We start from the raw sequence: 60578 nt of genomic DNA, 5'->3' as shown, positions 1-60578 counted from the left end.
CAACATGCTGTATAGCTCTATCGAACAATACACATTTCTATTGCTTTTTTTTTTGTGCAAGTGGGGTTGTACAGCAGGTTTAAAACAACCAGAAGTAAGATTCTGAACCCCACATATAAAATAGTTTCTAACATTGACTTCCTCTGCAGTGTTTTAAATAATATATTTAAAATGTAAGGGAGTGTAAAATTGCAGGTGAGTGGGGACCCCATAATTAGAGAAATCCTTGCAGCGGTGCTGCTTGTAAGTCATGCTCTCTGTAAGTACCCCCTTTTCTTTTGTTCTGATGCTGATGCATGTTGACAGCAGCTGACAACATGCGAGTCGACAGGGAGTGTGCTGCCTCCAGAGCTCCAGCCAGGTCGCTATTGTGAAGCGACTAACAACCATGATTGTATTGTTGCTGGCTCTAGGGAGGTCCATGTGATGGATGCCTGCATTACTCCCTGGATTTATCTGGTTCTGACTCCCAGCTCGGCTGCTGATGCTCCAGTCTAGGGAGATCAGGTGGCTGATCCCCAGAGCCAGCTGTATAATGCATCGGTACATGAGTTATAAAGAATGCCATAAACAATAATGATGCCAGGCTATAGCAATACAGTGTTATAGGAGCATGTATCTAAGGGATCTATGAGAAACCTTTGCTTTCTTACTTGACGGAGACTCTAGTAATGTGTCTTTAATGCGTTTGTGGTATTAAGCTGTTATTCCTTCTTATTCATTGCCTTTACTGACGCATTTAGAGATTTAGATTGAAAAAAATGATTCTTGAAACTAAAGTGGTACAAACAGCTCTCCCAGTTTTCTTTGGTCTCATGTGCAACAGCTGTCTGCAGATGCAGTCATGTTGCGTGTGGTTTCTGCATTTTAAGCAATTAATCGTGAAACACAGTATTAAACCAAAAGAAAAGAACAAATAGTTCCAAACAACTGGCACACACACACACACACACACACACACACACACACACACACACACACACACACACACACACACACAGAGGAAGAACCCAGGTGATACTGTAAAATGAAGTTTGTGATTCCAGCTGCACCGATTGGCCATGTGTTGTACTGGACTTAATTCAGTTCAGTGCAAAGTAATCTGTAAAAACTCAGCCATAATACTTAGTGTTACATTAGCCACTGTTATAGAAGTAGACTATGATCATATTTACTGTGGTCCCCTGTGTCCCTACCATGTGCAGCGTGGGTCGAGAAATGTAATCAAGAGCTTGCTGGTCTTTGTGCTTCTGTAGGCGAGGGAGGAAAAATCTGAGGTCTGGCAACATCAGCTGTCAGACTCAAGACAGAAGGAAGACAGGATGCCGGTTGACTTCAGTCCTGAGTCAGTTAGCTGGGTAAAGAAAGGCAACATTCAAATTGGGGAGAAAATAGAAAGTAAAAAAATGTAATCAAATAAAATAATAATAATTAGAAAATAATAATGTATACTTGTCTTTTCTGTAACACTTGAAATGTGACATTGGTTCTGTATGGAAAAACAAACGGAGATTTGAAGATGTCCTCTATGTATAACCCAGATTCTCTTAGAACAGGACAAACTGACTATTCATTTTAAGCATGTGTCATTATATCAAATACACAATACAACAAGCCACTCTAAAAACTCGCATTTGTTCTTAGACAGCAGTAAGTGCAAGAGTCTTGTGCTTTAACTTCCCCAGATCTCAATGTCACAGTTGCTTGCACTCCATTAATGTATTGGTATCGTAGGCTTACATTGTCTAGATACTGCATCACTGTTAGGCTTCATTTCACATTAATCACATCATTTGTCGCCCTGTTATGAAATATCTCTCTCTCTATATGGCGCTTATGCAAAGGAAGTCATGAGCTATCCTTTCCCTGTGCAATCCCAGCTGTGACAGTCGTGCATTGAAGCAGAAACGTGTCCAATTGCACCTGGAATCTGAGAATGAGACTGAACAAGGGTAAGCAAGGTTAGATGATGCAAATCATTTCTCCTGCAGGCACACAAAGGCATACCGCTATTTCGTGAAGTCAGGGCTTAGAACATTTTCTTCTATCAATTTTCCGTTCCATAAGTGACTAAAACACACACAGTAGACCATCAAATGTTATGTACAATTATACTTTCTCAAACTGTCCTTATTTGTTAGCAGTTTCTTAATCTATTAAATAGTTCTTTTTTATATGGTGTAAAATACATGCAAATATGTATCCCCTTTGGTCACTATTTATTAATTACATTTTTAGAAATTTTAAAATAGTTTGTGTGAACTCTATGGAGTTCGAGAAGCTACCCTGCCAAAAAAAACAAAGCATACTATAAAATAGATACATAGCTAGAAAACCTAACATGCTAGTCTTACACATGCAGTGACTGAAGGGGATATAAAACACATTTTAATAACGAGTGAGATGCAGAATTATAAGAAAACAATTCCTTTGCTGGGTTCCTCTGCGATGTTTCTGAATGATGTTGATAGAATTGTTTTAATGTAAAGCCCATCAGTTATTCTATGGAAAGCGTATGGCTTCACTTGCTGAAATAAAACATTGTGTTGTGTAATGTCTGTAGTCCTCAGATGCCCAGGGCTGCAGGCAGTTTTTCTACTGTACTCCCAGGGAAGGTCAGAACAATAAGATAATCATTAGTGGATCATTTGCTTTTCTGATGACTGCAGATATCCGTGAATCCCTTCTGACTGTATGCTGTTTGACGGTTCACTGAAACGATGCTGAAACAACTTATGGGGAGGAAAAAACTGGATTACAGCACAACAGTGTCAAAATACTGATAATTCCTGATCATGATTATGGCAAATGGTCAATTCGTGTTGGGGTTGCTTTTTAAGACACAGGAGTATTATTTTTTTTTTTGCAGTTTATAAAATATGTTAGATTGGCAGCGCTGGAGACTGAAATCCTGCATATCAGAGGGTGGATCTGCAGAAATCCTGCATATCAGAGGGTGGATCTGCAGAAATCCTGCATATCAGAGGGTGGATCTGCTGAAATCCTGCATATCAGAGGGTGGATCTGCTGAAATCCTGCAAATCAGAGGGTGGATCTGCTGAAATCCTGCATATCAGAGGGTGGATCTGCTGAAATCCTGCATATCAGAGGGTGGATCTGCTGAAATCCTGCATATCAGAGGGTGGATCTGCTGAAATCCTGCAAATCAGAGGGTGGATCTGCTGAAATCCTGCATATCAGAGGGTGGATCTGCTGAAATCCTGCATATCAGAGGGTGGATCTGCTGAAATCCTGCAAATCAGAGGGTGGATCTGCTGAAATCCTGCATATCAGAGGGTGGATCTGCTGAAATCCTGCATATCAGAGGGTGGATCTGCTGAAATCCTGCATATCAGAGGGTGGATCTGCTGAAATCCTGCATATCAGAGGGTGGATCTGCAGAAATCCTGCATATCAGAGGGTGGATCTGCAGAAATCCTGCATATCAGAGGGTGAATCTGCAGAAATCCTGCATATCAGAGGGTGGATCTGCAGAAATCCTGCATATCAGAGGGTGGATCTGCTGAAATCCTGCATATCAGAGGGTAGATCTGCTGAAATCCTGCATATCAGAGGGTGGATCTGCTGAAATCCTGCATATCAGAGGGTGGATCTGCAGAAATCCTGCATATCAGAGGGTGGATCCTGCCCACAAGATCCAGAGTCCTGCGGCTTTTCTAGGCATCATTAAATAATTAACTGAATAAGACTTGGACGGGAGGTCTATGAGGACTGGAACTGTGCACACAAGGACTGCGCTGGTTATTAGTTCAGTCTCAAAGCATGCACAGCTTCTCTGTGCTGAACTGTGTGGCTGATTAATGATGCAGACTACAGTCCACTGTCAACCAAGACCACCAAGATGATTTTACACACAAGATTGAAAGCCAGGCCCCCAAAAGGAAGGAGTCGTGCATTAGACTGCTGCCTGTCACCAAGTGTCTGCATGTCTAGTACAGTAAATAGATACAGTAGGTACATTTGAAATGGTAAAAATGATGGATGGGAAGGTTTGAAACTTCACTTTGTTCTTTAGCTGTACAATGCTAACAGAGTTCCTATGCTGTGCTACTGAGGTGTGTGCTGGATTGTTGTCAAGCAGCTGACAGTATGATAGATGAATCCAGTAGAATTTTTATGAAGAACATCCACATTAGGGGAGTCCCTGTTCTTTCACGGATGACTAATCTGCTTAAGTAGCAGAAAACCTTGTTAGTGGCTATACTTCTTATTAAGATAAACGTTTGTATAAAGGCTGAGAGTTATTGTCCCTTGATGCCTCCTACTGTACTGCAGGTCTGTTTTCAAAATTAAAATTGTGAAATGGAACCAAAAACAGAGGTAGGGAGTCAGACTCTTAATGTGTCTTATTTAGATGGCACCTACATATTATTTAAAAAGCACCATTTTATATTATCACCACAAGACTGCTATGTTTTAAAATACCTGACTCTAAAACCAGTATCTTTATTCTAACACATTCCTTCTCCTGAAATGAAATAAAAAGAACATCAGCAAAGCAGGCACTCAGTGGAAACTGAATATCCTTTGGGAAAACTAAAGTTCTGTAGGTTTCACGACAGCATCCAGCACAAATTGTTATTCATAGATGCAGCTGACACATCTGAAGGGCTCCATTGCACCCCCTACTGGACAATGTGAGAATCTTATCCTCAGTTATCCAACACACACAAACAGTAAAATAGAAGAGCCTTGTTTTATTTAATAGTTGTTTTTTTTAATTTAAATTCCCCTCCCCTGATGTGCTCATTCTGGTGAACCACACAGGAGGGAATAAACCCAGGACTATTTGTAACAATTGTAAGTCGCCCTGGATAAGGGCGTCTGCTAAGAAATAAATAATAATGATATAGGCTTCACTTAATCTCAGATTTAAGATAAATATTAGAAAAAGCTTTCTGATCTGCTATACATGTGTTTAGATACCAGTGGTTCTTCGAGGGTTCTGTGTGTGTGTGTCTCTTTAATTTAAATCTCCATTTAAATGCTGATTTTGACCTTTTCCAGTAATCTTCTGGTAAAGCTTCCCCATTGAAATGTAAATCAAAAGATGCACTAGAAATCCAAAACCTCATTATAGCAAAGAAATTGGCTCATCACAATATCATTTATTAAAGAGAGAGCCCAAACCATATGTCTTGGAACCTCTCTTCCCTACTTCCCGACAGAAATGTTGGTTTTACACTCAGAATTTCCTCGTCTCTTGCATTATCTGTCTCACAGCGAGAGAGCTTTGTGTTCTTTGGATATCATTCTGGCAACTTTCTTTTCAAGGTGCTTTTCAGCAATTATCTCCTGACAGAAGGACCTCAATCTGCAGATTTAATTTGAATGTAGGCAAAGATACTGTGGATTAGATAACTAAGGATGTAGTATGCTGATTAAGAAACTCAAACATTGCAGGTACTGTAAAACATTTCAAACAGCTTTTATTTTATTAGCAGTTTTGAAGACGCTTCAGCCAGTGATTGTACGCAAGTGCAGTATTTACACAAAACTTCATATTATAAAGAACAGAAAAGCAAACAAACACCAGTCACAGGAGGTTATTTGTGTAACACAAGTACAGCATTGGATCTTCTCAGGAAAGCTATGGAATATGCCATTGAGATGACAGGACTGATTACAGTGACAGTGTGTTGAAACAGGACTCAAAGATCCAGACTAGGGTTTTAACCACATCACAGAACAATGTGTTTTTTTACACTGGAGGCCCCTCTTGAATTTAGAGCATTATCTGTGTGCTGAAGTATCTACATGGACCTCGCTGTAATAAACTTCTTCCATGATTGGTAAACTGGTTTGCAATGGTTTCTCTGATGACTTGTGACTTTTAAACACGTCTGAACTCTGAAGTACATTTTCAAACAGACTTTAAATGGGGAACACATTTTTCAACTCAAACATTGAACCCAAAACCTGTTACTCTCTGGTGCCTCATTTGTAGTTACACGCAGGTAGATAGCAGCTATTTTAACCTATTGAGCTGTGTGTGTATATATATATATATATATATATATATATATATATATATATATATATATATATATATATATATATATATATCTTAAACAGAAGATGCATACAGAACCCTATATTTTCCATGTAATTTACAGTGCTTAGAACATGTTGCACATTACTGAATATAGCATTTTTGTCCTATTTGGCATTAGAATCAAACTGAATCAAAACAGAGATAAATACACACATTAATTAATAAATAAATACAATTTCTGCCAAACTGTTTTACCAAACGATTCTAGGTTCTGTGTGGATTCAGCCTGCAGCTGAATGTCCTATTTGTCAGAGCGTGTACCCTTTTCTCACTGTGCTGCCCGCAGTTAAACATAATTGATTCGATCCCCAAAATCGCACATACAAACCTGCTGTGTGCCTGGGAAGAGACATGCATGTGTACAAGTGTTTGTGGTGACAGCTACAGGTACAGCGCTGTCGTGACATGATGATATTAGCCAGTGTGAAAAACGCTTGACTAATCATTGTCTCCAGAATGAAATGAACACTTACTCTGCAAACCTAGGGTGGGACAATCACAGAGACGGAATGCTCATCAAGAATGGATTCTAGAACAGGATTGGGATTCTGTTTCTACCTGGATCTGTAACAACATAACCCGACTGGGTGCCCTTTTTAATTCGTTATTGAACAGGTCTGTTAGATTGGGGGTCTGCGATCTGTGTGCATAGCAACTAGGAAATGAAACGCATAACGAAATGCACACTGTATGGCACAATGTAAATGTGACATGGTTAGAATGATCTCCTGCTGTAATGGGGGTCTATTGTAAGTACATAAACAGCAGTGGATCTTAACCCCAATGCCCACATCTATGCCCCTGATATTTTGCTGTCCTTCTTATTTTTTTTGTATTGTGTTTTGTGATGATAATAAAGTGGTCAAGCACCAGCAGGGTTAATACAGAGTTAATGGCAGGGGGGTTGAGATCGCCTGCTAGGCCATTCAAACAAACCAAACATTCTGTATGTCTGTATTCCTGAGAAATGTGGTATCCCTTTAAGATACGTGTAACATGGGCAAATAATGATAGTTTACCTGCCAACTCGTGCCCCTGAATTGGTATCCTAATAAGAAATTCTTCTTTAATTTCCAGCAGGTTACTCACCCCCCCCCCCCCCCCACACACACATTACTTACATATACAAAAGAAAAAGAAAAAAATGAACATAAATTCTTTCATTTTTCCATAAATAGAAATGTCTTACTTAGATATCAGTGCGCAATCTTTTGTACATATTTTTTTTTTTACATCTTATTACTTGTATACACACCTTTGAATATCTTATTTCATTGCAAATATAGAAATTTAAGAACATCTATGAAAAAAAAGTGTTACAACATACCATATTTAAAAGTGTAAGATAAATGTAATGCATTTTAGTAGCTTGCCCTCATAGTGGTTAATTCAAAGTAAATGTACCTGAACAAATGGAAAACACCCACCCCTGAACTCATGCAGAAAGGTATGATATTACACATGCCAAACCCATACAGAATGTGTATTTTTATTAAACACGCAGAACATAGCGTGTCCTATTTTGGATGTACACAAAAGGTTTAAATGATTAAAACATACATTTATTTATTTCAGGACGTTTCGGACAAAAGCCCTTCTTCAGCTTTGTAGAAAGAAAACACAGTTTGTCTGAAATGTCGTGAAATAAATAAGTGAATAAGTGATTTTATCATTTAAACCTTGTGTGTACATCTATATATACTGTGTATATATATATATATATATATATATATATATATATATATATATATATATATATATATATATGGTAATGACGCACATACATATCCATTGGTCTAAAATGAACTTCCTTGTGTAAACACAGTCAGATTACTTTTAATCTGGCCATAGCCTTCCTGCTGCTATTCTGTTGCTGTAAATAAGTGCAATGTCAGTGATGTATGATTGCAGCTGTAGTTCTAGCTGCAGCTATGTGGAGCGTTGTAAACAGCTCAGCACATGCTATTTTCTGTGCGGTTAATAATAAAAAAAATATCATTTATATAATTTCTATCAGGATGTTTTTCTTTTTTTTTTGGCTAGCTTAATTGTTTGGATTCAATTTTAAAAAAAAAATACATACCGATGCATACAGTACTTCATGATGAAGTGAACTTTGTCCAGACACCAGTGACTTGCCATAAACTAAGGCAAACTAGACTATTTCCAGAATAAACTTCACCTTCTGCAGCTGCAAAGGATTCTCAGTGAAGCACTAGATCTTAAGAAGCAGGCATGGGGAGCCAAAGGATAAGATGACGCCTCCACATGGAGGTCATTTAATGAGCACATCCCAGCTTACTTCAGGCCAGGGGTCCCGCATAAGTGCTATGTATACTTTATAATGTGTTTATGTTATTAATGCACTTTTGATTATATATATATATATTTTTTTTTTACTTGAACATGTTTTGAGGTTATATTATCACAGATGGCAGTGTTTGGTTACAGTATTCCTGCATAGATGAATGCCTAAGGTTAATGCTTTTCAAAGAGCTAATGCCACATGATAATACCCATAGCAACCAAATATTAGGTGAAGCTCAGTGTTAGTGTGCTGTGTAATAACATTAAAAATAAAGAAGTTTAAACTTGAAATAGCCCAGGGTGAAAGATTCATCCGAAAAGATAATGAGTGGACAGAAATAAAAAAGACATGACCACAACACTGCTGATAATGGTAATGCTACTGATAAGAGTGTCTAGTGTAATGATCTAAACAGATTTGACTCCAGACTCCTAATATAATTCAAGGTCTTACAAGCACTCTCAGAATTGGTAATGCAAACAAGGATATTTCTCTTTTTGGAAATACAGGGAAAAGCCGGTTTACAAGTCTGAGGCTGGAGATATGAAGATCCTGAAGAATGAATCATTAACATGTCCGGGACACAGAGTAGCACTAACTCACTCTCGGTGCCAGGTTTTTCTTACTAGCTAGTCTGTGGTTTCCCTTGTATCCCCATAGTCCAGTGCTGGTGCGTTTTTCGGTAGGAATTTGAAAGTTTCGTTCAAACTTTTGACTGCCTCACGTCTGTCCACTCCTGCTTAGTGTTCTGAAGGGCCTGTGTCTTCTGCTCGTCCACCTGGACGTAGTCCACCCGCATCTCATCAGCAAGCATGGGTTTCTAGAGAGAGACAGAACAGATGTGTGTAAGAGACATACTGTAGGTAACGCCTGGCTGGGGTTTAAGGTACATAAGATATTACAGGTGTTTGTGCCAAAAGGAAAAGACAATTATTACCCCATGGCATGCCGAGTAACATTTCATATGCATTGCCTGTGAAAAACGTTTCTATAAAAGCGTACACAAGAGGAAAACACTCAGCCAGAAATATACATGCTATAATGTTATAAAGAATGCTATAGACAATTTAATAATGGTAGGGCATGCAGTGTTACAGGTATCCTTAAACTAAAATGTGTAAATATGTTGCTGAAATTATTGTTTAATAACAAGTGTCTATGTAACAACTCACTCAGCTGTATATGTCTTTTTTTGCCCACCTAGTTATGTGATGAAAGCTGGCCTTTAATAAATTATCAAAATTGAATGCTGCTCGTGAGAGCTGTGAAATTAAGGTTTATTCAGTAAAAAACACAATAATGCTTGCCCGCTGCAATCATAGACATTGTTCATTGTATACAGAACAGCATATTCCAGAGAAAGTCGGGAGCCGATCTGTTCTAGGAATGGCTCTTCAGAATTCCACAAGGCAGAGCTATCCGTGTGCAAGCTGCGTTACATTTCATTGCTTGATTATTGGCTTCCTTGCATCAACTATTTTCTGATGTTCAGATGTTCCAATAAAAACAGCTGCATTTGTGCATTGTCCTTCATTTTTAGCTGCACAGACAAGAACGCCAAGTCATTAAAACAGATTATGGGATAAAAATAACAAGAACGATCTCCCTGCTGCTTTTGTTTGCATTGGTACACTGAACTGTATGAATTCACTGCTGAGTAGAACATTGCTTAAATTGATTATATGCTAGTAAACGTGCATTTGACCTAAATGGACTACATACCAGGCTTAAATCATAACTCAATCACCAACCTCTATAGGACTCATATACATTTACTGGTGTATATTATACAGTGCATATTAAAGTATTCCTTTTACTGATCTTCTGCACAGTACTATGCTTATAAACCAAGTCTAGAGTACATTCAAGTGCATGAGGTGAATATTTATACTAATTCTGTTACACGCACCAGACTGTTTCACTTGTACATTATAAATAACCGTACCACTTAATAGAGTGTAATTACTTGTGTTTCTACAGCCTCAGGGCTATTAGTCCTATTATTTAGGACTACGCTGTTCTCAGAATCCAAAATAAAAAGTGGAAGAATGATAGGCTGGCCAAGAACATCAGGGCTTTCCTTCACCAGCTTCCCTGCCTTGAGCCGGTATTAAGGTACTGTAACTGCCTTTATTATCTTGTGTGTTGTGTTCAATGACATGAGGTGAAGTAGCTACAGTATGCATATGCATACAGGTCTAATATATATATATGAACTCAGAAGAATACTGTTTTACTGCTTGAGATGGTCTAACCATCAGATCAACTCACTTATTATTATTATTATTATTATTATTTATTTCTTAGCAGACGCCCTTATCCAGGGCGACTTACAATTGTTACAAGATATCACATTATACATTATTTCACATTATACAGATATCACATTATTTTTACATACAATTACCCATTTATACAGTTGGGTTTTTACTGGAGCAATCTAGGTAAATTACCTTGCTCAAGGGTACAACAGCAGTGTCCCCCACTGGGGATTGAACCCACAACCCTCCGGTCAAGAGTCCAGAGCCCTAACCACTACTCCACACTGCTGCCCTTAGAAAGTATTATGCATCTGAAAAACAAACCAGCTGCTTATGTAACCCCTCAGTAAAGTGACTGGTTGAAATGCCACAAAGACAATTCTATTTCTATTTAAACAGCTGTTGCCTGGATACTGTAAAGGCTCTGTCAACAGCTCCTGTGAAAAATGACCCAGTGTCATATTTAAAGAAAAAAGCAATGCTACACAGTCAAGTGTATTCAATAAAATATTGTTCCCCGTCTATGTGAACAGGGAGATGAAATCACACATAATTTCACAGTCCTTATAACTTGACCACTACAGACCAGATTCTCAATCTTCTCCAAATTGTCATAAGCGTTATTTTTGTCAGATGAGACAAAAAACACCAATAGTCTAACAGCATTACCCACAAGCCCCTTAATAAAATGTCTGAGTTGTTTACTTCTGGCTTGGTAACTTTATTGGGTACATCTTTCCTTTTCATTCACTCACAGTCTACAGTATAAATGCACAGAATTATCCAACCAACTACATCAATAACAGTATTATCGTTATATGTTCCTATTTAAATGTGTTTACTTTATTTGAGGTATACATTTGTGTTAGTTTTTGGTTGTTAAATGTGTTTATTAACAGGACCCAACTAAGGGTTAAGTTTGAGCCTTGAATACTTCATTTCCATGTGGTTTCAAATCATGCAGGTGTGTATAACAGGCTGCACCTGGCCTGTATGTTCACTATTGTAGAGGCTAGGGCTTAGAATGGAGCTCCAATATTACTATAGGAATATGTTCATATACAGTGTTTACCATAAAATGATACAGTATACACATTTTGCACAGTGAAATGGCACTCAGGCTTGTCTCATCTCTTTTATTTGATTTGGGTTGAATTGCAAAGTCTTCTATTTTAAAAGCTGTTGTTAACCTTTTCTACTCATCCTCCTCTCTCTCTCTCTCTCTCTCTCTCTCTCTCTCTCTCTCTCTCTCTCTCTCTCTCTCTCTCTCTCTCTCATTTTAATTTGGTTACAGGTGTAGTATACCTTCTGAACAGGAGAAGGAGATGCTGAGTTGAAGTCCAGAGCCAGATAGTCCAGGTTAGATTTTCTCGGCAAAGGAAAGAAAATGTGCGTATTGATGGAAACATCCTGCAAACACATTAAAAAACAGCATCATTAGCATCAACAATCTTCTAACTGCACCTCCCAGCAGCTAAGTTGCTTCTTGTTAGTTTTATAAGGTTACAAATCTTTGATTCCTCTCTGCAAGTGTGCCTTTGCTAGTGCACTTCCTTCAGACTGAGACCCTGGGAGCTGCCTGGGCTGTAGAATTGGGGCACAGCATTATTCCTATCTCCTGGCTCATCCTGCACGCTGGCCTTGTCTAAGGGAGCTGGTGGTTCCCAGTCTGGAGTCTGCATGGCAGATCGAGCTTGAACCCAATATAACAAGAGAAGGTTTTTTTTATTTACTCTTTCAGACATGGTTTAATCGATGACACACTTTTATACACATTAATGATATATGGAATTAAATAAAGTTTTGGGTTCAAGAGACCGACAACAGAAAACAAAGTTAACAGAAAACAAAGTTATTCAAAACTGAACTGTGTGACTTGGGTTCATTACTGAGCACATCTGGAACAGAGTGATGATTGAAGATGGGCGGCAGAAAGTTTTAGAGCAGTCAGTCCACTCAATATTATTATTATTATTATTATTATTATTATTATTATTATTATTAGTAGTAGTAGTAGTAGTAGTAGTAGTAGTAGTCGTATTATTATTATTATTATTATTATTATTATTATTATTATTATTATTATTATTATTATTATTATTATTATTATTATTACCCCTGGTGTGAAGCTGCTGTCTTCCTCCCCGAATGTGACACTGGCTGTGGCTCTTCCTGGTGCCGGGTTGCAAGGACTGGAAACACACAATCAGGGTCAAGGATGCTGCTTCTGACAGATGTGGTGAAGCAAGGCCAACACAGAGACAATCGACATGTGTTTCATGACACTGCTCTGTGACAGCCCAGACAGGCTGTGTTTCGTACACTACACTGCAGTCCAATGTTGAATTCTGTTAGTAGATACCACATTCAAAGAAAATTAGGCAACGCTACAGTACTTGTGGTGCCAAAGCGGAACATCCTATAAATATAAACTGATAGGAGTCTGGCTGCACAGATGGAAACTAGTATCTATTTTGTCAAATGCTTGTGATCTGCCAAATAGTTTAATCACAATTATATGCAATGTTAAAACATGCCAAAAGCGTTTCAATTAATCTAACACCATCATAACATTATCACAGTTTACTTTACCTAACTATAGCTTACAATAAAACAATCAATGCCAGCGATATACAGACCAGAACCTCACCAAGAGTATGACAATGTATTACCCTGGGACCTACATCCAAAGCATCTGCAATAGTATATCATGACTGTGATGGGGTGAAAGCCCCTTACATGTACACAGGGTTTATTTTGCTGATTTATTTGAGGTAAATAGCTTCTTTATTTTGATACTTGTTCTCATTCGCTCCTGTATTCTACAGTATAAATGTGCAGAATTATTTCCTCAACTGCATCAAAAACAGTATTACCGTATCTTTATTTTCAGATTTAAATGTATTACTTTATAAATGTTCCCAGGAAATAATTAATTTAGAGCCTTAGATCTGTTAATGTCCATGTGAATGCAGCTGGCCAGGCTGAATTGCTTAATTGTTTAGCAATTTATCCTGGCCCACCTGTATTTTAAGCACAGCCATTTACGCTGGCAGTTTGTTCACAAGACAGTCTTTAATAACGCGTTCAAAATGAAGGTGTCAGTACCGATAATGAATGCATCTGGACTGAATCATCAGCTTTGCATGTAACTGTGCTGTTTAGTTAACTAAAATCTGCATAGCCAATTAAATCCATTGAAGTCATCCAATCTCGGCACTGCAGGCAAGCCTTTAATCCATAACAATCCCCTTTCCTGCCCGTTTCCCCTGATTGTGTCTTCTGTGAGTGTCAAAATGGAATCTTCATAAAAAATAAAACCTGAACATAACGCAGTAGCTTCTGGCTCAAGTGGGACAAAACCCTCCGAACACTGGGGTCCGGTAATGTTGGTATTCTTCTACCTATCCTCGAATGCAGCATGTTCTAGCTGTTATGCATGGATTGTTAAGAATGCTTGAATAGAATTTAGTGTTATGAGGTTCATTTGTTTGTTTTCATTCCATTTGTGTACTTTTTTTGTGTTATTATGATTTTTTATTTTGTCCTGGTTTTAACTACCGGCAAATAAACTAAAATGTATTCAAAGGAAATGCTGGGTACGTAAATAATATACCGGTAGTTTTAACTTGGTCAGTTGAACAAATGCAAAGTTGAAGCCAACAGCTAAACCGCATGTGAACTAGAGACTGGAGTTGTCTATAAGGGTGTGACACCAGCTGACTTCCTGTTTCTTTTGTGGTTTAAATTCTGTGAAATGCAAAAGCCAGGCAGCTCGGACAGATACTGGTGCAGGCTTGAGAAAAATGAGAGAGAAGAAACTGACCTCTTTTAAATTAATTTTACTCTTATCAGAGTATATGGGTCAACGTTTGAGCTAGACTAGGGTGTTTCTTACACGGTACTGTACTTACAAGGGCTCTGTCGATGATCTTATGAGAGGCATATGGATAGGATGTTCCCTGATCGTGGTAAGGCCTCTCAGATCCAGTGGCGGAGGTCTTGCTGTGCTCGACAAAGCAAATGACAAAAAGTTCACTTTTTAATTAGCGGTATCAGGGATAGGAGCAATAAATAAATAAATAAATAAATAAATAAATAAATACACAATTTAAAAATAAAATAAAATATGGATATAGATATTGTTTCTTTTTCAAAACTTGATCTTAATTGATTTAATTTTTTTTAATAAAAGCAGCTGTGCGCAGTGTTTTGGAGCTGATGTGTGCGTTCTCTCACTTCTCTGGAGGGGCTTCAGGTGCCTTTTCACTGGGGGAGGTCCTGGTTCTGTGTTTCCGTTGGACAGCAGGAACTTTGTGCTGGTGGGGCTCATGGGGATGTACCCGTCGGAGGGGCAGTTGAAGGTAGAGATGGGGGGAGAGGCTCCAGGGTTCATGGGCACATAACTGTCCTCGGGTACGTCCACTGGGCTTGGGCTGTATGCTGGAACCCTCCTGGGCTGAAAGCAAAATACATTTCAAATTAGACACTTGTCTAAATTTCATGGCGTTTCATTTGATAACTTCCAAAAAGCTGGACTGTTTTGAAATGAGGTTATTGTGTTTTGAAATGAGGTTATTGTGTTTTGAAATGAGGTTATTGTGTTTTGAAATGAGGTTATTGTGTTTTGAAATGAGGTTATTGTGTTTTGAAATGAGGTTATTGTGTTTTGAAATGAGGTTATTGTGTTTTGAAATGAGGTTATTGTGTTTTGAAATGAGGTTATTGTGTTTTGAAATGAGGTTATTGTGTTTTGAAATGAGGTTATTGTGTTTTGAAATGAGGTTATTGTGTTTTGAAATGAGGTTATTGTGTTTTGAAATGAGGTTATTGTGTTTTGAAATGAGGTTATTGTGTTTTGAAATGAGGTTATTGTGTTTTGAAATGAGGTTATTGTGTTTTGAAATGAGGTTATTGTGTTTAGTTTTTTTATTGGTCGTTTCATTCGCCAAACCTCTAATGGCTTTTATTTATAAAATATCTGACAAGCTACTTACCAAATTAAGACTCAGCCTCTTGTCCCGGCTCCTTATAGAGATCCCTTCAAATTCAACTGCAAAAAAAAGCTTAGGGGTTAATTTGACTAAACCTATACCCTTGCCAAGATAGGCCACAGCTGGATTTTTAGAGCATTTTACAGCACTGGGGAGAATTTCTGTGACCTACTGTCCATACAATTTGCGAGTTACATGAAAGGTGTGCAGCATACTCAGGTCCTGGTATTTTGTATAGTATACTATGGAGTTTGTGCAGGTTTTGTAGTACACTGTAAGAGAGCGGTCTCATATTTCATACCCAGGGCTGCTCAGTAATGCACATTCATCTCAGTATGGATTACCTCTCCTGACGTTATCCAGACCGGACAGGGAGATTCTTCGCTGCACACCGCTTGCCGGCACAGCGTAGGCACCGTTTCCGTTCACGAGCATCGTGTGGGCCCTGAACTCCTCCTGCCGTCGCTCAGAGAAGCTCTTGGGCTTGGGGGGCCGTGGCGGGGGCGTGTTCCCGTCTGGAGTGCCCCCCAGAGCGGAGGCGACGAGGTTCTTATCGAACTGGAAGATCTGGGGCTGGGCGTGGGCAGTCAGTGGGGATGAAGAGGTGAAGTCCCGGGACGAGGCGCCCCGCTCGAGCGGCGTGAAGGTGCTAGGGTCTGTGGAGGACGAGAGTGCCGTGTCCAGAGGCGAGAATGGAGACGGGGGCTGACAGGAGCTGAGCGGGGAAAGGATCACGTCTTCAAACACGCTGTCTGACGAATTCTGCTCCAGCCACCTGTCTGTCTGTGACCAGGTGTTACACCTGAAATAAACAAACAATCGAATACATCAATAAATAACAAAACAAAAAAAAAAACAGATACTGAAAAAACAAACCCCTGCTCAAATAACCTCAAAGAACTGGCTTACCAGATTGAAGCAAACAAGCAGCAAGGGTTTTATTTGCATTGGAATAGCATGGTGTAAACAGTACGGATAACCTAGCGTGTTTGTTGTCAGTTGAGATGTGTGCTGTGTTTCGTGGAACTTGCCTGGGGATGTTGATTCTTCCGCTCTCGCACTGTGACAGGAAGAGGTAGTCCGGGGGCAGACTGGAGTCAGACTCGCTGTGGCTCTCCTCCGTGGTGTTGGTGTCGGCGGTGAGGTCGTGCGCCGAGAACGAGATGTCGTCTGTGACCCTGGAGGTGTGGGTGGAGGCCGAAGGGGAGGGCTGCAGAGAGGAGGCAGTCTGGGAAAGGCTCTCCACCGAATCTACAAGAGCAAGACAAAACACAAGGGCAACGGTCAGCCTAAAGCTCCAGGAACACAAAGCCACCTTTTCAGCAACAGCGGCTTGAAACCTGGTTCCAGGAGACCTAGTTTGAAGCGACTTTGATAAGATTGTAGGTCCATAAACATTTTCATCTTGTTGGGGGGTAATTGGAAATACTGCATACATTTATAAAGCATGATTGCACACGAGGTACAATGATGATGATGATGGGTATTTCAGTTGGTAATAGCAGGGCCCCTGTGAGATTAAGCTAGGCAAATTGAGATTTTTACAATGCACTGCAATGGACTGAATTAAGGTCAGACTTGCCATGCCTAAATTAGAACTTGCTTTTGTAAACAAAAAAACACATGAACCATTTTTCTGTTTCCAGCGAGCCTCTGCTGTCATAGCAGTTTAACAAGATCACCCTCTTTGCAAGGTGTGCCAGCTCACTGCAGTGCGTGCTGATGCATTAGCAACACTCCTAATAGAGAACTGCACTGCTCCACCCTGACCACACCATTACTGTTTACTGGGACCACAAAACCCTTTCCCGACATGCACATGACATCACGTCATCTCGTTTGTGAGTCAAAAACAAGCGTTAGAGGGACACAAAGGGACAGAGAAGAAGGTTGACAGAATGTCTTCCCTTTTTCGGGATGGACATAATAAAACAGAACTTTTTTTTTTTTTTTTTTTTTTACAATACAATGATTATTAATAGGTTTTGAGGAAGATATCGGGTTGTTTTCATAGCCCCTCCCTTATCTAGTGTGCCCATTCCTGTAAGTGCCATTTTTTTCCTGGATGCAATTCAAATGAACACTGACTGACAGAGTGTTCCCTCTCAATTCCATTGCGTTTTATTATATTGTTATTATTACTATGAACAGATAAGCCAGCTAGCAGGCTGGACTGGAACACCAAATTCAATTTAAAAGATATTGGAGTTATTTTTCAGGATTCCCTTGTAATAAAGAGTTCACTTTCCATGTGGACACGAATGCTCCCTTCCTAAACACACAGTCTCAGCTTTAGATTGCAGACCCCATTTACAGATCATAAACAGACCCTGACCATGCACAGTATACTGTATGTCGCTCCCATCGGCACCTCAGAATAGCCTGCAGGATTGAATTAATCGCGCTGGCGCAAAGCAAACAGTAGAACTAACATGTTCACAAATTCAGATCATATTGCCCGAGTACATTTGATAAACAAGACACGTTTTATAACATAACCGCATTACTAATTTATTTAAAGGAACATGTTCCAATCCCTGCATTTTGCCTTTGATAAGCAGTTTTTTCTAATGCTAGAATGCACAGAGAACCCATCTGAAGAACAATCAGATTCAGCTTGAAACGAGGTCGATTGACACTGGGAGACAATGCGGTAATTTGTATTGGTTTCTACAGCTGTTAACAATAAGCATTCCAACTAATTCATTCCTCTAAGCAGCATCTAGGGCAGTGGCAGAGCTGTTATTTTAATAACGCAACGTATATGGCGCTAATAACCCTCCAGGTCAGTTGTGCTCACATTTATCTGGTGTAAAAGATTCCCGGGAGGTGGGCATTCAAGCTGCTATGGCTGTACAAATCCAGGCTGCACCGCTCTAATTCAACCACCAGGGGGCACAGCTCTGACGGCTGGTTGCTCTCCTGCATCCCGAGTGGCTGAGGACGCTCTCTGGTTAAACGTATCTGCTGAGCTGCAGCGTATATATCAGATAATCCCTTTTCAAGGTGCATCTACCATTTCAAATAGAACAAGAACAGAGCAGGGCTGTGAGTCGTCAGTGTTATGGGAAGCCCCATATTAATCTCCCCTTTAAGGAGAACTAGTTGAAAGTTTACGAGTCTGACGTGCTTAAATGTCACCGAGATAGCCCCCCTCTGAAAAACACAAAACGGGCTGAGTCCCGTCCCCTGCGAAACCACATCAAATGAGAGCCTGCTGCTGTTTTTTTTTTTTTTTTTTTTTTTTTGACCATAGACTGAAAAACCTTTCTTTACCAAGAAAACTGCATGCAAATCAATTCTTGAAACTGAGAAAAAATAGATGCTATAGGTTTCTGCCATAAATAAGTGCAGATATGCATGAAGCAATACTCTTCTGTATTGCATTTGCCATGGTCATGTGCTGCGGGTCTGCAGACTTCTACCCTGTTGAACATGAGCGGATTTGAGATCAGGTTGAGGCTGATTGCTTTCTGATGCTCTGTATCCGCTAACCGCACCACATCTCCTCTGATTCCTAGAAGAGGAGTTACACTGGAAAAGCACTGTATTAGAAAAACAGCAGTGTTTCTACGTCAAGAGCAGGCACTGAACGTACTGTGTGTGTGTGTGCAAGTGAAACAGTGGAGATACAATCAATACAATTATTATATTACTGGACAAATAATAACATGTTATAGACTACATACAGTACCAGCATATATACTTTAAATGCAGTATGTTTATACATTGTGTGTGTGTGTGTGTGTGTGTGTGTTTGTATATATATATATATATATATATATATATATATATATATATATATATATATATATATATATATATATACACACACACAAACATATACATACACACACATACAGTACTATGCAAAAGTTTTAGGCAGGTGTGAAAAAATGCTGTAAAGTGAGAATGCTTTCAAAAATAGACATGTTAATAGATTATATTTATCAATTAACTAAATGAGTGAACAGAAGAAAAATCTAAATCAAATCCATATTCTTCTAGGTACACTTGCACAAAGTCAGGGATTTTGTAGGCATATAGTCAGGTGTATGATTAAACAATTATACCAAACAGGTGCTAATGATCATCAATTCAATATGTAGGTTGAAACACAATCATTAACTGAAATAGAAACAGCTGTGTAGGAGGAATAAAACTGGGTGAGGAACAGACAAACTCAGCTAACAAGGTGAGGTTGCTGAAGACAGTTTACTGTCAAAAGTCATACACCATGGCAAGACTGAGCACAGCAACAAGACACAAGGCATTTATACTGCATCAGCAAGGTCTCTCCCAGGCAGAAATTTCAAGGCAGACAGGGGTTTCCAGATGTGCTGTCCAAGCTCTTTTGAAGAAGCACAAAGAAACGGGCAACGTTGAGGACCGTAGACGCAGTGATCGGCCAAGTAAACTTACTGCAGCAGATGAAAGACACATCATGCTTACTTCCCTTCGCAATCGGAAGATGTCCAGCAGTGCCATCAGCTCAGAATTGGCAGAAAACAGTGAGACCCTGTTACACCCATCTACTGTCCGGAGAAGTCTGGACCACAATACTTCTTATTATTAGAGGTGCAAACCAATGCAATTTATAAAAGCCTTATATTGCAAAAAAGGTCTCAATAAAGATCCAGATACTTTTATCACTGTTGGCAAAGGCTTGTGGCTTGATGGTAGACCTTTTAGAGACGTCTTGGTTGCACACTCATCCTATAACTTCTATTTATAAGAACATGACCACTGCAAATTACTTATTAAAACTTAACATTTTATTGTTAAAAACAAAAGCAGCATATAAACAGGTATCTATACACTCTCTATGATAGATAGCTATGCAGCGTTAGCTCAGTGGGGCAGGACAGGAGCTGCAGTATTTAGAAAAGGCAAGGCTGCTGCTCTGTATAATTCATGGACATCACAGGGATCACTGACAGACACCCACGCAATCAAATTCGGGAACAGGCTGTCCCAAAGTCTGAGCAATCTATTCTTTGATCAATATCTGTATGTATGTATGTATGTACAGTATGTATTTATGTATGTATGCACTGTGTGAACATGTACATTTCAGTATCTGTTTCACAGACTCTATACTATAGCCTACTCACTTATACATTATGTATAAGTGAATTATGCACAGCAGAATTTGTTATTGGCATTGACATCCCTCAGTTACAGAAACTCTACATCATGAAAACCATTAAAAGAGAATCTGTTTTCAGTGAAATGTATATAAATAAATAAATACATAGTGTGGATATTCAGTGCAAAGAGAGTCTTAGGGAGTAGAGTTCATGCTGGCATTTTTTTTTAAAATAATCTTTCATTCATAGCATTGCGATACAGTACGGTTTGAAAGCTACATAAAGAAAGCGGTGATTAAAGACTCATGAGGCTCTCCTGTCTTGATCCTTTGACAGGGATCAGATCTTAGAAGTGGAATCAAGGCTGCATATATCACTACAGCCTGAAGGTTAGTAAAGGGCTTTCACCACCAGCCTCCTGGAGCTCACCACGTCAGTCCAGGCACTGAGGACCCGTGCTCTGTATTCTATCAAACCGTGTGAAATCTGTTAACGTGTAAATTAAATATTACATTCCTGCGATTTTCTGACTTCGCTTGGTTTGTTAGTTGTATGTGTTTTTCTTTTTTTTTTCCTCTTCGATTCAGGATATGCTGATTTATCAAGTACAACGTTACAAATCTTTAAACTTACTGGTATCTCCCAACTTTCATGTGCTGAAGGCCACTTGCAAACAGACCAATGGAAAGAAATTGACAGAGAGGGATAAAGTAACAGTCGTTTTTTATTCTATATATACCTATACCAGGTGTACATGGTGTTTTCTTAAGCATTAAATTTCGATTAGTTTTTCTTCCCAAACGAGTGACTGTTGATGTAGGTTTTATTGGGCGTGGAAAGTGCTGAGAATTCAACCTGACTTTACATACGATCCTATTAGAATGAGTTACTGAGGCTGCTCCACTATAGTTTTACCAGCATCTGAAAGCACTTTGCAAAGCAAGTAATTAACTGCAGTGGACATCTCAGCATACATTATGCACTGAGCAATACTCTACACACATACAGTAAGTCACAAACTCTCATGCTTCTCTTTTAGTTTCAGTTGTTTGGTGTGTTTTTGGGCGTACGTCTGTGCGTGTGTGCTCCAGTTCAATGGATCACTGGCAGTACCAGGCTGATGAATCATACAGTGTGCCAGAGTACATACAGTTCAGCTTTACAGGATCCCGTTATGAAGATGCCTGTGGATGTTTCTTGACTCTCTTTCTGACATGGTCTTATCTGCACTCCCATACAATCTATACAAAGCTCTCTGACATTCTGCAGTCTCTATTAATGCACAACAAGAAGTGGTTAAACTGAAAAAGATAAAGCAGTACAGCCTTTCAAACCTCTCAAAACCACAGCGTGTCTTTTTAGATATACCAGTGGCAAAACAAACAGTATCCATCTCTCTGATCCCCTCTATTTTAAAAGCTGTTGTTAACCTTTTCTATGTCGTCATCATCTCTCACTCTCTCTCTGGGTTAGGGTTAGGGTTAACACAGTGGTGCTCTGCAGAAGTGTTGAAATGGGTTAGGGTTAGTGTTAACACTGGTGCTGTGCAGAAGTGTTGAAATGGGTTAGGGTTAACACAGTGGTGCTGTGCGGAAGTGTTGAAATGGGTTAGTGTTAACACAGTGGTGTCGTGCAGAAGTGTTGAAATGGGTTTGGATATTTACTGTTTAAAGCACATTTAATTCTGGCAGCCTAGGCTAAGAATAATCTCACTTTTTTTTTTTTTTTTTTTTAGAAATCTTATGTGAGACACGGTGCCAGTAACAGATTAAAAAAATAAAAAAATAAAAAAATAAAAAAAAAACATTGTACTGGAGAATCTCAATAAATCCATTAAAACCATTTTTTAAAATACATTATGAATTTACACGGTCCACGAAACGAACAAAATAATATCTGCATGACTAAGATAAGTGGGAGATTTAACTTCCAAACTGGGAATCAGGATACATCAATCACACTCCTCCTTGTGTAACCAGAGGCGTTGAATAAAAGCTTGACACTCATACAAGAGGCCCCTTCCCACCCACAGCCATGACTGTTTTCACAATTAACATGTTACTGAAGTGAAAAACACCCTAGTGTTCTGTCAAAGGGATACACTGTCAGAATGCTGATTTAACAGCTTGGTACACCTGCGTTTGTTTCTCCAATGCAATGATGTGGTAGGCGTACCTGTACCACTAAATGATACTCCTTGCAAAGAAAAGTGTAACCTCAAAAGTACATTGCCCAGAAGGATGAAGGAAATGCCAAAAAAAAATTCATTTACATTCTATTCCACTGTTCATATAGATGAAAGATAGGGAGCCCCCCCCCCCCACACACACATTCATTTCAAAGTTATTGAAGGGAAATCCCCAGAACAAATCATCTGCAACGGAAACATACAAAAAAATACTATACTGTTTGCAAAAACACAATAGTACTATATGCACGCTGCGTGTGATGTGAATCAAATAAATAAAAAAAAAAATGAACTGAACCATACTATAGTATTTAGACTATTGAAGTGTATAGTAAACAGAATATTGGGGTGTACTTTTAAAACCCCTGTTGCTGTTTTATTGTTCTACAACGCTTCCACCATCGAGATGTACAGGCATGACTGTGTTTCTTTCTTTCTTTGTTTAGTGCCTCTGATGGTCCCTGTAGGGCAGGCCATGCTTTGGTGTGAAGGTGTGGTACAGTGAGCATTGTGATCGTGTCGGATCCTCTCTCGCTGCCCTCTGATGAACTTTGTGTAAAGAAGTCTTACAAAGACATACACACCACATTTTTTGCTCCAGTGCAAAGGATAACAAAACTGTTCTGATATCGACAAGAAACCACTTGGATGCACTTAAGAGTCCATATCCCTTTTGAACACAGTACAGATAGTTCCTGCAGTGATCGGCAGGGCTGAATTCAGCTTCTAAATGGTGTGTATATATATATATATATTGCTTCACAGTTCTTTTGATATTTGCATGGGCAGATCAGGGTACAGTTTATTTTTGTTTGTTTAGAACTACGAACCATATGGACATCTTTATCAGTATAATTAAAAAAAAAAACCCTCAAAGGCATTATTAAAATGTTGCTAGAATGTTATATCATCACCATAGACACACGGTAAACCCATAAACTCAATGCCTAAGTGCCTAAGCACACACTCAAGCAGAAAGCATTAAAACAGCACTCTATCTGTTTGGACACTGTTAAGGACCTTGACCTTGTGTTGTTTAAAACACTGCTAGGTCTGCTTAGCAGCCACTGTGTTGATCAGACTTTCCATTAAAACATGCTGCATGTACTGCAACAAGTGGACTACATTAATTCTGATTTTCAATATGCTGCAATGCAGTTCTAGTGAGAAAACACAGGGTCCTTCATTTAAAAACAGAACCGCAGAATTAACATGTATTTCATTATATGTGTACTCTTTTTATTTAACTGCTTGTGATTGCCAGGACTACAGTAAGCAAGAAGCCTCTTGCATCTGACTTCTGTACCAGGTTGTCTGGATTGTGACAGAGCGTGCCTATTATTGCTAATCGGTACGAGCGTTCAGATGCAGCAGCAAAGGGGTTAACAACAAAATCAATCTGTTTTCAGCGTAACCACTGTGAAATGCTGAGCTGAGATCTGTAAATAGTGAAATGCTTATTAAAGGATTAAGACCATATTCAGGAAACACCTAAAAGAACATGCAAAGGGTGTAACTACGTTTAGACCGAAAGTGCACACTTCTTGAAAATGTCCTGGTATTGAAAATCAGGTAAACAGTATTGCATTAAACAAGCGCTGTGCTCTCAAACATAATGTGAGATGTCCAAACGTCTTCAGCCAGTCCTGCCTGCCAGACAGAGGCTATGATACAGCCCTGTTAGTGTGACAAAGAAAGCTCAGATAGACCAACCTTGTTTCTGCAAGCTCTCTAAATATAGCAACTTTAGAGAAGTTCACTAACCACGTCAAAACACATCAAAGAGCCTGTGAGCTCGGAGTGACCTCGACGTCTCTTGTAATGCTGACCCTCTCATTCTGTGAGGAGCTACTGTCAAGCACAAGATAACCTCGAGCAGACCTGACCCCAGCTGTATCTGAGTCACTGTGGAAGGAGACAAGGAGGGCCTTGCTGGTTTTAAGTGACAAGTAAACCAATTATCACATTACTGTTAGCGGAAGCCGAAAGGAATGCAGCTGCAAGGGGAATCTCTCTCGCTTTCATTGAGATTCTAAATCCCGTTACTCTGCCATAAGACAATATGGTGCAGTCTGGGTAAACAAAGGTCCATTGACAGCACAGCGAATGCAGCATGTCACCAAGCTGCGTAACTGATTTGGTCAGACTGTGGAAGCAGCACATAGCTGACTTTTTTATTACTCAAATTCACAAACAGCAAAAAAACCCCAAAAAAAAACAAAAAGGAAAGACCAAAGCACATTTCATTTAAGAGCTATTGCCCTCGTAATTCTGCCATCATTCGGTGTTAGCTGTTACATTTTTTTTTTTAATTTACCACGCTTTTTGAAACAAAGGACGCGTGTAAAATGTAGAAGTTACAGAATTTGGAATCGATGGTCGCTTATAGAATTGTGACTGAAGGGCTCACGTTTGCATGTTTCCAAAGAGGATGGGAATTGTACTGTGCAATGCTGTATATCTGGTTCATTGTAAATCCAGTCCCCCAGGAGCTGGTTGTTGTTGTTTAAACTGTAATAGCAGTGGCACCACCTTCATCTGAGCCCCTGCTGGTTTTGTGATAGGGGTTGTTGATGCTGTTAATGCATGATGGTTGAGGGCTAGAGCTTGTTTGCAGATCTATGTAAGTGTTTGAGTGCCTGATGCCCATTGGAAACTATGTATTTTTTTTTTTTTTACTCATGGAATAATGTGAGTGAGGCTGAAACTATAATCCATGCAGCAGTAAACATAATAGATTAAAACCAAAGCAACAAATTTCAGTCGCCAGGATCGCCTCGATAACAAGCACAGGGCATTTTTAAAAGCCGTTATTAAAAACAACGGGACTTGAACTAAGATCAGTGCAGATGATTAACACCAGTGGAACAGTCTGTGTAACAACTGGGCTGTAGTTTAAACAGGACAGAGAGAGACAGTAAAAAAAGCCTGTTATGATGGAAGATAAAACACTACAATGACTTCTACTCCAAAAATAAGTGCTGTCGAAACACTGTGACTACACTGCTACGAATGACCAGCATAACTCAATCAGTACCACACTTCTTTACAGATCGGAGTCGTCTGATGGTTTGCTGATAGCTCTGATAAAAATGATGAAACTGGACAGTAACCTCACCAGTGGCTACTTCCTCAGTGACATATACCTGTGTGTGTGGGGAGGGGGGTGGGTCGGCTGCATTAACCAGTGAAAAGGAAACTCCTTCTCTTCACACATACTGTAACAACCAGTTCATCTTTACATAAAATACGGTATGCTGTCAAATTGAGCCAATTAGCACCTAGAAGCATTATTCAATTGGAACTATAGCGTGCAAGTGCGTCTCAGTGACAGTGGATGTTTAATAATACATTAGTTTATTGTAATATGTTATTTTTCTTGCACTTGTAAACTTTGATCTTTTTTTTATTACTGTTTTTGCTAGTTTTAAAAATTCATGTTCATGTTCTGTCATAGATTCAGCTTGTATTGAAAATCCCAATTAGCTGTTTAAAAGGATTATTTATTTTTTATTTTTGAACGGCTTACTGTACATGGCCCAGCTGGCAGATTTGCATGCCACATTTAAACACGGGAAAGACGCCAAACTAAGAGATCTAAGCACATCTTCAGGGGGTGTCCACAGCCAGGCACAAAACATTATTTTCACCCTTTTTTCTGGCCTTTCTGCAGGCAGCCTAAATGAAAACCAAGTATTAACAATATCAGAAGTACCAACATAAAGTGCTAAAAGAAATAACGCATTTTCCACTTAAAAAAAGGAAGAGTTGTCTGGAGGTGTTGTATGTGGTTCTACTGTATGTTACCTACTGTATGGTTGCCTTTGTGTGCCTCGGGCTGGCTGTGTACAGTATCACTGTTTTCATATCTTTCCATTTGTTACGGGCAATCTGAGTCATTATCTTTTATTGTTGTTTATGCAGTAGGCTGTTACTAGTGATCCACATGAGTGATCAGCATTGGAGGCAAGTCAATGCACACCACACTTTCAGAATCATTTAGAAATCCCAAAACAACTGTAATCCTCACCCCTCGCACCTCCCACCTCTATTTTACCTTACGATTCTCAACTTCAAATGGAGTGCATCAGAACTTAATGAGGATTTTAAAAATGATGTTTTTCACATGGCTGGGCTGACATGGTTGTAATCAGCCCTCTGAATCACTGACATGGACCTGGTGGAAGATTAGGAGGTCCCTACTGGACCATACGAACGGGATGGTTTCCACCTACAGTACCTGTCCCATCATCCAGGGGCCCGAAGTGGCAGATCTGGCTGATGTTGTGCACCCAGGTGTTCATCTCCTCCTGGGTCTTGGCCACCAGGTAGAAGGTGCGGAAGGAGGTCTTCACCACGAAGACGTGGTTGTTCATGAACTCCCTCTTGACCACGCCAGCGTCGGAGCGTGTGTGCATGTGGACCCCGCACTCGTTCAGGTCGATCACACGCAGCGGCTTTTTGGAGTTCTTGTTGCGGTAGTACTCCAAGACGTCAGGGTTTCCACTCATCCGCCCCCGGCGCAGCACGAACCAGCGCTTCCGCCAAGCCTAGGGACAATGGAGAAGCACAGAAAGGGAGTGAGCCAGAGAGAATCGCTAGGGTTGTGAAGTGAAGGGTTAGCTGAGCCCAATTCACACAACTGGTTTGAGGACTGTTTTGTTAAGAGTTTTTATTCTTTTCTTTAAAGCCCACACTGTATTAATAAATGAAATCATAGTTCATACAGCTTTTTACAGCTGTTTTAGATAGGGTTTATTAATTTGTTAAGATTTTTCAAAGCACTAAGAGAATGTTTAGAAGCAAACAAACAAAAAAAGTCTATAAAGTTTGGTAAAGTAGACTCGCTGTATGAGAAAAGACTACACCTTGCCAGTGGTAACAATCAGAAAACATATTGTTTTAAGGACTTTGGTGCTAGATTTGTCCACACCTGATTTAACAGAGACTTTACCTAACTGTTTCTAAGTCAAATGGAAATGCTGGTATGTAAATGATATTGTGTTTTTATGAAGCGTTTACAAACTGCGTTGGCCTCACATTCAGACACCACTACTTTTATTTTTGGTCAGGCTTTTTGTGGGGAAATACAGCATTTCCCAGAATCAGAAAACGTTTGAAAGAGGAAGTTAACTGTACACAATGTATGGCCTGCCTGAAACCTACTGCCAGCTATTTCTATAAGAATGCAGTTCTTGAGAAAGGAGAGCAGTAAATACAACTGCTTTTTCTTTCTTTTTTTACCCTTGGAATGGGAGGAGGATGTATTTGCCCCTTTTGTTTCATGGTTGCTTTTACAAACAGGAAGGCATTGTTAATTTTAGAGATGACATATAGTAGTACACTGTGATTGTATTAATTCTGGATGCATGGATAAGAAGACTATTCAGATCCTTTACTTATATGACTAATACAACTCATTTCATTTCTGCTATCCGATTGTTGTTCACTGGCTTTCTGCCTGATTAAAAAATAGTTGCTATTTTCACTAGCTTCACTAGCACTAGGCCTGAATTACATTGAATATATAATTGATCTAGCACTACTACTACTCCCTGGATCTAACAAGCAACAACTGTGTGGGAGAGCCACTAGTAATTTTCATATGAGTATTGCTGAACAAAACGGGGAAATAGCACATTTGCATGTGTACTAAGGCATAGTATCACCTGTAAAACAACTTTTCTTTCCACAGAACTTTATTCAAATGAATGTTAGTCATGGTTAAATTGAACTGGCAGTGTGAAAAAGTGTATTATTATTATTATTATTATTATTATTATTATTATTATTATTATTATTATTATTATTAATAACTTTAGACTTTAAACTGACTTGTGTTCATAGACAGGATTCTTTTTATTTTACACATTTCATGCAAACTAAGAAACTGCCTGTTTATACCACAGACGCCCACCTAATCATGTACAGTATGATACATCTAATGAATGTGGTTGTCAATTCACACTTATGAAGGCTGACATAACTAGACAGCAATAACCGTTTACAAACGGGAGGTACATGCGGCTTAATTAACAGAGGCTCACAAAGATCCAAGAGAGTGCATTCGGCTACAACAAAGACTTGTGTGTGTGTGTGTGTGTGTGTGTGTGTGTGTTTGTGTGTGTGTGTGTGTGTGTGTGTGCGTCCTCTCTGACGATCCTTTCACTTTCAGCAGAGTCGAAGCGACGCGTCACAATCAGAGACACATCTCAGGTGAGAGGCCTGAGCAGACAGACGCTGGTGCAGAGAAGCTTCAGAGCTGATCTAATGTCTATTATAAAAGCATACAGTGCGGTGTGCTGGGCAGGCTGCTGCTACAGGGCTGACCGCTTTGCACTGCAATCCAGCCAGCAGGGCTTCTTGTGATTGAGTACACTGACACATACCCAGTTCTGACAAGCTGTTCATTTAACTGGCTAGCTCTGAGTCACTCAAATTGAAACTAATGAAGAAGAAACAAAAACAAAACAAAAACATTAACCAGCTCCATTGGAAACTCTAGAAAGGGAAGGGCTAAATTGAGGATAGATATTTCAGTTACATGTAAAACAGTCCTAGTGGGTTTTAGTAGTAGTGCTTACTAAGCCAGTTGCTAAATTATATATTATATATGGCAGCTGATTTGTATGATTCCTAACTTAGCGACAATGAGACAGATGATATAGGACATGCAAAAACCTACTGCAAAAGTATTGAAAAAAATCTATTGTACAATGAATTCTTAAGATGCTTACTGTAAACTGCTGTCATCCACACCAGCAGTGAGTACAGTACACTGTACTTTTCAATTGCTGGTGAAGTAAATTGTCACAAGTTTGACATGGTTGTGTTATGATGTTCAACAGGGATTTCTTGTGTATATATATATATATAACTGAATGTTGCATTGCAGCACCATATCTCTAAATACCAGTGCTCTCATGACATCAAGGCCAGTAGATTGTTAATGCAAGGAAAATAAACAGGAAGTTGGGCAAAGTGGATCTATCAGTTACCGAACCACAAACCACTTTTTATTCGTTTTTTACATCTGAAGAGAAATGTGTAAAGAGTATGTAAGCGCGCATATGAGTTAATTCAACTTAATTCAAAGTACAAAGCGCTCAGTTATGGTAACCTAACCTAAAGTACTTTACTACCATCTCATTGAAATTCACTTTCCTCAGTCCACGTTCTCCTATCATTACACCACAGCTTTCCTTCCTTAAATATTGCTACCATTTCTCTTAGAAAATTAGGATTTTACAAAACGAGTGGTACTTAGAAAACATATCAAGTTCCCATCCAAATAAATCATTAAACACAACAGACAAGGTTCAGACTAGTTCCCTCCTGACTGACACTGTGACCACCAGCAAATCACATGACCACAGACAAATAATGTGTGACTGAGCTCAAATCATGTGACCTTGTTTTTGCTCCATGTTCATGGCAATGCACCTGGGCAGAGGGGGCAGTGAGTCTCATTCACGTGATTCGAGATTCATTCATTATCTGCTCACTGTTCTAAGAATTTAGTGGAATTTTCATAAATTGATACAGTTAAGTACAGCAACTGTTTAAAAGGTTCAATACGGAGCTAGATTTGCAAATGAGCTCAGATCACTTAGCTGGCAGCTGTTGGTCTCCTCGTCAGCAGTCATGCACTGTATGTAGTAACGGAAGATATGGGGAACTCTTTTAAACCCGGCGCATTATAATAAGTTCCAAAGAACTTAATTCCCCTTTTTCTTTTAAGATGACACAGATTGGGTTCACTTGAATACAACTTTATAAATGTTGACCTTTTTGATTGCATACAGTGTTCATAAGTATTGACAACCTGTGGCTTCAGATACTCAATCCACTATTTAAGCTGTGCACAGGTACTGTTACCAGTTAAATATGGGTATTGTTTATTTAACCAGCAGACCAAAAAAAGACACCCAATATTTCACAAACTGCTCAATACCTGAAGACGGTCTTCTTTTCATCACCCTCTTCAACTTCATCAACGTTTGCTCAAAAACCAACATGCTACTCAGGGAATTCATATTAGAAGGGTGTCCACACTCCATCTACTTTCGACTTCACTTGATGTGAAAGACACGTTGTTGATGCATGAATGGTAAACACTGCAGCAAACACATTAAGAAAAGGAAAACCGTGTGCATTACCACAATCTCCCCATTTCACAGATAATCCAGCACTAACTGTCCTACATTCCCACAACCTCTCCAATAGCACTGAAAGTTATAACCCAGCCATCAACAACAACGCTTGTGTTTTTAATGTGTTTTGGCATCTTGATGTAGACACAAACAGAACGTCTGTGCGCATCAATCTTGGAGCAGCATCATGAGGAGAGAACACTAGGTTTATACTGATAGGTTTTAATGGTACCCCTGGAATTCAGTCTGATATCCGCTCCAGTCTACTTTAATATTATTTTCTTCCTTTTTTTTTTTTAATGGAAGTCAGGTCAGTTAGTTTAGAGTGAGCTGCGGCTTTGGAATCTGAAAAATGTCACATGAAGAATTGCCAGCAACATAGTTTCAAAACGTTTTGGATCAACAAATAAAATAAAGAAATAACAGCTTTGGTCTGTTTGGCTAGTTCTTTGGCTAGCCATGATCCTATCTGGAATTCTGGCAAGTGTTGAAAGCCCAAGCAGAATGTATTCATTTTAAGGCTTGGGGGTCTGCTAGCTAGCGACAACAAAACAAAAATGCCTTTATCTATTCAAAGTCAAGGACTGTTTAGTCAAGTATTACAGGGGGTTGAAGGAAGGATATGTAACTTCAGAGATATGTCTAATGACAAGACACAGCACAGGCCATCTAATAAGAGTGCAAATGGTTCATTTCAGGTATGTCTGGGGTAACTCCCAGGAAAAAAAAAAAGAGAGATCATTTTCTTAATGAACAGTAGACTGTTTTGAACTGCATGGCTGCTTCTTGTGAGATGATTTGATTTTTTAATGTAATATTTCTTCCAGCATGTTTGTGCTGTGTCACAAAGCAGCCATGTCAGCGACACTGCACTGTACACAGGAATCAATCTCACTACATCTCTGCAGCGATGCCTTATTGTGAAGCTGCTGCACAACGAGATCCCATTACATCCTTACATGAAACCCCAAAGCTGTTTAGAGCTGCAGTGTTATGACAACCAATACTTTGTGGGCCAGTTTGCAATTCTAATTGTCGACTGGTTTTGTGATTATTTTGCATGGATACGACAACTCACAGTAGTGTTTCCTCTATGAAAATAACTTTTCAATGCAGCGAACCCAGAACAAAAATACATTGCTGTAGCGCTGCTACTAATATTTGAATATGTGAACAAACACTGTTTGAAATGCTTTGGGCAAGCGAAAACTGTTCCAGATATAAGAGGAGGCATGGGATACGCTCAAGAGAGAAGTGTCTGTGCCAAATGGAAAAAGTGCATGCAAGTGAATGTTCACCTTTTAAACTTTTCTGACTGGTTTTACAGAACCCATAATACAATGTATTTCTTGCAAATTGACTGATTTTCCAAGTAAACGCTCTCAGGTTACCACTATGATATCATCTGAAGTATATCTCAAATCTGGTTTAGTCAGGAAAGGAGTGGATGAAATCAGAAACTACTCAAAAGCTGATAAAATGTAGATATTGGATTGCATTTACAAGGTTATTGATTTAATATCCTATATTATAAGCTAAGAATACAATAGGGACACACTCAGAGTGTGTGTGTGTGTGTGTGTGTGTGTGTGTGTGTGTGTGTGTCTGTGTGTGTCTGTGTGTGTGTGTGTGTGTGTGTGTGTGTCTGTGTGTGTGTGTGTGTGTGTGTGTGTGTGGTGGGGAGGGGGGGGGGGTTCTTTTTTGATATATGCAATGTATTTTCTTTGAGTTTTAAAAATGTCTAAGAAATTAACGTCACAGCTAGACCTACCATGAAATAATGTGAGAAATGCTTTTTAATTATTATTTTTTTCTACAGTATAATACTAACAAGACACTACTAGGGTTACAGCTTGAAAATGGGTTTAATCACAATTTTTTTTTTTTTAAATCTTTGCAACCAGCCTGTTCGACTTCTGAGAAACAATATTCAACGTACAGTTGCAGACTTCTACAGAAAGTTTGAAATACTGTGAAAAACGTTTTAGTTGTCACTCGTTGAATGTTCCTGGAAAATGACCTCAGCTGTATATCCCTTGCAGTAATCTATCCATGCTTTAAATATATTGGAGATTCAACCCTATTCTGAAACTCACATTGTGTATCAATCAATAAGTAATAAAATAAAATAAAATAGGGGCTTTTTAAATTTTGGACAGACACAAATGAAGTTGTTATCCACAGTAAATGAAGACCACGTCTTGTAATGCTTGGGACATCATTAGAGAGTGACTGCGGGTGGAAGTGAAATTCACAACAAGAAAGCTTTTGAGGTTAATTTATGAAAATATGAATACCCAAAGTACAAAGCAATATGTTTTTAAAGGATGCTTTTGTTTTTTTTAAAGACTGTTGATAAACATTCTTTTATGGTTTAAAGGTGCTTTGAAACCTGAGAATAAACTAATAAACTCTCTGTAAATGTCTGAAAGGGGCTTAAAAAAAAAAACAAACAAAAACAAACAAACAGACCTTGATGAAGAATTCCTTAAGACAGTTCTTCAAGTTTTGTGAGTCTAATATCTGTGAAGTTTAAAAGTGTATATATATATATATATATATATATATATATATATATATATATATATATATATATATATATATATATATTAATACCAACTTTGTTTCGCCAGCATCTTTAATCTATTCTTTGCTTTTGTATCCCAGCTCTGTTGAGGCTGAAGGAGACGCTGCACAAAAGGTTCATTTTATGATACCTATATGTTTGGCTTTAGTTTGCATTTTAAATGCTTTCATCCGAAGTAGTAATTAATTTTTGGTGCAGCACGTAAAAGGCTACGCGGCCCTACCCACTGTTAAGAAAATGTTACACTGTGCCAACAACAAGGCTTCACAAAAGGGAAAGGTAATTGCATGCATGTTTCATCAGAGGGATGCTATTACTGTTATTATTTGTAATTTCTAAAGGTTTGCATTTGTCTTTCAGTGCGTCGTTGTTTAGCTTTCGCACAGCACAAGCTGCGCTCACACTGGGAGCTTCCCAAACATTCAGCTGCCTTCTTGTGGACAGGTGTTCCATTTCTGAGCAGCAGTAACTGAGGAACAAACACTTCAGAGCTGAACTGCTTTTAAGCGTTCCTTATGATTTACTGGAACTCACAACCCCCAGTGCAAAAAAACACATGCCTTTAACTGTCACAAAATTGGAACGCTAATGGGTGTTGCATTTAAAGTTCTCTTCTGTATCATAATTTATCATTTGTTTTACGTGGAAAACGTGCTAAAAAAAAAACTAAAGCCCTAAAAACTAGCTCATCATTCTGAGACATTCCAAGATGATGTCCCTTATGAATGTTTTCTAATTGAGTATGCATGTTATACATAAGAACAAACATGGGGGTGCCCTGGATCCCTTCGGGTTACTTTTAACCAAATCTATAGGGCAATTCCCTGAAAAACACAGGATTTCACAGTATAAGAATAACATGAGAACATGTTTAAACCACTTCACAGCACAGGAATAACATACGGTAAGAGCAGATTGAAACCCTGGTGCTGAATTCACTTCCTCTCTCTTTTAGTCTTTTGCTTCCGCTGTAACCTCTGAAAACAAAAGCTTCTGTAGCCCCACTGGCAGCCTAGATGACCAGCATGGATGAAATACAAACACCTGCTAATTTAACAGTAAATACCAATATAATAGACCTGACATCATTTTGTTTATATATTCTTGTTTTTATAACTTGAAGACATTATGTATTTCACATTAAAATGACCAGCACGCCAAACTGTTTAGGTTCAGCTTTGATTTAAATTTAGGAGGCAGTGTGGTCCAGTGGTTAAAGTCCAGGGCTTGTAACCAGAAAGTCATTGGTTTAAATCCCACCTCTGCCACGGACTGACTCGCTGTGTGACCTTGAGCAAGTCACTTAACCTCCTTGTGCTCCATCCTGCGGATGAGATGTTAAATCAGTGTCCTATTGCAAGTGACTCTGCATATAATGCACAGTTCACAGCCTACCTCTGTAAAGCACTTTCTGATGGTGGTCCACTATGAAAGGCGCTATATAAAGATATTATTATTATATTATTATTAACCAGCCATCAGTCTCAATAGGCAACTCAGCCCAGAAATCTGACTATTAATCAACAGTAAACCAAAAACATTTAAGCTGCGACAAATATTTTGTTTCTTAATACCAAGGGTGTGCTCCTTAACCCGTTCTGATTTGTCAGCACATTTTGCAACAATATGCAATTGCTGACAAATTATTTTTTTATATTTACATGAATTGATAACAAAGGTTCAAATTAAAGAGGTTAAAGCTCCAACAAAGCAAGACGATATCACAAGATGACTACTTCTGTTAAACAAAAGTGAACTCCCGTATTAAAAAAACAAAAGACAAGCCTGTAATTATGACTACATCTGATACAAGGTCATCCCACAATGGAACAGTGTATGCTTACATTACATGTCATACAATGTTAAAATAATGATTACACGATGCTTTAAAGACTGGGCGTGTTGCCCTGCCATCAACATATCTTAAACAAAACTAGGAAACAAACATGAATATACCCATCTTTAATGGTGGACTTCCATTGCAGATCTACGATATCGTGCCACAAAGCTGAGCAAAGTTTTCTCTAAATGAGCCTTTCACCCGTGGATTAGCTATTGGGAGATGCTGTGTGCTTCATTGCGTACAGCATGTTCATGAGCTGGGCCTACACAGTACCTGCACCACAGCATGCTGTAGAAACTGTGATGGGAATAGAATTAATTTTTAATCAGGACTTCCATCTGTTGTTTTGGACATCTGTACTGTTACTGTAGAAAACCGATTGCTTTATTTAGCTTTCAACTATACAGTACATTGCGTGCAAGCGCTATTATACTAGAGCCTGTAATGTCTGAATAGAATTAACAGCATGGTTGTAATTATTAGTAATTAGTATTCTTCTGCAGAACTTATCCCAATCTACTTTACAATGTAACTTTTTCAATTATATATATATATATATAATATCAAACTGTATTTATTTGTCACCTGTACTGCATGTCCATTGTCTACATATGTCTCAAGTCATATGTTCTAACAGAGATGTATATTGATTAAAAAAAAAAAATACAGCTGGTGCTAAACTAGGTTACAGAAATCTCTGTTTGCAAGCCTCGCTTTCATATTGTTGGGCACTTCCTTGGTTATTTCACCCAGGAGAGTTGCAATTGTCCCCACCCCTTCACTGCCTTCTTTCCTGTAATTAACATGCCAGCTGCTTCCACAGAAGACTTGCCATGCTTTACAGCCAGGTACGTGCTTTGACCCAAACACACTGCACAGGTGACAAGCCAGGCAAGCAAACAGGGAACTCTCTTTGAAATCTGAGCATTGGAGCCTTATATAGCAAATGGAGGTGTGCGGCAGGTAAGATTGATGGAAGCATTCCATTACCTGGATCCACTTTGAGCAGTCTTGACATGGTACGGGTTCAAGTGGAGCCGAGGACTTTGCATTTTCTGTTTACTGCAAAATTTGCATGACCGATTTGCATTTTATTGGAATGCAATTTCACACTTTGAAGTAAGAAACAACTTTCTGTACAAGCCTCTAATATAAATGGCTTCTTTTTTTAAGTTTGTTCTTTATACGGTCATATTGAAACCACACAAAATATGAATTTCTTTACATACAATACAAAAATAATACCTTTATTCACAACAGTAATTTCGTGACTATTGGCTTCTGAAATCTCCTATTAATTCCTCAATGTTTTATAACCGAGGACAAAAAAATGAAGCATGCACTTACTACCCTTTTAATATTGTAATAATCTCTAATAATTCTCTAATAATCAAAAGTACACCACTGCTGGTAGTTTCCAGCGTTCAAACATACACAAGATGTGTGCAAAACAGTGTGTGGTTGGCAAAACAGTAGCCTACTATATACAAATTGCATGGAACACATGTAAGTTTGCATAGTCAATAATTCATATCTCCTTGAGCCATCTGGACACAGAAAAACAAGGATTTCTCAAGAAACTAATTTGCTAAAACACCATCCCCAGACTGATACCTTGTTACACATTTTGGGAGACAAGCAGTTTCATTGCGAGTTAGGCTGGGCAGTGCTCTTTAGTCAGAATTAGTTTTTCCTTGGAATAGGTATCTCGTTGTAGCAAGAGGCAGATAGCAAGCTAGGCGGGTGACTTTTGCTGATGTCAGTAACGGCTGCCAATGGGTTATCTCTAACCCTACACAGACTCTTAAAACTTGTGGGCAGTCGAGTAGGAGAAAAGAAGCAGCAACTCAACCCACCAAAAAAAAAAAAAAGAAATTGACAAGCATACAGAAAGCTACTGACTCATACAGAGAATGTCACACACTGGGGCACATTTTTTTAATTGCATAGTTTATTGTGTTAAAACTAATTCAAACTGTACAACACAACCGGCGACACCACGCCTTAAAAAAGGGTCACATCATTAGATAGAGCAAAGTGGACATACAGTTGTCCATTATGCAATTCAATGATGAAAACAACATTCAGCACAGAGCAATGAAACGTGGCAGATGGGGGCACCATGTGATGGAAAACATTCTAGGACCCCCAGCATGGGACATTAGGGGTCTATAAGTCAATGCCTACGCCTCAATACCACAGCTAGAACATGAGTGGCTTTCAAAGTGCTGTTTGTTGTGAAACAAAAGAAAATCTTCACTTCCCCGACCCTAGCATGAGAAAACAAGCCTTTACCTACTGTATGTATCGCATACAGAACTTTGCATAATGCACCACACATGACTGATCACAGAAGACGATGGGAAAGGTCGCTGCCTTTAGCCTGAGAGATATTAGATCTGAACAAAAACAAGTCCTGTGATCGACGCCCACTTCACCAGATACCTATTGTTAATAACGCTTTACCACAAATGAAAACTAGCAGCTGCATTCTGGATGAAACCACAAGAAAAAAAAACACTTTGTTTGAATGCTGCGAAAGTTAAAAAAGTGGGAAAAATAACTGCCTTACAGAAAAGTTTGAAAAATCAACCTAATGTGATTCCAGTGTATCATCAGCAAATGCAACAGAAAGGATTTGGTACGATATGGTGGTGATACAGTGACCCATAGGTACCGATCTGGTATTTGCAGTTCATACCATTGATATCGTATATAAAGATACAAGTAGGTTACATGGGAGGTACCATTCCACCAGCGGTTCATACAATGGTAGTTCAGTACAAAGCTGCTCTTGTGGTCCCATCTTCTCTTTATGCTGGAAAGATTGAGTGGTGACTGATGGCCAATAAGACTGAGCTTTAATATGCTAGTGGTAAACTGAACGCAGTGTAGTTACTCTGTACATAGTCAATAACTGGTGATTCAATGACACTTTCCTCGTCCCAATATTTCAGTGCATTTACAGCTGCTTCTCATATAGATAAACACCCACCTCTCTCATTAAAAGTGAATCATATCATTTGGTTTATAATCATCCCACAGTGGTGAATTAGTGACTCTGTAGTGTTAGTCACAGAGGCTCTCTGTGGACTGCATGACAATGTGAATGCTACAGAAACAAAGGGGGAACTGTTGCAATCTTTATCGCTAAATTACTATACGAATTTGCAATGCAAATTAACAATTTAATTTTTTCTTTAGATAACCCGTGCTTGTGCTCCATGTGACCAATCAAATTCAATTTTCACAAAACTGAAATGTTTCTTCCACCACATTTCTTTCCCAGACAACACGTTAATATTACAACATAAAAAACGAAAGACCTGGAGAGTGCCTAGGAGGACCTGAAATATATAACTCAGCTGCTTGGTTCTAGTTCTGTAAAACGAAAGACCTGGAGAGTGCCTAGGAGGACCTGAAATATATAACTCAGCTGCTTGGTTCTAGTTCTGTAAAACGAACAGGTGTTTTACCTCTTATAAAAAAATAACAATAAAAAGGAGTTAATTAAAGACTGGAGTGAAAACTTTCAAAATATGGCCCTTCATGTGGTTAGCCAAGGATGCTAAACAACAACATGTGCATTTGGGACAGATAAAGTGTTCAGAAGGTATGTTTAGAAGGGAATGCACAGATAAAGATGCTTTGTCAGAACGTACGTCTCCTTTACTTTAAGTATCGGTACTGAAGATCTTTTAATAAAGAGATTAAAGCTAAATAAGTTATACATTGCCTATTCAACACATTCAATACTCTTCAGATTTGGCTGTGCAATAATGGTGATGATAAACCGAGGAGCTCACCAACAGCCTGGCAAAATCAACATGAAAACACAGAAGTGAGAAATGTCGATACAACATTAATAATATATTTGTTTTACAAGTTATAGTTTTCTAAACACATTGTACTAATTAAACATAGCAAGTAAACAAAGGGTAATGTTAGCAGGAGTGATAGTAAGCGTGTTTAACTGTATAGGAGATGTATTGCACTGGCATTGCTACTGCTAAAACAACACAGTTATGTGCCATACAATTAGGTATCATATGTGTCCTGTTTTTGAAAGTGTGTGTTTAACAAGGAAATCACAAGTGTGGATACAGAAATATGACTGACACTGACATTCAGCATGTAACCAAAGACTGAAACTAATTACAGACTGAAATGTCATGTGCCTGTGTGTTATAATTATGGGTTCTTCCCTCAGATAAATGACTCAGAGATAATGCCTTTCTGTTGCCATGGCACCAGAAATTGTAACTACATTATGACATCACAGCAAAGTTTAATGTGTCTTTTTTTCCCATCTACTGTATATTAAAACATACCCCACTTTATTTACTTTAGTATTCTTCCTGCCAGATGCAGTGAGGAACAATCAATTTAACATAGATATTTAACTAGCATATTTTAGTAGGCTTATATTATCAAGTGACTTCAGAATTAAAACAAGCTATCGCTGTTGTCAAAATCTGGTACAGTCAGCGGATCTCAACAGTGACTACAAATGTAGTATTTTATTCACTACGTTATTTGGCAGTAGTACAGTGTTTGTTGTGGTTTTTATCATGTAAAAAAAAAGCCTTGTTTACTAAAATTCAGAGGGAAAATACTGTTTCATTTGAGACTTCAAAGAATGACAATCTCAGTGTTGCAGAAGATTCCACACTTAAACGCTAGAACCGTTTGTGACTGCTGCCTCAGCTGTTATTTATTACAAGCTCGCATTATATTTGCTGACCGATTAAACTTTCTTTGCATGACGAGTCTACGTCAATCTAACCTTTACTGTAAAGAAGCTCCACAACTTGAACAAGCAACGGCACAAAATAATGCGGCTGCCTAGTGCCTAACGACTTGTATAATGTTTTTAGAGCTGTCTGTTGCTACTGTAAGTCCATCTGTATCCTACTTCACTAGTCATTGCCTGGGAGGAAAAGAGTGTGTTCTTTCCTGCTGTCCTGGACATCCTACTGCAAAAAACTCCTTCCTCTCATTAAGTATCTTAAACGTACTGTTAGATATACACACACAGATACAGTACGACAGTCCATGTCCCAGTAGTGTGACATGAGCCTGCTGGATAATCAGGCAGCTGCTTGTTACTACTAGTTTCTGAAGCTAATAAAAGGCGTCATCACTTATTTCTGCCTGGCATGCTGTTTTCTAACAGCTAAGCAGTAATAGAGCTTCCTATGTTTTGTAACACACACCCTAATTTTCAAAAACAGGAGACAGTTGCAAGTGGAGAGGCCCTTTCCCTCTGCTCCCCCCCCCCCCCCCCCCGGTCTACACTTGCATGTTTCGATCATTTCCAACTACAGTATCTTCCTTTAGAAATTGTCCCCAGCCTACATTCTTCAATAGAATAGGAATACAATGAAGCCAGCATTAAATATGGTTTAGATCTACAATTTTAGAGCTTATAAATGCTTCATATTGTTTTTTTAAGGTATATTAAAAGAAGTGAGATACTTCCACAAATGAAATCAATTTGAGGATCTTAATGTTCATGTCAGTAAAAACATTCAAATCACACTGTAAAAGGATTCTAAATATGCAGTGTATCATGTTGAAATGTACAGCCTAAAGCACAGTTTCAAAATGAAACAGAAAACAGTAATTGTTGTTTCTTAAATATGTCACAGAATCATGGCTTGTTTTCTTTGTTTAACATAATCAAATGCAATCTAAAACACAAACCCAAGCTGCACTGCTACCAGCACGGCAGCTCTTGTTTGTGGCCCTGATCTGTGCACACACTGACAGTGCAGAAACTACAACTCTACACTACAGCAGGCTGAGGAGAATGCATCCGAATATACACAGCCGAGGAGAAATGTTTAATTCTTATTACTCACATATCTCTTTAATTTCTTTTCAGGAGGTGATTTGATGAGCCAGCCTGTGCAGACCACATCCCCTGCGCTCATGTTGTTGGGTAGGTGCCGGGGCACAAAGAGAATCCAGTGTGGGAGCTATATTGTTTGAAACGCTACTGCTGTGAAAGAGACTAGCACCAGTCAATTTCTCTGTTCTGGAGCACTGCTGAGCAGAGAGAAGGAAGTCAAGTCATTGATCAGTGACAGAAAAGGCTCCCCTCCCACTAATTTAAACACAATGCACTAGTATTTAGGCACATGCTCATGGTGCTTTATAAATACAAGCATGCAGACAGGACGTTGTCACCATGTGCTAGGGGCTGCTTTTAAAAACAACAACAACAATAATAAAGGCTACAGCAGTGATCAGGCTGCTCTGTTTACAGTGAGTCGTTCCTGGTTAAAACTGCAACAAGGAAGAGCCACTGAGGAAGGTCCCACCACCACCAGTAGGAACCAGTTCAAATCCAACACTGCCACCCAACTGGGCTTTATTTATGCAAAAAGAAAACCCAGGGATAAGTGCCTGTGACTGCCTAGAGGTTAATAGAAACCATTGCAAAATGTAAAGCAGGTCAAATTCAATGAAGAGAACCTAATCAGAGAAAGATAGAACAGTCTACAGGTACTCTTAATTTGTAGGAAAAGAGCTTCAGATTAATTCATTTTAAGCAATGAAGCAAAAATGCAAAAAAAAAGTCTTTGGTTAGGGTTATGCAGTAGGTCTTGTATGCTCGGAATGTTCCCTAACTATTAATAATAATAATAATAATAATAATAATTCAATTCAAGATGCTCAATAACAATACAATTAATGCATTCCAGTCAGAAAGAAAAAACTAAGTTTTGTTAAGATCCACATAAAGATCTGACGTCAATATAAAATGATTATATAAAGACCTACAAAGACTGTTGTATAATGTCTCTTAGGAATGAATTGGAGAGCTTGGAGAGGTATCTACGGTACAGCAATTTGTTTTTAACCATTTGCAATGACGGATAATGAGAAAGCCATCATGAACTGTGACACTGCACACCTCACAATGAGAGAAGTGTGTGTGGTAGTGTTCCTAAACAACCCTGTGGTATTAATAGGAATGATAAGAGATCTACACTAGTGCGTATTACCTCTTTGTGTGTGCCTCATGCTATGCACTTCATAGAGGGAAGGTGTTCATTAATGACACGGACACTCCATCCATAATGTAAGCGTCTAAAGAACCACATTTGAAAGCACATTTTTACAGTGCTTCCACATAAAATGCCAAACCTTTCAAATGGTTTCCTTGTATGACCCACTGAGGCTCGTCATATTAAGTAAAAATCCACCCACTTACTCATGTTAAACCTGTTGTCCAAGAAGCATTTAAATCTACAAATAAATGAAAAATGGCTATGATCTGACAGCACTGCTCTCTGTCTGTATGGACAGGAAATACCTTTTCCAATTTCCAATGGCAATGCAGTAGCAAATCAATGGTAGCTCATGTAATGGACAGCTACAATGGTAACATTTTGATATTTTGATATTTTAGCAATGGTATCTAAATTGAATAAACCCAAACTGGTAACCTACAGCGATAACAGGGTAGCATATAGGTACTAGTCCAGCATGTTACAGTATCAGGACCACGGTGCAATCCATGTTGATTTTCTTTTATTTTGTTGAACTATCACATGATGGTCTGACAGTGGTTCTGCTTGGGCTTCTTCAGGTTAACTCCTGGTAATATAAAAGGACAGGCATTTTACTGAACCAAAGCAACATAGGGGGCTACATTCTCAAAGCTATTTACTCCAAACCGTCATTAGCATTATTTTTGTCTGATGGGGAAAAAACACCTCTTGCAATTCCAAAACAAATAAAAGACCGCTCAAGAGTACTCGCAAGCCCAGGCGTCAGACGTGAGAGTCGTTTATTTCTGGTTTTGTATAAAACATCATGCTAATGACATTTTGGAGTGAAGAGCTTTGAGAATCTGGCCCAGGATTATGTCTATTTGTTGGTCCAGTGAGGGCTTACGAGCACAGATTAAGAAAAGCATTGCAATAGCACTGATTGAGATAATGTACTAAAGGTTGCAGCCTTTATCCCTAATTTGCATAAAATATAGAAATAACATTGTTATCTGCACTTCTGGTCTGATCAGGATACAACAGGATAACAGCTATGTGGAAGTTTTCATTCGGACAATGGCATATCCACACAAGAATGCACTTACCAATTGATATTCACCTCTTCAGAAATGTTGGGCAAGTGCATCTGTTGGCAAATTTGAAATACTGTATATCCCTTCGTTCACAATTTCTTTTTTTTTTAATTTAAATTAGAAAATGATGAAACAGTTTGTTTGAACTCTGTGGGGTTCAAGAAGTTGCCCTACCAAAAAATCTAATGCATTATAAAATAGATCCACAGACAGGAAAATGTACATGGTACAATTATGCACACAAGGACCCCGAAGGGGATATAATAAGCATACAGTTGAACTGGAACTCTGTGCTGCTATGATAAACATCCCCACCTAGTGGATACATACATAAACTTCACTTTTACTAAAAAAAAAAAAAAAAAAAAACAGGTCAGTTTAGGAAGCTATCTTTGTGCTTGTCATCCGAGTTTAAACAGTGCTAACGAGCAGGTACTGTGTGTGCGGAGGACAGTAATGCAAGATAACTACTTACTTAACACGACGACTTCTAGAGACTGCTTTCTTTAACAACTACTATATTCTTTTAACTTGTGTTTGCTTATTTCACTTCCTGCAACGGTGCAAAATGAAGCTATTTCTAATGTCAGTCTGACATCTAGTGTCGTGTTGCATATTTGCAGTACACAGCCAACTGGAATTAAAACGTGATTAAACAACACATGTATTATACAGCATACACAGACATGTATACATTACTTGTGATACAATTGCGTTATCATTTTGTAGTTTTTTTGATTACGATGTTAAATAAAATATCTAAATTATGTTCTAAAATTGTACGTGATGCAAAACATTTGGCCATAGCTGTATGTTATTAATACCTTATTAATTATTATTATTATTATTATTATTATTATTATTATTATTATTATACTATTAATAACTATAGCAATAGCAAAGGGTGCTGAAGCACATAACTATTCTGGACGTTGTAGAATAATATATATATATATATATATATATATATATATATATATATATATATATATATATATATATATATATATATATATTAAAGAAGCAAAATGCGCTTGATAATTTCAGTTATCGCTGGATAAGCCTACAGTCGTTTAAATTAATTTCTAGCAGTCAGGTAATACTGTACTGTTGAAAGTGTGGTTACATTCTGTAGCGTTCCCTGTCGACCCTGATACAGCAGAACACTTGAACTTGCAACTCAATTGTTGCCTTGCTGATAGAATTTTCTAGTCGGAGTCAGAGAGCAGGTTAAAAAATCTCGCTTTCTCGCGGTGTTATGGCGCCATCTCATTGCGAGATCCTCGTTCCCTGTCTGTAATGTAAGGGGGCGTGTACCATGATCGGGTACAGCCAAAGAGTGACGTAGTTTATTATTTTTTAACTAACAGTAAAACATTACTGTTTAGCAAAAAACCAAATAGAATTCCAAGTCTAGCAGCAATGTCAGACGAAGAGGTCCCGTCCACGTCTAGGGATCCCGAAGCAGAGAAGGACGAGGTGAGCTAGGGGTTTGCAATGCATTTTGCAAGAGGCTTTCTTGTGAAAACTAATAGACGGTACAGAAGTTTGATATTTTTTGGTTCGTTATAATTAGGGAATATGGCGGGAAGGGGGCGTACAGAATAACATCTGCAGCAGACACCAGGTGTCGTTTAATAGTGTGAGAAACAGTTGCGCCCTGTGTTTTATTAAACTAACATGGTTTGAAAGCATCGCAAGAGAGACTATAGCTTTGCAGAAAGTACCGGGCTTCGTGAAATTCTAGTATTCCAGGGTTTCCATATACAAAGAAACTCGAAGCAGATGCCAGATAAGATGGTACTGCCATGTAAGACAGCTATGCATGTTGTTAGCATATAGTCTTCAGTTTGCATATAGTATTTCAGTATATATATATATATATATATATATATATATATATATATATATATATATATATATATATATATATATATATATATATATATATATAACAACGTTTTATAAACTGCAGTTTACTTCGTGTTTGTACATAGAGGATGATGATGATGATGATGTAACACCAGTTTGCTTTTTAGTCTTATTATAAATTGTACAGTATTTGCAATTATTCCAACCTTAAATATAGCTGATTAGAAAACATGTACCAGCCCCACATAATAATACTAATAATAACAACAATAATAATAACAACAACAACAACAACTTTGATTAAATAGAGGCCTAATAATAATAATAATAATAATTGCATCAGTTTGTATAATGTTCTGCATTTGCGATTGCTGTTTTAAAGACACGCGTTTCTCCCTTAACTACACTGGTTGGTTGTAAGGGACCGAGTTGACGCGCTTGTTCGTGTTCAACATGCACACGTGACTCACGGTGATCCAGTGCACTGGAAAGAGACGTCCAAAGACTACCAGGAGATAAAGCACAGTTCTTCGGATTTTTTTTTTTTTTTTTTTTTTTTTACCTTCCAGCACCCTTTGCATACAAGCAACAGCTGAGTCTCCTGATTCAAATAACAAACTGAAAACAGCTCCTGATATACATGCTGCTTTTGATTTATAATAATAGATTTTCGCTTGTGATTCTTTCACAACCAATCATTTGAGACACACATGGCAAGTGCTTTCTTAACCAATGGATCTTTTTGGGATGTAAAATATTAGGCTTTTACTGTAAACCAGGATGCGCATGGAAACTGAAGTTTTAAATGAGCGTTTTATTAATGAACTGCTTTATTTTAGAAAGAGGATCGTCCTTTCCAGCTCAGTGCTCCTCCCAAGGCCACCAGCAAGGTAGAAACAGAAGCTGACCCGGAGTATGAGGAGAAGAGGGTAAGAGATTCTCTCCGGGTCCTCCTGTCCTTTTTGAAAAGCATACTGCGGTCAGTGTGCACGGTAGTTGTTTGCAGTTTCACCATGCTTGCACTGTGCTAAGAATTTCCTACACTTTGTTATAATCTTATCATGTTAATACACAGTGTATCGCTTAGAGCATTGATTTCACTGCTCCCAAGTATTTCCTTGCTAGTTTTACCCAGGTCTTTCAGAAAATGTGCCTTATGTGCAAGGCCCATGCCCCCCAATGGTTACTTTAAGTGCCTGCAGTATTTTCAGACACAGTTAAAGCACCAGACAAGTGCAGTTAGTAATAATATACTGTCAATCAAAGCCTCCTTTTAAGTCAATAAAACATTTCCCTAAGTCTTATAATAGCGCTTAATAGCTCCCTGTACACAATAGCTCCCTGCACACTGTACATTCAGAGACCAGTGAGTTTTTGTATTTGTTTTTTCTACAGAAAGCAGATCGAACCAACAGGTTTGAATTCCTGTTGAAGCAGACGGAGCTCTTTGCACATTTTATTCAGCCCGCAGCACAGAAGACCCCCACATCTCCCCTGAAAGTCAAGCTGGGACGGCCACGCGTCAAGAAGGACGAGAAACAAAACCTGCTCTCCGTTGGAGAGTAAGTCGGATCTTGTTATTACGAAGGGTCAGGAAATAGTCTTGCAAGGGGATGATCAGCCTTGGTGGTGGAGGTGTGTTCTCTCCAGGAATGAAGGAGGGCAGAGCAGGGTGTTTGTCCTGTGCCAGAAGGGACATTTTTAAATGAATTATGTGTTTTAATGTTTGGTAAAAAGACCAGTGAAAATCAGATATTCTAAATACACACCCGACTGTATGTGGGCTCCACCAATGGGGCAGGGGCAGGAGAAAAGAGACAGGGTAAGAGTCCTTCAGTTGTCACCTATAGAGAACACGAGGAGCTATTCAGCCTAATATCACTGTTGTTTAAGTCATTGAAATAGCCCTCCCTGGCTGTTTGTAGATATTTATTTAATCAAATGGTTGATTCACTGGTTGCTTTAAGATCTTCCTCTAAATAGATTTTGCATCTGGAAGGTTTTTGAAGGGGCATTTTCAAAAGCTAGGATAGATATTTTCAATAAAGTTGTAAATTAATGGAAAGTTACATTTTATTTACAGTTCTTTTCCAGGCAGATTTTAATTACAGTTACTGAGATATTCTTCAAGTCAGTGATCAGTTTCCAGATGATCAGTTGTTGTATGCAGCATATTCGTTGCACAGGTATTAAACTTGACTTGTATTTAAGGTGAATTAAAGCTATGTAATAATATTTGTGTTTTAATAACATTTTTAGAAATACTGTTTTTGGTTAAAAACCAAGTGTCTTGTAAAATACCTTTATTGCATTATAATTGAGATATATATATATATATATATATATATAATATACAAAAATAAAAAATGTTCATGATGTAAGTAGTCTTTTAAAGAGGCATGCCAGTGATAAAGTGTATTTTGCTTTTAAAGCTAACAGTTGCACAGTATGATTACACTTGGGGGCCCAGTGAAAGATCTAGAGTTATTAACATGAAAACATTCAACGGGGACGCCTCCAATTTCCTTTTAATGTAGGTCCCTCAATTACCATGGTGATGTCAGAAAGGAAGAGGAGGCAGGACCAGAACAGAGTCAATTAGTGGCAGGATTACAGTTGGACAGGTCAGGAACTCATTTGAGAAAGTAGGGGTTGGTGAACCGAAAACAAAGAAAGGTTTGGATGCAACAGTTTTAATTAACCCCGTCCTCCTGTGTAAAACTGTGAACCATGCTGTACATTTCTGAAAATGCAAGCTATAGTACTGCATGTGTCGTCTGAGTGTTCTCTGTGGAATGGTGGTTGTAGAATTAGAACACGTTTTGAGTGTCTGTTTTGAATTATATTTCCGTTCACCACAGCATTTACCGTGCATCATTTCCATTTAGCTCAACCAATGACATGCTCTCACAATAGATGAAAGCTCAGACAAATGTTAAATTAATCTTGAATACTGTAACTGCATTTAAAAAAAAAAAAAAACTGCAGACTAACTTGATCCATAAAATAATTCACAAACATACGAGTGGGACTTGCACTCAAATTCAGTAGTGCCCTGTGTTTAAGGTATGTATACTGGTATGTTTAACTTTTTCAGAAGTCTTGGACAAACACGATAGATACACGTCAAAATGTCATGGCTTGGTATATTATTGCTATGTTATTAAAGCTTTCGTTTTTGTTAAAGTTTGCACATTGTTCCGTCATACCCTTACACTTTAAATAAGGTGGTGGAAGTTTGTAAGTTTTGCACATAAATGTAAAACAATAAAAACAAATCTTTGTAGTTATCGTCATCGGCGTACAGAACAAGAGGAGGATGAGGAGCTGCTGTCCGAGAGCAGAAGGACGGCCAATGTCTGCGTTAGATTTGAAGAATCCCCCTCCTGTAAGCAATCTTAAGATATGTCTCAGCGGGCTGTCTTAGCTGACAAACAAAGACAGTTTTATCATTGATCAGTACTTGTAAACAATATTATTGTTAAAATACTACAGTACCAGCAAAGCAAGCTAAACTAATATTGAGATTTAAGCAGCAACCTAACTTTTAATTCATCATTCTTTTAATGAATGTCTCGAACATCATTTCGCTGTGTTAATTACTTCTGTGGGTTGGAGTAGATAATACTTTTTTGTTCATGCATTCTAACTGTTATGCTCAATTAGTGAGCCATTCTTTAAAGTAGTCATTTACTTAGGTCCACCTTAGTTTGCAAACACTTACAGTCTATTTTTTATTGTATTTGTTTTTAGATGTAAAAAATGGAACATTGAGAGACTATCAAATAAGAGGACTAAACTGGATGATTTCTCTATATGAAAATGGCATTAATGGAATTCTGGCCGATGAAATGGTATACATAATCATAATGTCTATTTTAATGCACTTAATTTATTATTTTTAAAAAATGAGAGCATTACTACTCTATGACTATGGGAACCACTGTATATACTTACTATGTAAAAAAAAAAAAAAAAAAAACCTGTGTCAACTGCTGTGCAGTGCGGTTTCACAATTTCACTGTTCACATCTTAAATTAATAGACAGGCATGTTACCATTTTAAATACTGCATGTGCCCTTATAGAGACATAAGAGATTGTGCAAGATATTAAACACTGTAATTCTTTACCAAGTTTTGCATCTCTCTTATTCGTGTTTATTCTGCATGTTTTGTTTTTTACATTTTATGCTTTGCGACGCAGGGTCTGGGGAAGACTCTGCAGACCATTGCATTACTCGGCTATCTCAAGCACTACAGAAACATTCCTGGACCCCACATGGTCCTGGTCCCCAAATCCACGCTCCACAACTGGATGAGTGAGTTCAAACGCTGGGTGCCAACGCTGCGAGCCGTCTGCCTCATCGGAGACAAGGATGCCAGAGTAAGTAGGTGGAGAGATAACAGATGCAACAGTCGACCCCCCGTCCCTGAGTTTGGTGACATTTGTTTTTCTACTGTTAGCTTTTAGACTGATTTAGAATTTAGCTGAGATTTTGGCATGGAATTCATGGGAAAATAATAATTATGCATGCTACTGTTATTTTTTTTAAAATTATTATTATGCTTCATAGTGATATTTTAATTACACACAATTGTATTCGACTCACTATGGTGAAGACAAAAAGTAAAAAGAAAAACACTTTTTACGTGTCACTCTTGAGCATAGTGCTGTTGACCAACAGTAGCCATAAAATAATAGTTATACAATGTGACCTCACCCCAAGTAACGTTTAAATCATGAGTCAGGCCGCCTTCATCCGTGACGTCATGGTGCCAGGGGAGTGGGATGTTTGTGTCACCTCGTACGAGATGGTCATCAGAGAAAAGTCTGTCTTCAAGAAGTTCAACTGGAGATACCTGGTCATAGACGAAGCGCACAGAATAAAAAACGAGAAGTCTAAGGTAGGAAAGGAGAAAAGAAGATTGCATACCGCTTTGAAGTTTTACATATACTACGAAAAACTGACAAAAATGTGACATTTTGAAATCTAACATGAAATATTGTACTACTGTTATGGCTGCCGGTAGACTTTTGCAATATCATTTTGTAGTTTCTAATATACCTGATGTTAAATAAAAGATCTAAATCAGGTTTATATAGTTTTTTTTAATTTATTTTGTTATATCTCAATCATAAAAGTCTGGTTAATCTCAAACTTTTGGACATAGCTTTTCTTCTTTTTTTAATTCATTGATGTATTTTTTTTTTATAGCTCTCTGAAATAGTTCGTGAGTTTAAGACGACTAACAGGTTGCTGCTCACTGGGACTCCGTTACAGAACAACCTTCACGAGTTGTGGTCCCTGCTCAACTTCCTGTTACCCGACGTCTTCAATTCCGCTAATGTAGGTTTACTTTACTCAGTCGTGACACCTTCTGTTTTCCTGTCATTGTTTCATCACACAGTATATTTGGAACTCAGATGATGAAGAAGAAACTTTTCTGGGCTAGCAAACAATACTCATTTTTTTTTTACTCTTAACGTGCCCCAAGTTGGTTTCTGATTCCTCTGGTAAGGTGTGGTTGTAATTATTTGCAAGATCTTCTGTGATATCAGTTATTCTGAATTTACTGTTTGGGGTCGGTGGTTTTTGTCTTGGTCTCTGTATACTGTTCATTACTAGCTGATCTTCGCCGCCAGCATGATTCTCATTATCACTTTGTGAATCTGCACCCTGCTCACAAAAGGGAATGCACGCTTCCCCTCAGACACTGCCCATCAGGTGCCTCTTCGAGTTAAAATACACATGATGTTCAAAAAGAAACTGTATTGGTTTACTAGCTGTGCTGATGTACACTGTGAAGGGGTCATGCTCAGGTGTCAAGTTGTTTTCCACCTTGTGTCTTCGTTAGTGTGAAATTGTCATGAAATGATATTGTGTGTGTGTTTTCTTTCAGGATTTTGACTCGTGGTTCGACACCAACAACTGCCTTGGGGATCAGAAACTTGTGGAACGTCTGCATGCTGTAAGTCCTCCACCTTTTTTTAAATCACTTTTCTGTCCTCTATTGAACAAGAAGATCTGTAGATCAACACTGTGCTTCCACCACTCTCAAGACTCCCTGGATAGAATCATCAACCCATGGGAACTTAGTGCATCCCACCCTGGAGAGATTCCGGGGTGAATGTCATTTGTTTTCAGTATTGAACGCAGTTTAGACATTGAGGTAGCCTTTATTGATTTTAGCAGTCGTGGCTCTTGACATTGTATCTTTTTAACTTATATAATTTAATATATAATAATCCTACTGGCGTTTTCCCCTTAAGGAATATTTATAGACCTTATTAATTAGTATTGATAAATGCATTTAAAATATTATGGGAAGACATCTGCTGTAGAGCAGGTTTATTTGTCAGCAGAGTTTTTTGTCGGCAGTGTTTAGATGTTTATATCGAAGCTGTTTAGAACCCTAAGTGTCAGTTCTACCCAATTAACTTTCCAGCAACAAAAAAAAAGAAAAAAATTAAGTTTTTCGTATGAGAAATGTATCCTCTGTCCTTTGAGTTCTTACCTCTAGTGTTGTCCTTTAGGTTCTAAGACCTTTCTTGCTGCGTCGCATCAAGGCTGAAGTGGAGAAGAGCTTGCCACCGAAAAAAGAAGTGAAAATTTACCTTGGCCTCAGCAAAATGCAGAGAGAGTGGTGAGTTCAGATAGCTGCTCTGTTCAGAAACGCACAGAACGGGTTAACAAATGCTTCACCTTTTTAATCTCTTTGCATTTGAAGGTACACTAAGATACTGATGAAGGACATTGACATTCTGAATTCCGCTGGGAAGATGGATAAAATGCGGCTGTTGAATATCCTGATGCAGTTACGGAAGTGTTGCAACCACCCGTACCTGTTTGATGGAGCCGAGCCTGGGCCTCCTTACACCACCGACACCCATCTCGTCACCAACGGAGGCAAGATGGTGGTGCTGGACAAACTGCTCCCCAAAATGAAAGAGCAAGGTAGGCATTGTAGTGGGTTTGTCTTTCATTAGAACCCTAGGGAGATTTATTGGACACTTTAGAATGGTCTTGGTTTAAACAGGTTAGTTTTGGAAATGTTTCCGTAGACGTGGACTTAAATAAGTACTCTGAATTCGATCTATATTTTCAATTGGAACTTCAAAGTGCAGTAAACTGTAAGCACGTCCACTTGGAGAGAAGGAGGAGTAAGTCGAGCATGGTTTGAATCCGTATGCGCAGTATAAGGTACATTGATTATTGCTGTCAGTTATTTTCAGTAAAAGCAGGATGAAATTCATTTCATGCATGATATTTTAAAAAGCTAAAAGAAATTAATTAAAAAGTAGTTTTGGGCACTAATAAATATAATTTCATTGAATTTCGTCTTTTTTTAAAATGCCCATTGCTTTATGTGGGGGAACAAATAGCGTCCTCATATGAGGTCATCGTGCATTTGCGTCTTCGATATGTCCCCATGTATAGACTAGAAAATGTTTTATTTTTATTTTGAAAGTATTTGCATGATAAGAAAGTACCTTGTTGATTTCTGTGGTAAGGTTCCAGAGTTCTGATCTTCAGTCAGATGACCCGGGTATTGGACATTCTGGAAGATTACTGCATGTGGCGAGGGCATGAGTACTGTCGCCTTGATGGACAGACGCACCATGAAGAAAGAGAGGTGTGGAACAGTGTTGTGCTTGCTGCTTACGTATGCAAAATATATTCTTGCCAGTTACTCAAACCATTAAGCAGCACGGTTTTGATTATTATTTTGAAATAAGGAGAAGGATTAAATTATATATATATATATATATATATATACACACACACACACATTTGATTTATAAATGGTTCCTGATACGTTTTCATTCTGGTGTTACTGCTCCAGTAAGTTACAGCTATATGGTTAGTATTAACCCTATATTGACAAGCAACACACTATTTATTAACATTTCTACAATTTTACAAACTTTGTTTTCTGACTGCCCCACAACCACACATTACCAGAGGAATCAGAGACCAACTTGGGGCATGTTAGAGTAAAATAAAATAAAATACATTTAAAGCAATATTTGGCAGTATAAGGTGTCATTTTAAAGGAAGCCAGAAACAAATCAAGACGTCTCTAACCTTAAGTAACGTGTCCTTTCCCAGGAAGCAATAGAAACCTTCAATGCTCCGAACAGCTCGAAGTTCATTTTTATGCTGAGCACCAGAGCGGGAGGCCTTGGGATTAACCTGGCAACTGCAGATGTTGTGATTCTGTACGACTCTGATTGGAATCCACAAGTAGATCTGCAAGCAATGGTTTGTAAACCCCTGTTACTTTGGGGGGGGGGGGGGGGAGGGGGGGGGGACGACAGCTTTAATGTATTTTTATGTACCAGTCGTTTTCATTCAAGAAGTTTTGACCCAAAGCAGTACATTTCATTTCGGAAAACGTGCTACATCATAACACTTTACTCAGCTTGTGACATGCAAAAGATTCAGCTCCATACTCTATTATTAATCATTATGAGCAAACTTTCCTCAGGACCGCGCTCATCGTATCGGTCAGAAGAAGGCAGTGCGAGTGTTCCGCCTCATCACTGACAACACAGTGGAGGAGAGGATTGTAGAGCGCGCGGAGATGAAGTTGAGACTGGACTCCATTGTAATTCAGCAAGGTATCTTATAATACTGCAGAATCACTCATGACATACAAATGGGCAAAGCCTGGAGCCACAAAAGAATATTTCTGTTACAGATTGTATAGGTCATTAAAAAAAAAAAACAACTTTGAACTCACTTAATTAGATTTAACCGTTCTGCTCTTCTTGCTCCCATGCGGCTGCAGTTGTTAGCTCTTGATATCTTATCTAATTTATGTTTGAAGTGTATCTATTATTACGATCTAAGCGGCTGTAAGTATGCAGACAAAATCAAGAATATTAGCTGAAAAACTCTTCTGCACTTTCCTGTCGCAAGAAGGAATACAAAGTGCCACTTGTAAAGAAAGCATCTTCAAAATGTATTTAAGATAATCAACATGCAGGTTAGAAATATCATGCTCTTCTTGTTTTTCTTTTTCTTTTAGGGAGGTTAATTGATCAGCAGTCTAATAAACTTGCAAAGGATGAAATGCTTCAGATGATCCGGCACGGTGCCACTCATGTCTTTACCTCCAAGGACAGCGAGTTGACAGACGAAGACATAAATTCAATCCTTGAAAGGGGTGCAAAGAAGGTAATTAACAAGTTACCCTTCAGTTTTCGCCTTTGACACCCACCGTAGTAATAAAATTCATCACAGCTTTATTAACGCTATCCAGCGCCCTATAAACCAACGCTAAAACCACATTCTTTGATGGCGCAACAACAAAAAAAAAAGTGGTTTTAAAAAATAGCATGCATTTGAATGTTTCTAATTCATAGATTGTACTTTATTTTATTTGCCTCTTAGACCGCGGAAATGAATGAGCGTTTGGAAAAGCTGGGGGAGAGTTCGCTGAGAAACTTCACTGTCGATACAGAAACTAGTCTGTACAACTTTGAGGGGGAGGACTATAGGGAAAAACAAAAGGTAACCGTACGCATACACTTTCAATCACACTGCAGTGCCTTCAAGGGAGGTCTCAAAGCAAACACCATCACAAGTAAAAGGTATGGCGGTCGCAGTTTTCTGTGTGATAAGGTATATAAAAAAAGCAACGGAACTCCCCGCACCTACAGTACCAGTAAGTGTTCCCCTTTGTGTTCCTGGGAGGACAGTTCTTATGCGTTCGTTGCTCAAGTATGATGTAGTCTGGATTTAACAAAGATTAGCTACAGTATGTACTTTATTTATATGTTAGCTTTTATATACCTGGCTTGGTGCTTCCTTACAGTTAACCTTACAAAGTGTATTTTTCGTTTTCAGCTTAGTCTGATGGAGTGGATTGAACCACCGAAAAGAGAGCGCAAGGCTAATTACGCTGTGGATGCGTATTTCAGAGAGGCACTCCGAGTCAGTGAACCTAGGGCTCCTAAGGTAAAGCTTTTCAATACAGTTTTAAAAAGACAGAGAATATGGATAGATTTAAAATGGCTCATTTGGACTTTCTTTGTTGTTTTTTTACAGGCCCCACGACCCCCGAAGCAGCCAAACATTCAAGATTTCCAGTTTTTTCCACCACGCCTCTTTGAGTTGCTAGAGAAAGAAATACTTTACTACAGGAAGACTATAGGATATAAGGTGAATATCTCTATTTGTTATAATTACAAAACGGGAAATTTTATGTACTTTATTTAGGATACAGTTGTCACTACTGTACCTTTACATTTTATAAAACTAGGTATCTGTTATATTACCTGCAGGAGAAACAATGGACAGTGATTAGAGTAGCATAATGCGTTTATTTTGGAATCAAAATCATTTCTATTCAATCTGTTTTTAGTAGGTTAAAATGACAGCAACTATTGCTATTTACTGCAGAGAGACTCCTGACCTTTATTGGATAGTATAGTTGTTTAAAGCATTCCTCTCACGTGTGGTGCGCTTAGTCAGCTTAGTAGGTCATACATTTTCGAGTGATGGATGGTAAATGATGGAATAGACCGGGTGTGCACTGATCGAGCTCCTGTAACACGCTGTGAACTCTGCTTTCCTGCTGGATCAAGGTTCCCAGGAACTCTGACCTTCCCAACGCCACTCAAGTCCAGAAAGAGGAACAGAGGAAGATTGATGAGGCTGAACCTTTAACACCAGAGGAGACAGAGGAGAAGGAAAAGCTACTTACCCAAGTACGACACTGCCCAGCGGCTTTATAAAGATATGTGATTTTTGTCAGCTTAAGCATTTCTTTTTCCATTCACATGGTTGAGACATTGAAACTTTGACAGTAAAACAGTTTTACAGCAGTTTTTTTTTTTAATTTGCCACATTTGTTTACAGTTAATAAGTCTCAATTAAAACAGTGAGACCCTGCAGTGATTTACTGTACGCTGCACGCCACACTTGTACACTGTCTGCTGCTGCTTCTTCTTCATAGGGTTTCACAAGCTGGAACAAGCGAGACTTCAATCAGTTCATAAAAGCAAATGAGAAATACGGCCGTGATGATATTGATAACATTGCTCGCGAGGTGGAGGGGAAAACGCCAGAGGAAGTCATTGAATATTCGGGTTTGTTCTTGTTTTGTATAATTTCAACTGTATTTATCATAACTTGCAATATTATTTTTTCCTATCCTTACCACTCATTTCCACAAGGCTTTACTACACTTTATGTTTTACTGTTGTATCCTTCAGTTTATTATATTATAAATACTGGTTTTGTTTCTGAATTTTTTTGCATTCAGGTCACGAGCAAATAGAAAAGTGTTCTAAGAAACCAACACTAAAAATGTGCAAAGCAATGATTACTGCATTTATTTCTTGGTACCTTTCTGGACAGCTGTTTTTTGGGAACGTTGCAATGAGCTTCAGGACATTGAGAAGATAATGGCACAGATTGAGCGAGGAGAAGCCCGGATTCAGAGGAGGATCAGCATCAAAAAAGCGCTGGATGCAAAGGTCAGAAATTGTCATGCTTATGAAACTTTACCATGGTATATTTATTTATTTATTTAATTTTTTAAAAAATTTTAGTCGTTGCCAATTAGTTTTTATTATTTTCTCCCCAATTTGAAATGCCCAATTATTTTTAGGCTCAGCTCACCGCTACCACCCCTGCGCTGACTCGGGAGGGGCGAAGATGAACACACGCTGTCCTCCGAAGCGTGTGCCGTCAGCCGCCCGCTTCTTTACACTCTGCAGACTCACCGTGCAGCCGCCTCAGAGCTACAGCGTCGGCGGACAACGCAGCTCTGGGCAGCTTACAGGCAAGCCCGCAGGCACCCAGCCAGACTACAGGGGTCGCTGGTGCGCGGTGAGGCGAGGACACCCTGGCCGACCTAACCCTCCCTCCCCCCGGACGACGCTCGGCCAATGGAGCGCCGCCCCCTGGGAGCTCCCGTCCACGGTCGGCTGTGGAATAGCCTGGACTCGAACCGGCGACGTCCAGGCTATAGAGCGCATCCTGCACTCTAGCGAGTGCTTTTACTGGATGCGCCACTCGGGAGCCCCTACCATGGTATATTTCAATCCCGGGAATTCATTCTGCTTTTCCTTGGTTAACATTCTTTATTTACCATTGTCCCCAAAAATCGTGCTTTCACTATCCTTTTGCTGTGGTTTGCTACTATGCTTTTGCCACTGTTTACTACAGTAAGCTTTTAAAGGGATGCTATATATTTCTGTGATTTGTGTTTTGTTTACTATGTCTGCCATGCATTTAAAGATTTAAAGCCAATGAAAAATTAGGCAACTTTTTGGGGGTCAACTTTTAAAGTTGTAGGAAACAATTTCCAGCACATCCCCTATGCAAATACATCAACACAACACGGGCAGCTTGGTGATAATTGCTCGGTAAGATCACTAATGGTATTGCTACATTATTATACAGGCAGATCACATTACTCTGTTAACACAGTGGCACCACTCGATGCAAGACTAATGCTTTCATCCTTCCTCAATGGGAATGATCACATGTTGCTTGTTTCAGATTGCAAGGTACAAGGCTCCATTTCACCAGCTGAGAATACAGTATGGAACCAACAAAGGGAAGAACTACACCGAGGAAGAGGACCGGTTTCTGATCTGCATGCTGCATAAGATGGGCTTCGATAAAGAAAACGTCTACGAGGAGCTCCGGCAGTGCGTTCGAAATGCACCGCAGTTTAGATTTGACTGGTTTATCAAGTCCAGGACTGCAATGGTAAGAAAAAAGAAATCAAGTAAACATCAACAAAAAACGTTCCAGTCTGGTCAAAACTGTAAAGATAATGAACATATTCTGTTAATAATTGGTGACCTCCATTTGAACCCATTAAGTGCCATTGTTCTCGTTTGAAGATAGCCCACTTTGTGATTTTATGGAGCATTTTTAACTGGCACCTACCTGTTATTTTAACTATATTGTTATGATAGCTTACTCTTAATTTTGTGAACCACAAAAGTTACGTCTAGTAGTCTGTAGCTGTTAATTCTGTAAACATAGCCCTTCAGATGCTTTTATGACATCTCAATATAAAATAAGAAACTGAAGCCTAAGAATGATCCATTTCTTGGTGTTTTCCTCCCCACAGTAGAGTAAAGTTCCATTTTCCAAGTGCTGAGCTTCATAGCCGGCCTAAAATGTCACTGTTCTGATTACGGGCACGTCTAACTTGACTGTCCTCAAAAATAAAACGCAGCCGTTTGTAGCCAAAAAAAGAAAAAAAAAGTACTGATTTAGATATATCAAATTACATAAATACAGCTTGTGTTCTGATGCTTTCAGAGTTAATCAATAAGAAACAATGTGATGGATCAGTTGTTATTCAGTGCTTACCTTTAAATTGTTACGTTACGTCTACATAAGCTTGCACCACTCAACAGCAATAGATTACTTATATAACATTTCTTTTTACTGAATTTACATTACAGCAAACAAACCTGACAGCCACAGAATAATACAAGACACCGTCCTTCATGCTGTAATCCAAAAAAAAGCTCAGCAATCATATTCTAAATGAGTATTCATTTAAACATTGTAAGAAAAAAAATAAAAAATAAAACTTTGCTACCTGTCTTTTATGGATCAACAAGTTCTACTTTATTTTACAGACAACTGAATGTAATGCATATAAAGCAGACAGGAATAATACCTTTAGCTAGACATGTCCTTGATAGGTTTGACTCACAAACATGCGATTTCAGCAGTAAAATGCCATACACCTTGAAAAGGAATCTCATATTTTGCTCATAATTCCTGATGCCCCTCTGAGATTCACTGGTTTGATCTTGAATGCATTAGTGTGCTTTCTTATCAGACAGGAAGAGGCCGCTCTGGCTGGTCAGAAACCTTTTACAGATGCTCTTCCCCAGTCAATGTTTATTGCCCCTGTGAAGCCATCTGTTGGACAGTTTCAGTACCACAAAGGCTGTATGAACTATGAGCATTTTTTTTTTTAGTATTTAGAAACACAGGGCCATATTTTCAAAGCGTTTCCTCCATTCTTTAATTCGCTTCTTATTCTAGTTTTGTAAAATTAACAGGTGTTTTACCTCTTTATAAAAACTGGGAGTTAATTAAAGCCTGGAGTAAATGCTTTGAAAATATGTCCCACAGTGTGATAAGGCCCTAAGTTTCTGTGCCCTAGAAGCTACGTTTATTTAATGGTGTGTCTAGGTGTGTTCTTACTTTTGTAAAAAAAAAAAAAACACAAATAAAAATGACTGAATGGTACAGACATGTTGAAACACATAGATTTTACTTGGTGTTTTTTTGGTAAAGATAAAATATTGCTGCTCTGAAATGGCGTCCTCAGGTGTTTGGCTTGTTTATTAAGGGCATGTTTAAAGGACCTTTTCTTCTAGTAATACTTCTAGTAGGTTTTCATTCAGAATATGTTTTTAATCGGTGATAAAACGTGAAACGCGATTTCCTTTTAGGAACTGCAAAGACGCTGCAACACTCTCATCTCTCTGATTGAGAAGGAGAACATGGAGATCGAGGAGAAAGAGCGCGCAGAGAAGAAGAAGCGAGCACCTAAAGCAGCAGCGGTAAATGAGCTTTAAATGTGTTTTTAAATACACTGTGTCATCAATGCAGTATCCCAGCTACCTTCTACGGGCCTTTGTGTTGAGGCAGGAGGTTCAGGTTACAGTGATTTGTAAATGAGTTGTAATTAGCAGCCTCATATTACAGGTAACAACAGCTAATACAGGATCCCCCCTTTATAATGCTGTACTCTGCTGACTGTGCAGTTTGTCTCATAACATTTCCTAGTGTCCTGCCATTTTTGACCAATTGGCGTCAGTATGAAGGGGCACCTTAAAGGACTAGCCGAGTGCTCTAATCAAGAAAGCATTAGCTAGACATAACCCTTGCAGTATTATTTATGTCTTTTTTTTTCTTAATTGTCATTCAGGCACAGAAAAGAAAGACGGATGCCCCTGCAGATTCCTCCGTTCGAAAGGACAAGAAAATGAAATCATAAAGGTGCCAACAGACTTAAAAACTGTCACCGAGCTGGGAGTATTCAAGGAACTACATACAGCATTTACTATTAATGTGAACTGCAAATGTTAGTGGAGTCTTCTTAGTGCATAGA

General features: G+C 38.7%; 2 protein-coding genes across 5 annotated transcripts in view; one reads left to right on the top strand and one right to left on the bottom strand.

The window, feature by feature from the left end:
- Nucleotides 1–5433: 5433 nt before the first annotated feature.
- LOC117430403 (GRB2-associated-binding protein 3-like) lies at nt 5434–41638 on the bottom strand. Of its 2 annotated transcripts, none has more exons than XM_059001286.1 (10): nt 41365–41634; nt 27158–27467; nt 16671–16890; nt 15984–16441; nt 15643–15698; nt 14885–15104; nt 14560–14650; nt 12762–12837; nt 11951–12055; nt 5434–9204 (listed from the first exon to the last, which is right to left on the bottom strand). In XM_059001286.1, the coding sequence occupies exons 1-10, from the start codon at nt 41434–41436 to the stop codon at nt 9088–9090; spliced, it is 1725 nt and encodes a 574-aa protein (XP_058857269.1). In that variant the 5' UTR covers nt 41437–41634; the 3' UTR covers nt 5434–9087. The 2 variants fall into 2 exon arrangements, with proteins under 2 accessions (XP_058857269.1, XP_058857270.1); XM_059001287.1 differs by lacking the exon at nt 5434–9204 and adding an exon at nt 9211–10956 and having other exon boundaries at nt 41365–41638.
- A 3238-nt stretch (nt 41639–44876) lies between these two features.
- Nucleotides 44877–60578, top strand: part of LOC117430776 (probable global transcription activator SNF2L1) — a 16061-nt gene continuing 359 nt past the window's right edge. The window contains exons 1-25 of one of the 3 annotated variants that reach the window (XM_059001165.1): nt 44889–45074; nt 46307–46396; nt 46863–47029; nt 48005–48091; nt 48755–48855; nt 49221–49321; nt 49672–49851; nt 50217–50372; nt 50684–50815; nt 51369–51437; nt 52003–52112; nt 52197–52423; nt 52981–53102; nt 53579–53731; nt 53958–54090; nt 54501–54649; nt 54866–54985; nt 55322–55432; nt 55523–55636; nt 56062–56184; nt 56433–56565; nt 56837–56955; nt 57986–58198; nt 59917–60027; nt 60396–60578. The exon at nt 60396–60578 is cut by the window's right edge and continues 359 nt beyond it. In XM_059001165.1, the coding sequence (XP_058857148.1) occupies nt 45018–45074; nt 46307–46396; nt 46863–47029; nt 48005–48091; nt 48755–48855; nt 49221–49321; nt 49672–49851; nt 50217–50372; nt 50684–50815; nt 51369–51437; nt 52003–52112; nt 52197–52423; nt 52981–53102; nt 53579–53731; nt 53958–54090; nt 54501–54649; nt 54866–54985; nt 55322–55432; nt 55523–55636; nt 56062–56184; nt 56433–56565; nt 56837–56955; nt 57986–58198; nt 59917–60027; nt 60396–60464 (3147 nt within the window). In that variant the 5' untranslated portion in view covers nt 44889–45017 and the 3' untranslated portion in view covers nt 60465–60578. Of the gene's footprint in view, nt 45075–46306; nt 46397–46862; nt 47030–48004; nt 48092–48754; nt 48856–49220; nt 49322–49671; nt 49852–50216; nt 50373–50683; nt 50816–51368; nt 51438–52002; nt 52113–52196; nt 52424–52980; nt 53103–53578; nt 53732–53957; nt 54091–54500; nt 54650–54865; nt 54986–55321; nt 55433–55522; nt 55637–56061; nt 56185–56432; nt 56566–56836; nt 56956–57089; nt 57256–57985; nt 58199–59916; nt 60028–60395 lie in introns of those variants that run through there. The other 2 variants (XM_059001166.1, XM_059001167.1) reach the window with 2 other exon arrangements.

Source organism: Acipenser ruthenus, chromosome 26 (assembly GCF_902713425.1).
Source record: "Acipenser ruthenus chromosome 26, fAciRut3.2 maternal haplotype, whole genome shotgun sequence".
Classification (NCBI taxonomy): domain Eukaryota; kingdom Metazoa; phylum Chordata; class Actinopteri; order Acipenseriformes; family Acipenseridae; genus Acipenser; species Acipenser ruthenus.
Note: the sequence above shows the minus strand (reverse complement) of the source record. Positions and strands in the feature narration are given on the sequence as shown.

What these genes read in the sequence shown, in the direction of transcription:
- LOC117430403 (XM_059001286.1), bottom strand. Translation starts at nt 41,436, where the DNA reads ATGAGCGCAGGGGATGTGGTCTGCACAGGCTGGCTCATCAAATCACCT. An exon ending in AAAAGAAATTAAAGAGATAT is followed by an intron (nt 27,468 to 41,364) that starts GTGAGTAATAAG and finishes CATTGTCCCTAG; the next exon opens with GCTTGGCGGAAGCGCTGGTT. An exon ending in CCTGAAGCCCCTCCAGAGAA is followed by an intron (nt 14,651 to 14,884) that starts GTGAGAGAACGC and finishes TGTCGAGCACAG; the next exon opens with CAAGACCTCCGCCACTGGAT.